Raw genomic sequence first — 71,582 nt, 5'->3', positions numbered from 1 at the left:
CTGCCTATCACCCATTTTAGATCAAATTAAGTTGCAGTCCATTACCAGGCAAGAACCACTCTTTTAAATAGGGGAAACTCACAAAAATAAGATTTAGGCTATCAGCAGTAAGACAGTCTCTGTAGCTCAGTAAAACACGTGCCATCTCAGAGCAGTACATGCCACAGAGAAAGGGAGAAAGTTAGCTTCTCTGCTTAGAGTTTGTCTTCACATCACCCTTCCTAGCTGTGTCGTTTCCAGAAATATACTCTCCACCTCTTTTCAAACTCAAGCCAACAGTCTGCAGACGCCAACAGCCCCCAGGCAATGCTTTTAGCAAGTAAGAGCTGCATGCGGCACATCACAAGCAGCACAAAGCAACCTGGACCACAGGCTGGGCCAGTCTCTGTTTTTACAAGTTTTATTTGTATTTCTCCCCCTGCCTCCTGCTCCATGCTGACAAGCCAGGTTGCAGCTGTCTAGCTCTGGTAATGGTCTGAAACATAATTATGAAGTAAGCATGTAGTAGCACTTTACCTCCCTGAATACTCTCCCAGGCTTTTAACCATGTGCAGCTCGGGGATTTCTTGGGCTAGAGGTGGTTTCTATGCATTTAGTAACCTTCACTAGCTCCTTCTCCTATGGCGCTGCCCTGTGTCCTCAAATACACACAGATGTTTGGCATTCACAACATCCTGTGGCAAGAAGCTTCCCAGGTTAACTGCACACATCAAGGACTAAGTCTTTATTTGTTTTTAAGCTTACTACATGCTGGCTCCATTCAATACCTATTCATACTTGTAATGGAAGAGGCAAAGAAAAGGTTGCTCCCCCTCTAACCTTTCCACGCCATTCAGGATTTTGAAGATAACTATCACTCATCTCTTTTCAGGTGGGAGAGTCCCAGTTTATTCAGTTGCTCTTTGTATGGCAGGTACTCCTCACCTCTGGTCACTGTTGCTGCTCTTCCATTTCTGATAACTGAAGATACCTCTCAAGATGCAATGATTTTCGTAAAGCTGTAGATAACTCAGCTTCCATAAGAGCTGGAGAAACTAGTGTGATGGTTATTAAACACAGCAGGGATTCCCAACTGCTACAGTGAATTGCTAGTCAGGTAGTTCTCTGTTAAAATATTCAGCCTAACTTCTTAACCTGAGTTTGCTCAAAAGCAAGTTTACTTTCAAGCCACTGCATCCAGCTACACCTTCTTCCTCCAGAATAGGGTGTATTTTTCAAAAACTCTCTTCCCATTAGTACTCTGAAAATACAAATGACCTTATACATGATTTAGCCTGCCCTGATAAAGGATATATCCCTCACGACAAAGGTTGCATGACAGAGCTCTATTCTGTCATATGTTCTTTACAAACATTTAAATCCATCAATTTTTCCCTCAAGTATGGGCACAGTATTTAGTAATTTCCCAGTGCTACATAAACCACAATATCCTTACTGGACCTTTTTCTTCTACAGTATCATATAAGAATATTTGGGTTTGGACAATGTTTTTATCGTGACTCCCTCAAAATCCCAAGTGATTTCTTCCACAGGTGCAGTGATCATAATTGCTTCCTACATTCTTGATTACCAGATATAGGACTTTGCTATTTATACATGCTTAGCTCACTAAGCAACCTAAACTTTCCTGTCAGGCCGAAATATCTGGCTTTTCTCTGTCCTTTGCCAGTTTTACTATTAAGAAGAGGAGGGAACAAGTAACACTCTCCTAGCAAGAGTAGCAACACCAAACTGCTACTCCGGCTGCACAAGAATGAAGTAGAGTGTGACTCGGATAATAACCGTAACTCACATTTCAGAAGTTAGTTTGTTCAGCCGTGGTCTTTCGCACTCAAAGGTACTAAAAAGCATGCCCTCTAGTGCACTGCTGCTGGAGCACTCTTTCAACAGGATCTGGACAGAATCAGCTTGATATCTCCAAGAATACAACATACAGACCTCTGTTCTCCTTATGGTCTTTTATTTTTTATGTACCCTAAAAGCACAGATCCAGAGAGACTTGCCTGAATTCAACTCATCTCAAGTACTTACTCATTCCCTATTTCAAACAGCTTTTTTAGTGGTTTTACTTGAACCACCCAGAGCAACGCAAAGCTGAGGAAACCAGACTCACCAATTTTTGTGCATGTGTGATGTGTACTCAGGATTTATTCTTGGAGGCTTCAGATTGAAACAGGTTTTCTGAAAACTTGCTCTTTACCATCCAAGAGTTCAGTCCAGGTCTACTACCAAACTGAAAACACACAGGCTGCACACACAGAGAAGTCTGGGCTAGGGGTTGCTGTCTGGCTTTGTTCATTATTTTTATTTCTGCTGAGCCCTCCTGCTGCTCTAGCTGCAAGTTCAACAAGCAGACGTCCTTCTGAGGAAGGGCTCCTGTACTCCCAGTGCTCTAACGCGATACTCATCTCTCCAGTGCAAGAGTCAGTGACTCATCTATATCAGCAGCTAGCGTCCAGGTGCCAGGGTTTCACTCCCTAACCAGAAGTTCACGCAGATCTGCAGATCTCCAGCAGCTCATTCAGTCTGGGATCTCTGCTGTACCACCCTACATTTGATATTCAAATTCCCGTATTCGAATTCCACACGTTCACTTACAGAGACCTTTGCCAGGCAAACCGAAATAAGAGTTGTAGCTATCCTGTTTAACAGGAAGCAGCCTGAAAGGAGAACTCTGTTTCAGGGAGACATTTCTTCAAGGGTCTATAGCTGTGAACACCACAGAGCTCAGCCAGCACAATGCAGCTCATCACGCTCCATGGTGACTGACAGCCAGGTATGAACATCATCCCTGCTCCAGGAGACTGCCTTCAGATTTGGCCACACTCACTGGCCCATTTCTGGTCACAGACCACCATCAGAAAGGAACTTGTTTTGTTTGTTTCTGTCTGTAGGTTAAATTCATTCCCTTGTACAGAAAATTAAAAGTTTAAAAGTTGTTTTCTACATTGCAACAGAGATGGAAGTGCAGCACCAGAGGTGCCAAGAAGATTCTTGCAAAAGGTGTACAGTGGCCTGACTTAGGCATCGCCGCAACCCACAGATCCCAACCAGTCCCTCAAGAAAGGGGAGTGCAGGTGGGGAGGAGGACCAAGACAAAGACAAAAGTGACAAGCAAAAGGACAGGCAACCTTTGGAGCAGATGGATCTGCTTACAGCAGAACTCTACAGATGAAAGCTTCTGTCAAAGAAATGCCCCCCATCCTTCACAGGATTTCCCTACATAAAGGGAACGTTTCCTTTGCAAAGGGAACAAGTGCATATTCTCACATACAGCCACTCACTCTTTCCAGTAGACCACGTGCCTGGTGAACCCACTCGTCCGACTAATTGCAGGTGGTACAGTTCGTCAGGTGGGTTCGTTGTGCAGCAGCATCAAGAGGCTGCCCAGCATTACACTGGCCGCACGAACCGAGACGATCAGGAACACGGAGAAGCCCAGTGGGCTGCAGTAGTCCATGGGTGTCCCAGTGCTGACTCACGGCGCATTTTGCTTACCATCTGGATTCTTGGGAACGTTGAGACACCTTCATTTCTCTTATTGAAGAGTGTGCCTCAAGCTGGAAAAAACAACATAACATGAAATGCAAAGACTATTTTTCCAATAAATTACACCTCTGTTGCACTTGACTCCTGCTGTGGTTCCCTTCCCCCTGAGAAGGCAAGGTCTGGTCAGCTGCACAAAGTCCAAGCAGCCCTGGGAAAACAATGGGATCTTTTTCTTGCCAGAATGAGCCTTCCCGTTCACCCTTCTAACCATGGCACGGAGGACACCCCCAGTGCGTCTGCAGGGGAGAGGAGTCTGTTGGCATAGCAACAGTACACCCTAACTCTGCTAATGAACAGGGATAAAATGTTTTGTTCTCATTAGGAAAAATACAGACACATTCCTGATTGGTGAGTAATGTCTCTGCCTCTAGGAGATTAGCTCAGAGCTGTGCAGCCTGAAACAGCCTCAATTCAGCCCACTGCAGTGCTTCCCTTGAACAGCCACTCTCCAAGGACCGTGCGTCTCTCAAGGGCAAGCCTCCAGAGCCTTCTGTAGCACTTTGCCTTCAGGCCTGAGACAGCTCAAGGCAAGAATAATGAGAAGAGGCTTGACAGGAGCAAACCAGACCAGGCACAATGGGAACACACCCCCTGTCCCTGCAGGAGCAGGCAGAAAAGCCAGCTCTCGCTGGTGCATTTGCTGCACCTGGGTCCCAAGCTACAGCCGCAGCAGGCAAGTTTCTCTTTGTGCATCTTACGGCAAGTCCGCCTCACACAGGGCTCAGACCAGACCATGGCTCCGGCTCGCACTCCAGCCACATTTCCCATTGCTGGGCAAGTAACTGGACAGAGGAAAGAGCTGCAGTATACTCAAAGGCAGAGCTTAGCCACCACTAAGCACGGACAGCTGAACAAGGGCTGCTGCCTACCCATCTTTATTAGCAGTTTGGCATCCAACAATCATCAAGATCCGCCAGGAAGAATCTCTATATACTTTGTTGTTTGCAGAGTATTTGCACGGACGCTGTTGTTTCATCGCTCATGTCTGTATCAGGGTGCTGACCTAGGCTACTCCCTTGGCCTTGCAAGAAGTAAAGCCTCTGCTGCACACACATAATACTGCTTCCCAGACCCTCCCCCCTCCACGTCCTCCTGCCACAGGGGCCAGCACAGCAAGTGGGAGGATCACAGTATTTCAGCCTTCGCAAAGAGGATCTGGGACGGGAGCAAAGCCAAATATCCCATGCACAAACAAAAATCCAGTCTCTGACCACACATTTGCCATGTTTTTTGGCATAACCTGGTCTGCACAGCATAATTAAGCCATGGAATTGCACTCTGAGCCCATGGTACATCCCTCCTTTACGCTACTCCTGGGTCCCATTCACCCACATCAGTTCACCTTGCCTTGAATTCAGAAGCTGTTGAGAATAGGGACTGCACACCTTAGTCCTCAGAGGGGACTTCAGAGAGTATTTCTAGGTGCTGAACAGGTACTCTAAGTCCCTTCTCTCTCTGCTGGGAAATTGGTGGTGGCCAGGATGAGTACCCCATGCAGAGACACACTCAGCTCCAAAGCAAACTGGGATGTGGCAGAGCCCTCTCGCTCTCCCAGCACTGCTGATGGAGAAAGGGTGGATTCGGGCTCTGAGGCAGCCGCAGGCCGTGCTCCGAGCACCAGCTAAACTCCCTTCCCAGCCCTCAGACTTTCACCTGCTCTTCCCCCTCTTCCTGCTCCTCAGGGCTTCAAACAGCTCAACTCAGCAGCTTGAAACGGTGCAGGAGGAGAAGGTAGAGTCAGCATCAGGAAAGGGCCTGGCTATCTTACACCTTGGAGAAACTTGCACGTCCTGTAAGGAACGAAGCTCCTTCAAACGCTGCTGCTCTCGCTCAGCCACAAAACCCGTGTGTTAACCTGTGCCGTGATCTGCTCGTGGAATTGCTGGGACTTGATTTCTACTTTACATCCTTCCAGCTGAGAAATAATTTATTTCAGTCCCCTAGGCAGGAACTCGATAGCCTGCAATGCCATCTCGGTCTGCCTAAAGGAGGAAAATAAACCCACGATCTTACCCAGTGGCTGGCAGAGCAGCGACAGGCCTTGGCCTTGGCCAACAGCCCCTGTCCAGCCTGCAGTGAAGCTCGAATCCCTCCCAGCCCAACACAAGGCCAGAAGGGCTGGGGCGGGGGGGGGGGGTGCATTTTACTTGTTCCAGGCTGAGATCCCTCCCCCAGCCCTGGTCAGAAAGGAAAAGCCGTGGGAATGGAGCTCAACACCCCGAGGTAGGCTCACCCCAGCCGCTGAGGAGCGCTTAACTCCCTCCGCGCCGGCAGGCAGCCCTCCAGAGACCATGGCCGCAGGGACGCCTTGCCAGCAGCCCTCCAGGGTAGGGTTCCAGCTCCAGGACTGGCCTCATCCTGCTCCCCAGGCCGCCGCTTCCCCGCACTGACAGGCACCGCGCAGGGGTTGGCTGGCCTGCACGGAGCCCGCATCGCTGTGCCATGGGCGGAGGACAGCCAAGGGCAGGCCTGCCACTCACCCACCATGGTCCCTCAGCTTTCCCGGGACGCCGTCGCTCCTGCTGCCCTGCCTTTCAGCATTTCCATCCTTCACCAGCACAAGCCACGAGAGGAGAGCACGCTTTCCATCTTTCCACGCTCCCAGCAAGTCCCAGAGGCTGCCCACTTAACAGAAAGATACCTTCATCATGGCACCAAAGCATGTTTTCTTCCGTTGGCTCCCCACGCCGCCGTACAAAGCATCCCTCGCTCCGCACAGAGCGTGCGGTCAGCAATCAGCCGGCATGTCAGGAGTTAAGCTCGCATTTCCATTCTCCTGACCTGCACCGACGCTGGCTGAATATCGAGCTATTCTTTGCAGCTTGATAAAGCATGAGAAAGCTGAAGGCCTCACACGCTCCTCTTTTCACAGCTTGGCCGGCTGCCCACAAGCTGTCACTCCCTGGCACCCAGGGCAAAGAGAGAGAAGGCGGCCAAACTGCAGCCAGCTGCAATGAATCACTCGCTCCCCCGTCCCCTCCTCCCCAGGGAGCCTGGATTCCTCCTTCCGGCAAGGGGATAATGTCTGCCTGGCTACGCTGGCTTCTTTCACAGAAAAAGCCATCCTTTTTCTTTTTTTTTCTTTTGTTGGGCGGGGGGGCTTCCATTGAAAAAGCTGCTGCCACAGAAAAGCGCAAAGCAGCTTCCAGCAAGACCAAAGAACAAGGATTTCTGCTCAGCAGCTGGATGGGCACACACTCCTGCAAGTGTTCAGCACAAACACCACTTAAAAATCTGGTGTTGGCCATTTGTCTAAATTGCAGGAAATTCTGGAGGAAGGCTCAGGCACAGAATCTGATCTAAAGGATCCCGCTTATCCCTTCATGCCTCACCCATGCAATATTTATTTCATGGACTGATTCCCATCACAGTCCCTTCCCAGCCCCCCTTCTCCCCCTCACTACAACATCTAGCCCAATTACCATGTCTACTCGAGCCTTTCCAACCACCACCACCACCATATGTTTATTTTGATGGGTTCCACCATACAAACTGGTTCCCCACGTTAGAGTTCATTCTTTATTTTTAACACGAAGCAGCAGAGGGAAACGCATCCAAATCTCAGGGTCAGTGGAGTCCAAGATGAAAAAAGCAGCTGAAAAGGCACAGGGACACCAAGGTCATCGCATGCCTGCCTTGTGCCTGAGTTTGGAGAGTAAAGCCTTTGCAAGGTAAAGACGTCAGCTGTTTGCATCCTCAGGAAGGGGATATTCATCGATAAAACACATACAAGCTCAGGCCCTCACCATCAACTTAAGTATGAACTGACCAGTGGCACATGGGTCCACAGGGGATATTTCCATCCACTCATTTCTGTCTCCTGCACAGAAGGGTGTTCACTGACAGTCCTTGCCTGAATGGCCTCATCTCTCTCCCACTACAGAAAAAGGAGCTGCAAACTGCAGCTTTACTGGGAGAAGGGTTTCACTCCAAGCCCAGCAAAGGCAAAGTCTCACTGCCTCTGAGGAGAGATGAGAGGTTGCCTTCCCAACACCACATGCTGCATCCCTCTTCTCCCACTAGCAAATCTGCAACCTTCCCTATCCCAGTGCCTCCCATCCCTCACAGCCATACAGTACTGTCTACCCCCCTTTCCTCTGGAAGGCAGCCATTCAGGCTCCAAGTTTAGCGTACCTGTCTGCTGGTAGTGTGCTTCAAATTCAGTCAGTGCCAAGGCAGAATTATACACATTTCTCTTATCTCTTGCTGCACTCCTGGGGTGATGAAGGAAGAGTTGCACAGTTCCCACCTGGCAGCTAATGCCTATTCAAACAGTGAGAAACTCATCAACTTTGTTTGGGTCACCCAAGCAATCTACAGAGGGTTTCTTTTATTATTGTTGTTGCTTGGGTTTTCAGGGGGTTTGTTTTTACAAAACCTGGAACAGCACAAAACACAATATAAATTATTAAAAGAAACCTTTTTGAAAACAGAAGCGGGAAGGACCTTTACTATTCCTAAAACTACTTTCACCACAAATTAAACCAAGTCTTAAAAACACTCTTTCAGGGACACAGGCTGTCAAGAATCACAAGTAACTACATTCAATGCCATTTTATCACATACTCTGTCAAATTACACACTACAGACAGGTTTATCCCTTATGATACATTTATAGCACTTTGTAAGGCTTCTGTTGCACTTCTATATGTCTACATCAATAAGTGTCTCCTCCACAACACCTGCAGCTACACAAGTAGTATATTGAAAAGATTATTACACCGAGCATCCATAACTTAGCAAGCTCTGGAAGTCAGGTTACCCCTTGTGCAAATCAAATACAGACCACTCCCTGACTGTACAGACACACACACACAGTTTTGCTGTGGGAACACCAGCTCATTCGGCATCACCCTGCTCTGCCAAAAGGATCTCTAAATGCAAAGCTTAATAGAAACAGTTAATATCCCAAGCATGGCTCTGAGCCATTTTATATGTAATATAATCGGGTTCATAACGCTCAGAATAGCACTCTGGAGTCCTAGTACAGACTAGGACCTCACTGTATTAAGTGTTGTGTAGATAGTTGTAGCGGTGCCATTTTCTCTTCTGTAAAATTACTGAGCACCATATACAGGAACGAACCGTAAGCCATATTTTATAGAAGTTAGGACACAGGAGAGCAATGTATACTTTTCAAATGTCTTTTTTTGGCAGCTAAATCCAGTTAGTATTTTCACAGACACACTGGGGGCAGGGAGGGAGGGGAACACTGAGGTTACTCTCTCTCCAGAGCAGACAGGCAAAAGCCCAGTTCGGCCAAAGCTCACTGAGGCTCTTTATGTTCCCGTTCGGTGACAGAGGTCACTTGTCAAAGACTGAACCAGATCTGGTGCTGGGCTGCCTGCTAAGCACGCTGGCAAAAGGATCTGAGCTATACCCTTCTCTGCAGCTGTTTGCGTTTCTTCGGGAACACCAAAGGCCTGGAGTCCGTCCCAATGCTGCTTGCACCACCTTTGCTAAAATCATGCTTTTTAGCTCCAAAGTAAAATTTGCCTGAAGTTCCTCATGCTCTGCAGAAAGGAAGCCCATACACAGATCTATGAAGAAGGTAATTGCTCGTGTTTGCCAAAACACTTCATTTACGCAAATTCTCATTCTTTTGGCTCAGACTGCAGGATATTTTCCTACCATAAATACAGGTTAGATCCATGTTTGAGTGGATCATCCTGTGATCCTCTTCAGGTTCACGTTGCACTGCGGGTGCTGCAGCCTGCTCACGCTTCCTAAGCATCCATAAATCACAACTCTTCAATTCATTGATTTTTCAGAAGCACCAGGTCATGCTGTCTGGCCTTCAGCTGATCACAGTTCACGAGCTTTCTGCACATTTCTGGCTTAGGAACTGTATGTGTTTGAAGTGAATAGAGACTAGACGTCTTTTGGCAAGACGCCTGAGGCAAAGGTCTCAGGAGAGAAATCCACCATTTCCCAGGCTGATACAAATGGACAGGCATCCCCTCACTTCAACTTTTATTCCCTATGTATGAAAAGACCGAGGGAGCTGTCTGTTACAGGGGGGGAATGGAAGAGCTGTAGGGTCCAACACAGTTGCCAGCAGTGTACTTGAAGAAACATCTTACAAGAGGAAACAGAAGCAAGCAGCTGAGTACTTAAAAAGCGAAGCCCGCTGCAGAAACAAGGCAAATACCACTGCAGGATAATCTCTTTATATAGGTTGTTCCTTCAGATCTGCACTAGCATGAATGCCCTGATGCAGTGAGAGAAAACACTATACAATGTGGAGGAGGAAGGGGCTATGTATGGGCACGAGCAGGACAAGGCTATGTATGAAGAAGGACACTCTCAGCTAAAAAAAGCCGTGGTTTTCAGCACTGCTTTGCCTTTCCTCTGCTGTGTTGCTTCAAAGCTGAGAGGAATCCCGTCAACCCATTGCACAGTGTGTGATCAGAGCCTGTCCTGCCTGCTGCCCCTGGCACAGGGCTCCCCAGGGACTGCGAGAAGGGTAAGGGGACAGAAGCAAAACGGGACACTAATAATGTGCCTGCCAAGGCTTAGGTGCCAGCATGTTCTCCTGAGCTCAACAGAACAAGGGGGGAGGCAGGAAGAGAAACTTTCACAAAGCTGTTTCGTAAACCAGATTTACAGGGATACAGTGAAAGAGGGTAGGGTCATGGGTGAGTGTAGATGGACAAGTTAATAGCTAACCAGCAAGACTGCCACGAGAGATCGCAACCTACAACAGATTTTCACAGGGAAACACTGAATCCAAAACTGTCACCTGCAGACCAACTGGGAGCTGCTGCTGCCTCTGCTCTTTCTGTACCATTGCAATGCAATCACAATTACAGTACTATCCTTCCTCCTGTGAAGTCCCTGTTCCTCTAAGAGGAGCTCATACTCAAAACTATCTTTTCTCTTTTTTGTGTGCCATGAGGATCTGAAAGTCTGGGTTTTGGCAACTAAAGTAACTGCTGGGAAAATGTTACTGGAGACTTTTGCCAGAAGAGGCAAGAAGAGCCTTCCAACTTCTTGAAAAGGTAGTGTGGACAAAGGCAACCTGGTGCAGAGCTGCAGGGACAGCAAAAATGGAAGGCCCACTGCTGTGGTGGACATTTCCAAGGCTGTTGGTGTGGGAAAGAGGATGAAGCTGGCTGCTGCTTTACCTGTAGTCGCTCAGGAGACAAGTCATCGAGACCTACAAAAATTCCAGTGGTTTCATGAAGAGCAGTTTCTAGGAGGAAGATTTTTCAGGAGGATATTCTTGACTATCAGTTGAGTAACTTCTTTGTTCCAGATTAAAGCTTAAAAAGAAAAAAAAAAGCCCCTTCCTGCTATTGCTTTGCCATTCAAGACATTGTCATTGTCACCTTTCAGATGTGTAAGTGTAAGAGACAGCAGCAGCTGAGCTGCAGTAATTAGGAGGGAGAGATGTGCAGGCCTTGTCTCACATCTTTCTGTTAAGATGCGGTTTACACTTCGGCAGGTTTAACAGTCCCCAGTGAAAATAAGCCATCTGCATCTACTCCAGCAGACCATCCTCATTTCCAATCTCTTCAAATAGCTCTGGAGAAATCAGCATTGCCTCCCTGCTTTCCATCAGGCTCAAATGCAGTCACAAAACTATTAATTCTCTTACAGTAATACAGGAACGCTGGCTCTAAAGCTGTTTGCAAGACATCTACTTCAAAAAAGTTTCCCATTTTATTCAAGCGTCTCCTGAGTTCAAAGTTTCACTGCGCTCTGTGCTTGCAGCAGGGAAGCTAAGGAGGACAGGACCAGACTCATTCAGTTCTATTCACAAGCACCCTTCCTAAGGAAAGGCAGTAACTTTCATACTTTGCAGACTTTGCTCCACTGCTTTCCATGCTGAAGAACGGCTGGCTGGTAATCCGCTTTTCACTCAGTGAGCACAGACTCAAAGGTTTTCATCCCTGTGAGCTCAGAAATTTCCATTTCCATTTGAGAGAGACGTTTTCCTGGCAGTTCTCAAAAGATGCATTTGCAAAATAGGAAACAACCTCAAGGAATGCTAAAGCAAAGGAAGAAAGCTGTACGTGGACAGTCTTTCTACCTCAGCCAGGAAAGGAAATTCCTTCCCAGCACTGATGCCCCATAAACACAACCTACTCTGCAACTATTAAATACTCGATCAACACAAAGTGACCGTCTGCCCACCCTACCCTGTATAAGCACCCAACATTTTCTTAGGTTTTGGTTTCAGATCAGCTGGGGCAACAGCCACCAAAATCTCAAAAGAAAGAAACAGTCCAGAAACACATATCTGTGCATGCCAGACAAGAAAGGAAAATAAGGGGTGCATGTCAGATGGCTGGGACAAATTCTGGAGAGGTGAAGGTGTTCTGGTGAACTCACTACAGGGAAGACACACTCGTGTCAGTGATTTTTAAACTTGTAGTCCACGGACTTTTGCTGTCTGCAAAGGTAATTAAAAAAGCAAATCCATTGCCATATCTCTATTGGAAAGTGTTTAGAAGTCTGCAAATCCAAAGAGGTTGAAACTTGCTTCTTTCAAGTGCAAAACATTTGGGTGGCCCAAAGCCAGCTCCCAGAAAAAAGCCCTAGTCAGTAGCTCAGGAATGCCAGCTCTTAACACAAACCAAAAGCACACAAACCCTCTGGTCGGGCAATTCACATTATTGTCTCCCACCAAAAACTCACTTAAAATTGCACTCTTAAAATTGCAGCTATCTTCCACCTCCTTGATTCTATGCCAGGGAAACCTAACCCAAGTCTCCCTTTGGCACTCTCTGGTCAGCTCGGTGAGCTATTTTTCCTACCTTGCTTTGGGGAATTCCTGCTTAACGCCTCCATAAAGAGAAACAAGAAGGCTTCACGCTGCGTCAGGCAGGATCCCTTCCATCACTCCCAGCTCCTTAGCAAAGGCATTCCTCAGGCGCACTGTGCCCTAATAAATCAACACAACTGCTCCAGGTTTCCCCGGCAGCTGGAATTCTGCAGCGAAGGCAAACACCTCCCCAGCTAAAGCAAACCCAGCGGCAGAGCCCCTGCTGAGAGCCCACAGCTACTGTCAAAAGAGGGATGGAGAGAGGAGGTGGGGATCATAAGGCAGCTAGCTGACAAAAGGCGATCCAACTCAAAGACAGAAGAAGGCCATGAGCCCAGCCCTGACCTAGGCATTCCTCCGTGCAGGCACGTGCTTGCCAAAATGTTTTATCAGTGCAAAACCACAAAACTTCATTTTTAGAGCAATGACCATCTTGCCCCTGTCATGGATGGTGGTTTTGCCTTTAAAAGCATTTTTTTCTTAGGATTTAGGAGACTCATGTAAAAGATCCTGCAAAAGTACAGAACAAAAATAGCCCAGCCTTAAACAGCTTATAGCTTACCTCTAAAATAAACGAAGACAAAGGAAACAGTACTGATCAGTATGAGCAGCAATCAGCTCAGCAGAACAAAACCACTGCTGTTTCTAGGGTTAAGGGAGGTGTTTTGTTTTTTTTGCTTCTTCTTTTTAAACTACATAACAGAAAAGACCTGATGAAGGATTTTTTAGAAGAATTATTAGGTGGGTTGGCATACATTTACAGGCCAACCACCTCTCACACGGAAACCAAAGCAGTATTTTTCAAAAGCAGCACAAGGAAACAACAGAGGCTAATGTTACCAGACAAACAGCAGCGAGAGTCCAACTTCCAGCACTAACATTTGCTAGATTGCATACAAAAAACTAGATGCCTGCTTCAATACCTCATTTTCAGTTGCACTTGGCAAGTAAGGGAAGCGAGTAGCCAACGCATGGCTGAAACAGTGACAGTAAAAGAAAAGCAAGAGAGCTGACTGCCTCAAATGCTCTACAACAGGCACAAACCCATCAATACCTTAAAAATAAATCTCATTTACTAAAACAAAGGCATCTTCCTCAGACACACACCAAAAGCTGGAGCAAATTCCCAGATTTCAACACCTCCCACTCCCGAGGGTTGTGCTCTCCCACAGGGGGTTTCCAGGGAGAGCCTTCACTGCACGGGTGGGAAGCAGTGCAGGGTAAGCGTGAACAAACCCCACTCATGTCAGACCTGATCTGTACCGCAAACCCAAGTCTCCAGCTTCCACAGCATCATTTGGAGCCCTCACTTTGAGACCACTGTAAGACATATTTTCCTCCCCGTCCCTTGAAGAACCACCAGATGCCAGTCCATAAGCAAATACTGCCTTTAAGGCGAATCCCGGTCTACCTACACGTGGTCAGTTGAGACACACACACACCAGGCAGCTAACAGTGCACAGCAATGGTGGAAAGCCAGCAGACCCATCAGCAGGTGAGTGCCAGGAGCTCCCCCACCACAGGTCATCCCCCCCACAAAGCACACTTGCAGATCAGTGTGTGAGATTCAGCCTGCAGAGCCGTGTGCTGTTTGGGAAGACCCTGAGTGGCAGCGGGGCACTTAGAAGCCCTGGGTCTCAAGAAAGCAGTCACAGGTGAATGTGTTGGGTGAAGGACTCATACATATGTATATGTGGAGAGAGACAGCAAGACTTGTCTCCAGGCCTTGTGCTTATTTCGATCTTCCAGTTAAAGATTCTCCGAAAAGGCACTGTTCAGCCTCCAGCCTGATTAGACGCCTTGGGAAACACAGAGCACAAAGCATCACACATGAAGGAGCACAGAGCCATAATACAATCTTGATATTCCCACCCATCCATATGGCCAAAAAAAGCGAAGTTCTTCAGTGCAAACATTGGCAGCAGCAGCAATATGAAACTAATGTGTTAATTAGCAGACTTCGCAATCCAGCACAGGACAGAGACTGCCGATGTTGGCTATTACATAGTCAATCAGAAGCCAAACAGAACAAGTACCATGTTAGTTAACCCATTCAGAACAAAGTTAATAATTTGCTAATTGCAGGTTTCTGGAGTGAGCAGACTAAGGTATGTTTTCCAAACCTCTTTTCTCAGGGATATCTTAAAATGTATTTGGTACGGCAAGCTCTCCATCACTCACAACTCTTCTCTTACTAACATCGAGTCCCAGCTGAGATGTTTAGCTTAAATTCAGGGAAGCCCACTGCCTTGCTTTACACAACATCAGACTAAATGAGATCAACTATTTGTTTGTCCTTATAAAGCTGTAAGTTAGTTTCCAGCCTGTAAACAATCACAAGTTATTCTGAAACAATCATAGGCTAAACTACAACATTCATCAGATTTACTTGTACAGGATTTTCACATTGAATACAAGAGAAAATTAATGAAAGTAACTGAAATTACTTAAATTCAATTGGACTTTTAACACTGTTCCTCAGTGTACGTGGGTTTACACACCAACTGCTTAATAAAACTCTACTTTCTTAGAAAGTTTAATCAGTAAAAAAGTACCACAAGACAGGTCAGATAGAAAGATCAGTGTAACGGTGAAGGAAATATTGTGAGAAATATAAAGAAGATTTCATTCTCAAGAGATACCTGAAGTACAAACCTCAAGATAACACTCCTGTCATGAACAAGATTCTTCATATCCAGGATGTACCACTCGTGTTGCATAAAACATTTAGACATGAACAACGTTTGGGAGGAAAAAAAACAGGGATGAGAAACACAACTGCATTAGCCTTGGGGTTATTTCTAAAGCACAGAAAAACAGAAATCAATTGCAGCAGGACTAGTCAGAGTCACATAATTTAAGGTAAGACCACTCCGATTTCCTGCCTAACACACAGGCACCGTTCCATTTTATCCACTCACACCTCCACAAAACCCATTAAGCGGCTCTGTGAAATGTAGTGCTTTATGGCATCTACACTAGATGCCTTTGGAGGTCAAAACATAGGTTCACTACTCTCCTAGTAGTTTGCTCCAATGGCTCTATCATTCATTCTGGCAGCAAGGCCAGTCTAATGTCTTATTTGTTTGCCTTCTGCCTTGAGCCATTAATTCCTTCTCTGCCGGATTAAAGAGTAGCTCCTCAGAGTCAATTATGCACGTGCTTTAACCAAGTCACCTCTCAATAGCTTTTTTGGCAATCAACAAATCAGTCCTGTCAGTCTCTCATTACAAGGCACCTTCTTTGGTGCTTGAGCAACTTAGAACACTTTTTTTTTTTAATACCAATTTGATTGTCATCCCCATCACCTCCTCCCCCTTCTTCAGGGTCAGTGCTTTGGTGAAGCACACAATCGGTGAGTGATCAGCAACTCTGGCACACAGAAGTCTATACTTGCCTGTATCAAATGGATGTTATTTCACTAGACCCGTTTTACAGCATAACGGAGGAGCTACAGAAATCATAGACTGCAAAGATTATATCAGTTAGCTAACAGTCAATTATCTAACTTTACTGAGTGTAAGGAGCTCGTATCTTTCTTAGTCACCATTTAATCATTTCTCCAAAAGCGCTAAGGAAAACTTCACTACCTCATCCCCATTCTGCTGAAGATTTACGTACTATTCAGGATCTTCAAGCAAGAAAATCCCAACAGACCTGTCATTTCCAGCCATGGTTTTGAATTTGCCCTCAGCATTGCCTGCTTCTCTGCTGAATTAACATTAGCAGTGGCTTTAAATTTATTTCCAGAATACTGATGAACTACACAGAGTACAGTACCGATGCTCACTGAAGACACCCACTAGGAATACCACTTTCCGACACGTCCCCAGTAACCCATGATTTCAGATGCATCAGCCTTTTTTTTTTAATTAAATAATTATGAGGTATGCTGTTGATGTTGGCACAGATCAATTATTCATACCATTATACGGCTCCAAGTCAAACATCCTAAGAAACACGTTACATGAACAGTCACCTGCTGCCGCATACTCACCTGGTTCTTCCAGCTGCTCTTTCTTACTGTTAACACAACCGAACCCTCCAGACGTATATATCCTCTGAAGTACACATCAAAACCAATAACTACCCGTCTCAAATCTCCCCAAAGACCCGAGTTATTCAAGATCACTGCATGAAAAGCATTAATCCCTTGTAGACGTTAGCCAGGCACTCCAGATCACGAGGACTAGTACCTCCTACAGCTTCTGTTCTAGCAGGAGGCCCCTTGAACTTCCACCTCCAGCCAGCACTTCCATTTAGTGATGGTTCTCGTTTTGTGTTGTATGTCAAACGCACATGTAAGTTCGCAAAAAACACAAGGCAGAGAGCTTGTGCTCTGTGTACCGGCAGGAGCACAGGCCAAGGTTTGGGTGCACGTCAGTGTGGCAGCAGGAAGGGCTCTGCCCATTACACCACTCAGAAGAAAATAATTCCAAGGCAATAGTGTAGAATGAGTCACGTGGCTTTTATCAATCCTTAACTTGGTATTTTCAAAGCAAGAAACTTACTTGCCATTGTGAACCCCCCAGCCCAGCTACTCAGGAATGCTAATACCCGGCTGTCTATGAGGGACACTATCCTCTTGGATGAGATCCTCAACATAGCTTCAAGAAGCAGAAGCATGCAGCCTGCGGGAAACTGGTGGCAGGGAAGGAAACCCATTGGTTTTAACAGCAGAAAGTCTGCTCATATTTATGCATGACTGCTCAAGTGAACTGCGTGACTGCTTTTGTTGATCTCCTCTCAGCGATCTATTCTTTCAGTAGAAACACCAGGAGGAAGCCACGCTGGGACTGGGCAAGGGGAAAAAACACCCTGTGGACATAGTGAATGGGACAGAAAATTCCCCTACAAATTCTGTAAGTTTATTTGCAGTGATGTTCTGCATTGACTTTTCTAGCAGCTTTTTGGGACACCTTCACACATCAAAGCCCAAGCCACACCACAGTAGTCGTTTTGACTAAATCTACTTTAGAAATTGATTAAACCATTGATTTTTTCATAGTTTAGATAGAGACAAAGTGACCTTTCCATCCCACAAAAACCAAAGGGAATTAACACATGTAAACAGAGTCTTCATTTTAAAGGAAGTGTTTTGCTCCTTTAGAATGAAAGTTCTGTAATACTCCTTTTCCTTTTTTTTCCTTGCAGGTCCCAAGAGATCAATTCTCCTTTCCCCACTTGAGCTTTTTACCCTTCTGTCCAAAACAGGCCAAAGGGACGTGACTTCTCAGAGCATATACAGAAAAGCAGCCTGAAGACAAACACAAGACACAGATCTTCCTACAGACCACTGAGTGGTAAAGAAATCAGTACCAATTTACAGACTAACAGTCGTACCCCAAGTGGAGCAGCATCACAGAGGACAGTTCCCTGTACAGAAATAACAGTTTCATAAGCACAGAAAGTTTAAGGATTTCTCTACACAGAAGAGAGTTTTTCAAGATGTATTCTTTATTGCACAGTGGAATAACAAGGATGCTTCGTGTGTTTATATTGGTTGAAACTACTGCCCTCGTGAATCACCGCATGCATACGATTTCTACCTGCTTAAAATAAACACATTGCACTTTGGGCAAAGTTCCATGATTAGGACCTTGTGCCTTCTGGTGCTTCCTACATGGTGCACTTGGGGATGCAGATTACAGTCCTATTGCTGAACGGCCAGGTGTCATTTGTGTTTTGATGATCCAACAGGCTCTGGCAGCCTGCAGAGAACACAGAGCCTCTAATTGTCACTACAGCACCCGTTAGAATTACACTGTGCTGGCAGCACTGGAAGGAAGGTAAACAGATGCAGAGCCCAATGGCTTCCAAACATTCGGAAGGCAATACAGGCAAAGCAAAAGGATGAAACCTCAGAACTGCAAGTGCAGGTCGTTCTCCTATAACAGCTTTGCTCAGTGCAGCAGCATCCTGGGACTTGCATGCTGCTGCTAACCACCTGCACCAGACACAGACACAAACCTTCGACCAGCAACAGAACATCAAACTGCAAAACTACCTAACCAGAAATGTTCAAGTTTCTTGGGGCTGCGCGAGCAGACACCAGCATACAAGTTCCTCCCAGCAGGACACCCGTCACTGTCATCATCTGGAAGGTAAACACTCTTTAGATGTTATTTGTCTGTAGCTAATGAGTTTGGCATTTACAGATCCAGTGCAAAAGCTGTTGCTATAGCAGGTCTGTGATGGTGGGATGCTGTAGATGTATTTGAATGGTTGGCTCCAAAATAACGTAAGTCTGCAATATGGTCATCAGCTTGCCTACTCTTTCTACTCGTTACACCCTTTATTCACAGACTTCAACAGAGACAGCTCTCCACAGTGCTGTGAAGCCTCGTTATGCGTCATGGAACAGTGGCCAGTATCAATATGGGTCATTAAGGAAAGCTTCATGATGCCACCACCCTGCACGTACAGGACTCGGTACCGCAGTGAAACGGAACAATCATTTGCAAGACTGTTGATGGCAAGCAGGCCGCCTGCGTTTGCAGACAGAAAATGCATTTACAAGGTTCTAGTATCCAGAACCCAGTACTGTTGCTACAACACACAGGAATAGTTTTAAAATACAATAAGCAAGAAAGGGTGATTGTAGGAACTACCCCAGAAGCCCTTAGATTGGTGGCACCCTGCTGAGCTTGTTACTGAGGCTACTGACACAGGCTTTCACTTCCCCTGCAGCTCGGTTGTGTTGAGAAGGAAGGGGCCATGGTGACTTGGGCACTACGAGGACAGAGACTTGACTGTCCCAAGCCCAGAAAAAGCAAAACAGGCTAAATGGCTCTTTCATCTGTTCCTGTGCAGCTGCTCATATGGCCACACTGCCAGCACACGCAGCCCCTGCTCCCATCTCTGCTGCTGGGGAGAATGACCTTGCAGGTAGCTGCCCTCTCGACGGTGCAGAGAACAAGAACAGCATTTGTAGGGCAGCTGCTCTACCTCGCTGCAGACCAGAGCACAATCAGACACTCCAGCACTGGGACTCCCACTGCCTCCTACTGTGGCCAAGGAGCTCAGCAGAGTCACTCGGGGATGGCAGTGCCGCAGGGACTGCTCTGCCTTCTTGCCAATTCAAATTTTGCCTATGCTGCCAAGAGGACAAGCTGGTAGCAGGCACCCAGGGCCATTTTGTAACTGCACATGCACCTCTGTTGGCTATCACACATCTGGAGAATATTTTCTGGTTACAAATCCCAAAAAGACAGGAAAAATCTAGATCAAGGAAGCAAATAGTAAGAGTCAGTGCTACCCGTTACAGTGATAGCAGTCCCGCAGAAGGCATAGTCATGCAAGGGAACCGCACCGCTTCATTGCAGCCATGAGAAAGCTGCACTGACATGCAGGCCAAGCAGCAAAAAGCCCTTGTGGTCTTTGCCTTAAATCTCAACAGTTGCAGGTTGACATGAAAGGCATTCCAAAATACGTTTTAGCTAAGCTAAGGATCAGAACATAAATCACAAATGCCTTAGTCTCCCCAGGTCCTTCAACATTTCTGCAGTCTCATTTCAGCAATTTCTCTCAAAACACTAAACTAGCTACAAAGAGTTGGCAAATAAACAGAGCCCCCAGTTACCACTTCTCTGTTTCCCACAGTGACACACACAGCTCCCATGCAATTAATTCAGCTGCACACCCGTTCTACCATTCTCTTGGGCAGAATCATTCAGTAATGGTCTGCAATCTGTATGCAAGAAGCCAGGCAGTATGCAAATAGAGATCAAAACATTGATGGCAGTGGGATTCACAAGTCCAGGAACTGCTTTTGCACTAGAGATCTCCAGCACGTACATTTTTTGGCTACACTAAAGGTAGGAGACAATGTAGGACAGGTGAGAAGACCTCATGACTCTGGCGTGTGGAAGACAGCAGACAGATGATGCCAGAAGAGTTACTGAAAAGCTCTCACATATGATAATTTACTATTAGGTAACTCACTAACAGAATTGCTCTCTCCAGCATTTTAAGAAAGTCTGACGCAAAAAATCTTGGGATCAAAGCTGAAAGTGCTAAAGAGAGAGTTGCTTCAGGGCCATTAACTCCAAGCTGTCCAAAACCCTACACTAACTTCAGTGATAACATTATTTCTGCAAAGTCTGGTCTGGCAGCTACAGGAGCATCTCTGAAGCCCTGGCTCCTGTGCTTTAAATTCCCGTAGTCTGAAGAACTTCCAGCTGAGCACAGAGCACTTGCAGGATGCTGTCAGGAGCATATTCTCAAGCATTTGCTTGGCTAGCTGTTCACAGAGGTTGGCTGTTCTTTATGGAGATTAGAAAGCCCAGAAGCTCCTCAGTTGCACCCAGGAGGATGGGGGCATAGCCACTCGTAAGCAACAGAGGGGTTTCAAGAGCGCGGAATCTCCAGGAGTTGGCACCAGAGGGGGAAAACAGGCTGCGCTCCAGTTCTTAGGGTAACTCCACACAAAGAATAGGGAGGTCACCTAACCAAAATGTGAAATGGTGAGGTATAGGAGAGCTAAAGGAACAGAGACTGAAACAAAAGTAATTTTGAAATAGGCACACACGGGCAGAAACCTTAAGCTGAAAACACCACTTCTATGTAGTAATTTTCAGAATTATTATAATATGGTAAGATGTCAAATATACCCATTCTATTTATAGAATGACATGCAATTTAGTCAGAAAACTAGTTTAATCAGCATAGACAAATGCTGGAATACAATCAACTTTCCCCACCTGCACAGTCCCAAGCACAACCACTCTCCTGCCACAGCAGAGCTGCAGGCAAGGGTAGGACGCAAGAAAGACCACATTCTCCTTGCGATAACTTCAGCAGTGGTATGAATCCCATCGTCACAACTCAGCTGACAGGCAATACTACATTATGCTGAGATAAGCTGACACACTTGTTTTTTCACCAAAACCCCGAAGCTCCAAAGGCAGCACTGCCTTTAAATTCAGAATTAAGGAAAAGTGCAAAAGAGAATGAGAATGGTGATGACTTGAAATGCTCTGCACCTGCAGACACAGAGCTTGTTAGCAACAGCAACCATTTAGTTAATACCTCACAGCTGTGTAACCGATGGCTCACCACAGATTCTAGGTGGGTATTTGGAGCAAGCGGCCACACAATTCCTAAGCTCTATCCCCCAGTACAGAAGCAGCCTAGCTAAACTAGCACCAGGAGCAAACACCCACCTACAGCCCCTGTGACACCGGGACAGAAGACTTTCCACAGATAAAATTACAGCTATGAAGTTGCAGGAATTTTGAAAGCAGCAGCACTGGTGCAGAGCCGAGGCTGGGGAAACTCAACCCACCAGTTCCACACTGTTCCATAGTTAAACTTCAAAGGCAAAAGCAATGTGAAATCTCACGTTTGCCAGGCACAGGAGAAGTGATCCTCATAGTACCTGCAGTGTTCATTCTGCAAGCAAATAACTAAAGTTCACATGCGATTAAAGTCTGGCACATCTGGGAATTTCCTTAGGATCTATATCATTTGGAGATTCACCTCACATTTTCATCAACATCTAACATCTTCCCATCAGATCATGCTAACAAAAAGTTCTTTTCTACTTCATTTCCCTCCCCTTTTCTTTCTTGGGGGTGGGCAGGTAGGATTTGAAAGTGAAATTCTAACATTAAATTCAGGATATTAGAAATCATTTAAAAATTGAGTCAATCAAAAAAATCAAATCCACCTAAACTGACACCATTTGTTTCTTCTTTTTCCCCTACAAGCATCGGGAGGCAGTACTTACTTCTGGTTAACAAAAAGGAGACCAAATTGCTTCCTGCAACCTCAAAATAGCTCAGATGTCTTAGTTACTACTTGGCTAGAAAAAACTATTAGCAGTGAAAACAAGTCCTCCACATTTATTACTTAAGGAGTTGGGGAGAAAAAGCAGAGCCTTAAAGAGATCACACCAGAGCACCGTGGTTCTTCCATTAGTCAAGGCTGCGTGTCGGTACAAGTCAAAACATCCTACTTCATGTTTTCGCACCTTTGCAGCTTAGCAAGCCTGAGCTCCAGCGACTACAACCCAGGCCAGTTTATTAAGCAGGGGCGCATCTCAGTTATCTCTATAGCAAACCATAGCATGAAGGCTGATCCTATATGGTTCTAGAGAGAGCTACACAGTTAGCAAAAATCCCTCCAAGCGGTTTTTAGAGAGTCCCTAGACTCAGCATGCTGAGGGGGAAAGTCTTTTGGCTCTCACCACTGTGCTGGAGTGAAGACTGTGCAACACACGAGACTACCGTTTCCCAACTGAATTAAGCATCTACTCTGCCTCCTGGAACAGTGGTATCATGTCACGAGATTGTGCACATGTTCCTAATGTCTCAGACGCTTGTCCCTGAAAAATACACGCAAGAATTTTCTAAGAATTGTCTTCCGGCACCAAGACCAAACCAGACAACGCTCAAATAACGATCAATATGAATCTTCTCTAAAGGCATCATCACAACCATCCGGTCATCAAAGATGCCTCCAATAATAGGACAAGGAAAATGATACCAGCACAATGAAAGAACCAGCTGGCACATTCCCACAAAGGCAAAAGCAGCCCTCCTGTGGTTTTGATGAACAGCAGAAGATGAATCCTTTCAGATACAGTAATCCTGCAATCAAGACACTCACGAGGACCGCAAATAAACGCAAATCAAATCCAGGGCTTTAACAGATTATGAGGAATGCAAAGGAGAGTCAGAAGAATGCACCAGCTTTCCAGCACTCAGAGCACAAAGCCGTTTCACTGAAGATCCAGGTGAGCAAAAAGGGCACCAGTCCAACCCCTGCTTCCTGAAACTAGCTTGTATCTAGAGGGCTAATTCTTACAAGAAAGCAGGCAGGCTCATGCCTCCTCTGACTGCTACCACCCTGCACAGCCCGCAAGTTGAGATGAATCAAAGTCCTATCATCTTCCTCCGGGATGCCCTTATGCAAGATTGGGAGGGTTCAGCTCAGAACTTGGCTACAACAGCCAATTTGAAGTTTCAGGGGGAAAAAAAAACCCAACAGCTACAAACAAACAAAAAAAGAACAGATGGAGAGGCTGCCAACGAGGAGGAGAAACTGAAGTCCTTGTGAGTTTGCTTTGACAGGCAGCAGAAAGGACTGAGACAGAGAAGAGGAAGACAGAAGAGCAATAATGTGAATCTGAACGATGCAGAGGTAGAGCTTTTACCACAAAAAATACCAAGCTTTTGTGGGAAGCAGCTGCTTCACCTTCTTCCAAACTTCCCCTCATCTATTGTTCTCCCTCCCCAGGTAACACTAAAGCATAAAGCATTTCTTGTACTGAAAAAGCTACCATGCCCCCCTGTACCAAACACTGCTGGCTACACGAACCACTCCAGAAACCAAATAGCAATAGTGGCAGACAGCAAGTGCAATTACTTCTGTTTTCCTGTTGGACAGTTCTGGATAGCACACACCCCACCCACAGACAACCTGGGTGGGTGCTTTTTCCTTTAGAGCACACCCAACATACAACTGGCATCACTTATTTGGCAGGCAGCCTCTCTCCACGAACACAGGGCCACCTTCTGCAGCAACAGATACTTTCCAGACTCGTTCAGTCCTTGCAGTCTCTGCTGACGCTGCCAGGAAAGCCCAAGTGTGCCAGCAGCAGCAGCATCTGCAGAACCAGCCCTGCTCTACACAAAGACTGGCACCAAAGCGAAGGGAACGGCTCCGTGCGCTCCTCACAACCCTCTGTCAGCTCTTCCCTCTGCCCTTATATGGGAACATCCCATGGCCCCGCTGGGAATATGATGCTCTTGGTGGATATGAAAGGTAAGGCAATACCTGAGCTGTCAGCACACGAGGAGAGAATTTTTCTTTTCTGAAAAACAAGCAGAGCTGAGGAGCCCAAAGGCTTTACAGCACTTACATGGGAGAAAGCAGAGATTAAGAGTGTCAACTGCTGACAATCTGCACCCACCTTTCTCAAGGCAGTTATGCTGGTAATTTTAATCTTATTAAATATTGTTAATCATATTACTAACCTAACTCTTTTCACATGTTGGAAGAAATTTAAAGAGAAAATTCCATATATGACCACAGTGTGTTAAATGGTTTCTAGCCAAATCTCAATTCAGGGCAAGTCCCTGGCTTGCAGATCCCAATTCTGCTGCACACAGGTGTGGACGAGCATGGAAGTCATCTGCTCAGCACCAGATTACTGACTAGTCAGCTTCCTTGCCAGATTCTTCTCCTGGGATTCCGCCAGACATTCCTGACCTTTCAAAGTGACCCTATTAAAACCTATGCAGTTCCATGCCCAGTTGATAACAAACACCCCAACCAAGGGGAAACACCAGTTTCCCCATTAGAATGCAAAACCATGTAGCACAACAGCTCAGTGCATCACCTTCCTCCTGAATCAGGGCGAATGCCTCCATCACTGGCTCAGCTCCCAACGTCACGCACACGCATCATTAACGCAATGCTCATTGATTTCTGCATTTAATAATACAAGGCATAATGCAGGACTCCTGTGACCTCCGTGTAAAAAGCGAGAGCAGAAATGAGCAGACAGCACTCCACCTTACACAGAATAAGGCACTTGTTTAGTGAAATACTGACCCTGCTGTTTTACAACACTTTGTAGCCCCTTTCTTTGTAACTACCACAGCAGTCCAGATATTCTCTCAGGACTACTCCTGTTCCAGCCTACCGCCCTGAGATAAAGCAGCAGTCATAGGAAGTTTAGATTTGAGAAAAGAAAGATCTCAGATTGCACTGAGGTAACAGAAAACACACCTGCTTAGGGGGCCCAAACACTTGCCACATACTGTCGAAAAGGAATGTGTTCAAGGTGGAAAATGAGATCTCCAGAACAACAGGACTTAACCACCCAGTTTCAGTACAGACAGTAAAATCAGTGCGGAGGGGAAAAAGGCGAACACATGGCCTTCCAGAAGTTAAAGGCATTGTATTTATCAGAAAGCCACCTTCTAACATTTTTTTTTTTACTGTCGCTGGAAAAATTGTTGAACAGATTGAAGAAGGCAGACAAGTTAGCCTCCCTCAAGTTAGTAATTTAAATGCATTTGTAAGTTAGCAGAACAGATTTAATTATTAAGCAACTTTGCTTTCTGTCGAAGGCAGTTATTGCTACCTCTGAGGCTGAAGTTTCAGGAGCACGATGATACTGACTTGTAGCACTATTTTTTTAAACACTGCCTGGCTTCAGCCATTGTTCACTGTCGCACCATTTACTACCAGCCCTCTAATCCCTGGTGCAAGGCTAACCCCTGAAGACACTCAAGTCACTTGTCAATCCTTTTGCTGATTAAAAAGTTACCTTGAGCTCTTCAAATAACATAGCCCCTGAGTAACTTCTGACTCTTCTGTGCATTAGAAAGTTCTAAGTATCCTTTGAAAACTGCATCCACATAAAAGCTGAACACCGTACTCCAGCACCGGCGCCACAACCAGACGACACAGGTGAAAAACTCTTTCACAATCCCCTGTTTGAGCATCACTGAAAACTCACGCGTAATTTTCTTTTTTTTTTAACCACGTTTCGCACTAGCTCTTTCTCCCAACGTGCCTGCTCCCTACGACTTCCAAAAGCTTTCCCAGCGCTGCTGTTTGCCAGAACACGATTCCCCCGTTATTGCCTTTTCCCAGAGGCAGCTACACCAGTGCGCTCCCAGGAGCGGGGCGAGCACCGGGCAGCCCAGCCGCAGGCCGTGCTGGAAGGGCTGCCCGGTCCTCGCCCCGCCACCAGCCTAGTGCCACCCGCTCACCGCCCCGCTCCAAGCGCTGCCAAGGTCGCAGTGGACGCACCCGGTCCCACTAACCCGCTCTTCCCCGCCCAGCTGCGACCCCGTTTCACCACCGCTTGCCCTCGCTGCCTGCCCGGTGGCGGAGGGAGGCTCGCCAGCCCCACCGCCCTCCCCTCAGCGAAGCCCGGCCGCCCCAGCGGGGGTGGCTCGGGGTGTGGGGAGGGGGTTACCGTGCCCACCGGAGCACCACCGGCTCGCCCCACTCCACCCCGCCCCACTGGGCCGCGGCCCGGCCCCGCCGCTCCTGAGGGGCCGCGCCCATCCCCCTACGCGGAGACAAAGCGCGGCCCCCGGGCGGCACCTGCCGCCGGCCGCTGACCCCCGGCAACGCGCCGCCAGCGCCCCCCCGGGCCCGGCGCGGCGACGGCAGCCTGGGCCCGCCGCGCCGCGGGCCCCTGTCCCCGCCGCCCTCACCTGCCGCGGCGGCCGCCCCGCTCCGCTCCGCTCCCCGCCGCGCCGCCGCCGAGGAGCGCTGCCCGCACCGAGCCGCGGAGCAACGGCCCCGCCCCCGCCGCGCCGCGCGCCTGCCCCGCCCCCTCGCCGCCACGCCCCCCCGGCCCCGCTACTCCAATAGCAGCCGGCCGCCTCCCAGAGACCCCGCCCCCGCGGCCGCCCCGCCCCGCCCCGGCGGTGCGGGGTCCTAGCGGAGGCCGGCTGCCCCCCTCCCACGCTCCCGGCCAGCGGCGAGACCCCATTGGCTGCCGCCGGCGGGGCGCGGCCCGCGGCCCCCTCAGCAGCGCCCCAGCACCGCGCTGGGGCCGGCCGCCGCCGCGGGACTCGGTGCCGGGCCCTGCCTTCGCTCTCCCGGCCCGAAGGGGCGGTAGCTCCAGCGCCTCACGGACAAGCGGCTTCTGTCGCCTCGAGACAAGGAGCCTGTGCGTGTAACGAGTCACCCCGAAGCCTCGCTGTGCAGGGCCTGGCGAAGGACCCGGCCGTGGCGGGTGCTCTGGATCCTACCGCCGACAGAAGCGTGGCTGGCAGCCGGACCGCAGGGCAAACCGCTCTGCCAGAGGCGTTTGCAACCCCTACGATGAGAGCTGGACTGAAAACTGTATATTCTGGAAGAAATCACAGCATTTCTCCTCTCTCTGTATTTCGTAGCAACGTAACTTTGGTGTTTGGTTCGACCAGCCTTTGAGCTTGGCTGTCTTCAGCCCAGAGGTGTGGGGGAGCGGGAATCTACAGCGATGCAGCACGCACGGTGCGCAGGGAGCAAAATCTGACAGCAAAACCAGTTTCTACTGATTTAGGAATCACCCTGTACAAGCACAGCGTCGGGTGGCTGAGATACAGCACAGTTCCCATTTGCAGGGTATGTGGGAACCGGGACACCAGCAAGACGCAAGGATGTGACAAAAGCATAGCTGCCTGGGTACAAATCAGTACAGAACATGCCATTCTGGCTGGAAGTCAGTGGAGACAAAAGCATCATAAAGCAGAAGCGCCTGAAGTGATAGGTGTAACAAATTGACTGCTGGTTTTGCGATTTTTATTCCTGTGAAGCTGGAAGCTCCAGTCATGAGAAGAGCAGAGGCTGATGCTCTGTATAAGAGACAGAGGCATTTCTTGCCCCCGAGAACTGACTGCATAAAAACCTCTCTCTGAATTAGGGGTAAGTTCTGTCAGTAACAGCTCTACAGAGGAACAGAATTAATGGTCCCATTTTTCTCACTCACACTGTAACTTCTGTGTTCCCCAGATGTGCTGGACTCGTGTTGTTGATCAGCAAATGTACAGTTAGTCTAACAACGGACTTGCTATACATGCGTTGACCAACTATACGTACTGAATACAATTACACAGCCCAATGGCCCTTTGCGTGCTGAGCTGACTGCCAGATGTTTGGAAATCCCAGACAAAAGATGAAGTTACGCCCTTACCACCCAGCCACAGGTTCTGTGCGGAAAAAGAGGACATAGCTGAGGACATGTAGGAGTGATACAGTAGCTGCAGGTTAAAGCAAACTCCGAGGAGAGGAAACAGGCACTGGCTGGCGTGGTGCAAAGTACCGAATTCACTGTCTGCCAGGGGTGCCCATCACTTTTCCTTTTTGGCTAGATGAAGCTACAGATCTCCACTCAAGACACAACACTGCTCTGAAAGTCTGAATCAGGCTTCCCTCCCACGTGCATTTCTGACATTTCAGAGGAACATAGTTGGTACAAGTCCCATGTCTAGAGTGCCATTAAACATCTACTCTCTTTGTTAAAATCCACCAGCCTCTCACACTCCCACCCCCAGACAAAAAAAGTGACTATTTTATGAAGGAAAAAATATGTCTGAAAGTTTAGCGTTGCTGAACAGTCCCCAGGATCTGGCAGCACGATCACAGTCCCCCAAAGGAAGGATTATTTCAGAGGCAGCTGCCGGCTGCCTCTCTAGACCTTTGCTCCTTGGTGCTTCCTTATGCTGAGAAGTCCTTGGGGCCCACTGTACGCAGAGCCCAGGAGGACTCTCAGAGGAGATGATCCCTTAACTTGCTCCTCTCCCCACACGGACAAAACCATCCTATTACCACCCCCTACCCACTGAATCACTGTTCAGGTTAGAGCTCACTGATCAGAATATTATCATCTCACTAATCAGAGACATTTTAACTGCCCTCAAATTGATTCCACCAAAATCCAGTTTTGGTGACTAAGAGCAATAAAAACTCCCCAGTTTTTCTCTGCTCCAACCCATTCCTGACTCAAAACACTAATCCCCTTTGTGCCTTTCCTCCAGAGCCAGTCCCAACATGCAGCCCCTTCCGTCTGGTAAAAAAACATCTGCAAGCTTCACTTAAAAAGCAGCAAAAAGCCCCATGAGAGCACACTGGAAAAGAGCAGCTTTTTCTCCTGTCCCATGGCAGGGCTGGCACAGGGAGCTGGCTGTGGGGTTTGCCTTGGGAGTGGGGCAGGAAGAGCTTCTGTGCACTTGAAGGATGTTACAGTGTCCCCCTCCTACCCCTCTTACTGTACTTACAGCCCTCCGGAGTGACAAGGATACTGTACAACCATCGTGGGATTACACATTCCCCCTTCGGGGAGGAGTTTTGATTGGTCTGCACAAAAATCTTACCCAGCTCTTAAAAATAAACTAGAGAAAAAGCTAGTTCTCAAGCATCACACAGCTGAAAACATCAACACACAAAGAATAAACATACTGAGGAAAAAATTTAAACAGTTTTTGATTTTCATTTGTTCAGAAGCTTTTTAAAATATATTTAAATCCATAAATGATCCTCCTCTATAAAAGCCCTTGTTCATGTCTGGTTCTAAGCAGGTTAGCTAAGTTTCTTACGTAACTATTATGATAATCACAAGGCTAGCAGCTGTATGCTCCTTTTGATTTTCTTCTTACTCTTCCTCCCCTCCAAGCAGGGAACGAGACGGGTTAAGAAAGTCACGAGGGATATCTGAATACTGTCTATAGCTTCTGGGAATAAACTGCATTTAGAGCAGTAATTCAGGGACCAACAGAAGGTTGACTACCTCTACCCTACTTTAAATCTGACTCTCTTCCTTTCAAGTTTTCAGTTTGTTAGAACATTTAGAGACAGCATTAAGGTCTCCATTACCCTCATTTGGGCACCTACAGTTTTGCTAGCAGCAGTCTGTTGATGTTTACAGATCTGCTTTTGAACATGCCTCACAGACCACGTGGCCTGAACAGTGCCCAGCACCCAGAACCTGCAGGAGCAGAGTATGAGACTCTTTTAGCACGCACCGATTTGCACAGGTTTAGTTTTGTCTCTGCAGAACGCAGCAAAACAAGCTTGGGGTGCTTGTGACAGTCCCTTTATCTTGGAGATCCGTGGCCCAAGCATTGACACATGACATGTCCAATGTCACCATGAACAAGGTTTCCAACATCACAGGTGAGGGCTCCAGCCACACCGATTCTCACAATCACCGCCACAAAGTGCAAGAATTAGACGTATTTGATGAAGCAGGTTACATGCACCACACTAGTACAGAGGACTGGGTGATCAGCTCACCGAATCAACACAGATTATCTGGTTTGGTTTTTTGTTTTTTTTTAAAACAAGTCTTGAAGCACAGGGAAGTTCCTGAGAGCTTATGATACGCCAGTATTTAAACAGAATAATCTTTAATGGGCCAGCTTGCTTCAGGCAAACGCAGAGAAAGGCCAGTGTAGGCTGCAGCCATTTAAAGGCTTACAACAGAAGCGTGCAAGTCCTACTAAAAACCACCTTTATAAAACCTCCTTGCATAGTATTTCAAAATTGGTTGAGAAGCCACCTTACAAATTTGATTCTGAAAAATAACTACTAAGATGATACTTTTAGGGTCATACTTTATTGCAGTCATGGTGCCTAACACCATGTGGCCCATAGTAAGCTGAGCTATTATTTTCTCAGCACGCCACCTTCTCATTCTGCTATATCTTGCACTATAGGATAACTTACACTAGGATGACTAGGACATCAAACTGTCCATAGACTCTCCCACTTTATTGAAAAAAAAACCCACCCCAAAACAATTCTTAGAACAGAAAAGTTTGAAAACTCTTGACTGAATCCATCCTGTCCCACAACAGGATCTGCCTATATCTGTGTCAAACCTAGTGATATTTATCTAAACTGTTCTTAAAAACTTCCCATGACGGAAACTCCAAAACCTTGCCTCAACTATAATTACCTGAAGGTTTAATTCTCCTTAGAAATAAAAACTGTGGCCCAGCTGTTTTGCTGTATTTAAGCCCACACCTTCTTAGATTATCCATCACTTGCCAAACACCAGAAATGCACTTCTCTATGTTTTATGAGGAAGGTCATGAATATAACTTGCTAGCAAAAAATCTGGCAGTAAAATACAATTCTAAATATATTATGGACAAACCCAGCATTGTCTCCCTTTTCCTAGCTCACGAACCTCACTCCTACTGCCAATCTCAATCCTGTTTCTGAAGTAAACAGGACATCTCTACCACTCCTTAGCTCCATGAAGATGGAAGCATTTGTTTTTAGAAGGTATTCTGTGAAAGAAACTCTTTTCCAAACAGTTACAATGAAATCAACAGGAGCACCTGCAGTTTCCAACCAGGATCTTAGAATGTTGGAACATTCAAAACTCAAGTGTTTGTTAATAAATATATATATTTATCCTCATTGTGACACCACATATAATTGCTTTTGTCCTGTATTCATAAGCAACATTTGCCATTGCTTTCATGAGTGGAAGGAATGCCAACTTTTCTCTTCAGAGTACACCTACTGTTAGAAGTCTGCAGTGACCTTATTAGAAGTTATTTCCATAGCCACCAGGCTGTTTGCTTTTCAGTTGCTAGTGGTTTCTCACAGAGCAGTAAGAACTCAAAATAACTTAGCATAGGCCAAGCTCAGGCCACTGCCACCCATTTTTCTATAGTTAAGGGCTTCCTGTTGCTCTTACTAGGTTCGCTCTTGAACTCATCTTTTGCGTCTAGATCGACAGTGGAATTAACTTGAATCAGCACTGGCTTTCTCTGACCTATACACAATGTCTAGGTCAGTCCCCGGCCTCACTAGATCTGTATAAACTACTGCAACCACCGTCCCTCCTGGCTGATGAGCGTCTGGGACACTGCGCTGGCTGAGCCATCCTGCCCAGAGAGGACTACGCTCACAGTAAGAGCAAGAATTTCAGTCTCAAAAGGCCTTAACAAGCAGAATTTCCTTGTTGAGGAAAGCTGCAGCTGAGAGACCTCATTCCAAAAGTGAAACTCAACTATCTATTATAAACTATGTTAATAATCCATAGGTATGCAACAGAACATTTTTTTTTTTACGTAAAATAGCCCAGAAGAGCACAGGCAACGAACCATTCATTTAGCCGTGGCTGAATCATCAGGAAACATGCACTGAGATGACACTGTGTGTTGTGTAAATCCCTGTCGGTACTGCAAATGTACCTGAACTAATGTGAGCGCTCAGATAAACACCTCTGTACAGTCGCACTGGTTTTGTTCAAACTCGGGTATTTGCTGCCTGTGTTACTGTGACAAAGATTTAGCATAAAGTACTGAACGGATTATGCATATAGTCTATGTTATAGCATCTTCCTGGATATTGCCTTCAGCTAGCTGAAGGTACAGCTGGTACTGCTGCAGCCACACCTGGCTTTGGGCTACACATACGGCGCAGCACCGAACTACACGTATAGATCATTGCCACAGCGGAGTGATGATTAATCCAGGATTGAGGGAATATACAAATCTGCCCTCCTAATTATTATACAGACACAGTTAATTACAAGGTTTTTTCCCTAATTGAAATTGCTCTGCTGTCACTTCACATACGAGGATTCAGCAAGGGAGAGCAGAAATAAGAGAACCACAGTAATCACTTGTAACAGTGAGTCTGCCAGCTGTACAACGCTGCACACAGAATATGTTCTTGAATCTTCAGAACTCCCTACAAAGGATGAGATCCAGTTATTTTCATCTTGATATGTATCACACATTCCAGCTCTTCTCAAATTTCAAACTCTCATTTATCACAGATTTATTTGCCACCATTCTCATTGACTGACTTTTTCTTCCTGTAAGTCTCTGTAATGTTAAATCTACCTACTATCATACCTTTTTAAATGGGTAGAAAGCAGATGTCTACAACAATAAACAAACCTTGATTTTGTATTCTCTTATTTATTGTATATAATTTTAGCCTTGGGCCTCTACTCATTTTTGATGCCACCAAGTACAATTCAGTGAGCACTGTCTCCACTTTCAAGTTTAGCTGCCTAACATGCAGCATTTTAAAACCATGCTCATCCGCGCTTTTCAGTGATGCTGAGTATCTAAAATTCAGCTACTTACATAACAAGGGGGCCTAACTTTATGTAGTTAAACTGAAGGAAAAAAAACCCAACAAAACCAGAACAAAATTCTCAGTGACTAGTGCCGGCAAATTACAAATAGGACCATCGTATTATCCCTTCCCCTTTAATTACACACTTGTCTCTGATTTTCATCAAGCTCCTGCAAGAAGTGTAACCTGTAAAAATATTTGTGAAACGAGAAAATGAATATTACAGATTTGAAGAACTGTATTGATCTGTACGTATACTTCGGGGGTTGGACTAGTTGATCTCCAGAGGTCCCTTCCAATCCTTAACCATTCTGTGATTCTGTGTGATTCTGTGATTCTTGATGCAGCTAAGTGTATGGGAATTTTTATCCCAGTTCTCAAGCTATCAGATCGAGCAGTGGTCCTTCCCAAAACCACCTTTTGTACACTTCATCTCCCTTACAAGTAGTGACTCATCACAGACCTTTCCTAATATTGCCTGTTTATTCAGTCATGTTATAATAGCACCTAATGATACCAAATTAAGTTGGTGCTTCATAGAGCAAACGTCCCCGTCCCAAAGATCTTAAACTCTTAGGAGCTTATAATCAAAACCTCAAACTCCTTTAATATGGTTACTGGGCAGAAGAAACTAGAAAGAGCTGATAGAAAAAAAAAAACCCACCCATAGCAGACTGTATACTAAACACAACTTAAGTCATTCTGAAACGCTTACACAAAGGCATTACAGCATGAAGTGAGCTTGTCACTCCTTTGTCTGCAAAGGTTCCACAGAAGCGCTCACAGAGCAGGAGTTCCACACCTGATCTGCTTATCTGCTACCATCACAGGGAGAAAAATGTTTCTTATCACAGCGATACCAACAACTTTGTGTGAGGCCACACATAGACACTGATGTTTAGCTGTTTAGACAAGCATTTTTCCTCAATCAGCCAGTCTTCATCTTTCCAGGAAAAACAGGCAGCTGGACCTTTCACTTTTTTCTAATTATTATTTTGGAGTAGGTTGCATAATGCTATTATAATTAATGTACCAGCTTAAAAGCACCTGCTGTAGAGTAGTAGTTCAATTTCCAGACAGGACGAAATTGAAAAAAGAATAAAAAATGGAGAACGTTCCAACGAGATACTAGTAAGGATAAGAAAGTGATTGCTCCATAGATGATTACTAAAACCACAAAATACCTAGGGAATGATGGGTTAAGGAGTCTGTAGAGAAAGGACAATTTGCTTGCATCTGCAGAATAAACATCATCATACTTAACACATTTCTGTATCTGAACCCTTTTTCTCTTTCCCTGCCTGCAAGCCTCCAAGGACATAGAGCTGTCAGTAACAAATAGCTAAAGCTCCCCAAATGCTTTTGGATACTTAGTGATAAACTGTCCTAGGAAAAAGTTACCACATGTAACTTAAAAGTATTTTAAATGCATCATCTGGCTCTACAGTCACATTGTATAACAGTAACTTCAAGCTTCCTTATTCATATGCCCCTGCTGTTTGTCATATTGTAGTCACTGTATCTAGAATTAAAAAAAACAAACAAACAAACAAACCAAACCAAAAACTTCAGGGCAAATATTTTTACCTGTTTGGTAAAATGACTGCTAATGTTTTGTGTATGGACAAATTGAAAAACTATGAAGAAATCAGGAGAAAAATTAGGAAGAATTACACATGAAGCACTCAGATCAATGACAGATTAAAAGAATCATTTGAACAGAAAATCACATATGCAGCTCCAGAGTGAAAGTCACTGACTGTCATGATATACAAGACAGTAAAAGAGTGAAGCAGCAAATGAAATCAACAGATTAAACAGTAGAATTTCTTTTGCTTGAGGAGTTAAAAACCATGACGCATGACAAAGACTGCTAACGTGGAGCCTGCAGCAGTAGATTAAGTCTTTTCAGGTTTTCCAAATACACAGGAAAGCATAACAAGAAATGCTAACACAACTTTAAGTACTCAGAGTGCAAGTTTCCTTTTATTAATCTAGTAAACTGTGGCAATTAGTTAGAGATCAGTTTCCTCTAAGTATAATATAGAGTACTGGCAGAGTAATAGCAAACATAGCACATGTCACCGCAGTGCTGTAAACAGAATTTCTCTTGATTTGTGCTTCCAGTCTCCGCTCGGTATCACACAATTCTAAAATCACATCTCTCACGGCAGAAACCTGGCTTTTACCCTCCGCTGAAGACCTGGGCATCGCTCTTTCTGTAGGTCTAGAATGAACCGCAAGTTTAACGCTCTGCATCTCAGCAATCACTTGCGCTATATTTTCCTGCAAACTGTTGAACTGCTGTTGCAAACTCCCGAGGCATGAACTGACTTGTTTAGTGTAGTTTAGCTGTTCATTTAAAGGAATTAAAAGAGAATCTATTTTTCTGGAGTCATTCCTGTCTTTTCTAGTTAACAAAGCTCCTTCTTTTATGTCCTGTGACATCCTTGTTTGCAGCACATTTTTCAGGTCTGCTATGACATCACTGAGATCCTTCTGCTGTAAGTAATAGCTGGATGCCTGTTCTTTGATGGCTTCTTGCAAATTTATTGGGCCCTTCTGTGCTTCAAGCACCAAGACTTTCAATTCTTGCAGCCTTACTCGATTAACATAGGTGGAACCAAGAACACCTATAATGGCTCCCAGCACAGACCCAATAATAGACCAGTTCTTCGTTTTTTCAGCTCTTGTTCGCTCTTTCTCATGGCTTTCCCTTACAGCTGCAGAGAAGAGAGAGAATTTTTCTCTCTCAGATTCTTCTGCATTTAAATACGCAGCTCGGTATCTCTTCTCTTCCTGCAAGAAATACAGTGATTTGAAGAAGGTATAATATGAAGCTATAAAGTCTATACTAAAAAAAAACAAAACAAAATCCCCCAAAACCCAAGTACAGATGAAGGAATGGAAATTAAGAATATCAGTTAGTTCGGTTTCAGAAATTTTCCTTTTAATGTGGGATTTTCTTTATTAATCCTACTTAAGGCAATGAGACATCATTTTAAGTCAAAACTGAGAAATAGAAAAGGTCATCAGGAATTACAGCTGAAGACCCTCTACACAAGAATCTGTCACATGCTGATGACAGAAAAGGGGTATGAGCGGGCAAGGTCTTTCTCTCCCCATAACATACACTTTTTCAGCCCTGCTTACTTCTCCAAACACTACCTTTACCACACTTCTCCTTTCCAGTTCTAAATCCCTTAAGTGGGAACTGAAAATAGGACTGGAAAGGATGTCTTGGATAGGTTCATCTCATGAACACACATGCTTCTTACTCCTCTGCGTTCTCTTTCTTACCCTGCTCACAGACAGGGTACCCTTTCTCCCTGCGTCTCCCACAATTATTCTCGTTCTTCCAAGCATGTATTTCTTTTGCAAGATCATCACTTTATGGACTGCAGTGACTTGAGCTCTACCTTTCTTCACAGTCATGCAGAGCTCTATTCTTCTTTAAGTCTCATCCACACAGACCTGACCCCTTATTTAGACAACTACAGCTCTCTAGTTCTTTCCTGACTCCTACCCACTAATCCAGGAGCTCAATTTAAGCTCAGGCACAGGTACCCACTCCTCCTCTAAGCCTTACCATAGGTATACCTGCTTCTAGGCGTGTTCCTTGCTGTTCCTGCAGTTTCATCTGGATTTCCTGGATTGACTTTGGCTGCTACCTTGTCTTTATCTCTGATGGAATGTTAATAAACACGCTCCTGTTGCCAGCCCTGCCTGGCTCATCCAGTTGAGGTGCTGTAGGACTGCGTCCTGTTGGTGAGGATACTGCCCCAGCCTGTGCTGCAGTCAACCTCATCTTCTTGCTTACCCTCCCTCATAGAGCAGCCTTGCTCTTGCTCTTCTCTGACAAAAGCTTTAATAGATTGCCTGGGTGTTGCAGCCACATAGGAGGCAGCGGAGAGAGTTTTCATGGATTAACAACCAGAAAGGAGCTTCTCTCATCACATGGAAGGTTAATTCATTGAATCCCAGCTTTTTGTTGACTACTCATCTACAGGTCATCACTCAGCTTTCCAGGCTCACTATCTTCAGCTTTCTTCTCCAAATTTACTGCCCTATTTTAGCATTGACATATACAGTTTGCATAGCAGATCATATAACATATAATAATTAACTAAAACAAGTATCATCAGAAATTGACTTCAGAACTAAACCGCATTTGCAAAAATGGTCACTACTGATGGAAGCAAAGCACACAAACTTTCATCGTATTTGTCAGTGCTCAAGTAGCAACAAATTACCTGCAGCAACCTGTGTTCCAGAGTAGCCAGTTCTAAATACTGGGTGTCATCCCGAGAGACCCTGTCTAAGCGGTCCCGAATTTCCTTCAGTTTGATCTGTTGGGCTTCTACGTTTTCACGAGCCTCTCGTACTATCCCTCGAGCTATCATAAAGACATTTTCAGCCTGAGAAGAAAGAGTATTTATTTCAGAAACTTATTACCAGACAGATCTAAATTGCTAATTATATGATTTTTGGGGGGGGGAAAAAACCCCAACAAAACAAACCACACTCCATTTCAATTTAAGGGATAAGCTATATTTACTAACACGCATAGACTAGAACACATTCAGAGTATCTGCACAGATAGTCAAAGGAGAAAAAAGACATGATTCTCCTTGCAGGATCTTTTTTGCCTCACAGACAGTGTTTATACTTCATATAACCTAACTCATAATTTTTAAATTTCCACATTATCTCCATGTTTACCTCTGTCACTTTTCCCTGAGCCTCTCGAACTTCATTAATTCCAACAAACTCTTCGTATCTGTCCCACCAACTCCTGCAAGTTGCAGACATTTTTTGAAGGGAGTTTTTTCCCATAATGGTCCCAGCTTCTGTCAGCCGATTAAGACGACCCATGGCCATTTCTATTGCAGACTTGGTTTCAGGCCTCTTAGGTGCTGATGAGCAGTAAGTCCGCACTATGTGTAAATTCACTTTTGGACTCCACTTTATCAATAAATGGTGATATTGCAGACCACAGGACACTGAGGACACACTTGACTTATACTTCATTGGCCCCATGTCTTGAATTTAATCACTGAATAAAAGTGCTACAAGGAAGAAGAAGAAAAAGAAAAGCTATTGAAGCATGGCTGATTAGTACCTCTTGAAACCACATGTGTACCAAAACCAATGAAATTCAAGAATGGCTAAACCATCACTAGTTTTACACCATTACTTACCTAAAGAACTTTCCACAATTTTCAACAAAGGGCAGCTCTGCCACACATTCCTGCTTTTCTGCTGCTGGTAAGTGCTCCCACCATGCTGCTTGATTACTAATTCACTCACTGCGTGAATAGTGATCATTTGCAGATCCAGTACCAGCAGGAATAGCTTCAGAGTAATTTAATGCTTCAGCACAGAAGTGATTGCCATATGAAATTTTGCCGTGTGCTTTCACACTTGAGTTTGGTGTACCACGTCACAGGTACTAACAATTCTGCAAAAGAACAGAAAAGGAAAAAAGAAAGAGGGGAAAAAATCTCAATAAGAAAAGAAGTGGGGCTTGATCATTCCCTTTATCTTACACTCCACAGATACATGAAGTGTTGAAGAATGTAAAGACAAAAATATAAAGGACAGAGAGAAAACACAGAAGTGCTGAACTGAACACAAGTATTCTCATGAGACTGCTACAAAAGTAAAACATAAGGAAGAGCCACAAGATCAGAAAAATATCCAGTAGTGAACACACAACTAGGGCTGCATGTTAAAATGAGCTTAAAATTCTTGCTTACACTGCAAAAGCAGACTGCTAGTTACGTTTTTTTGTCTATTGATTTGTAAATAAGATCTTAATTTTCTACTGAGCATATTCCTCTAAAAACTGTAAACAGCAAAACTTTCAAATGAGGTTTTATATGAAGTTTCAGTATGACTATATTAGGTTTTGACTAATATAAAAACATGGATTATTGAGAAAGCTTGATAGCTGCTGCATAGTTTTTAAAAATAATTTTAAAGCAGTTTTACATGATAATTTTAGGCGGCTAATGACATCGTATATACGCAAATACAGGTATTCCCACAGGAAAGGATTCCTCCAACTGGAAGACGTTTTTCACCCACTTTTAGCTGGCTGCTCACTCTGAATGCCACAGGTTCATTCCCTGTTAAGTATTTCTAATAAATAGTAATAGCACAAAGCATCATTGTGAAAATCTTACCAGTTGTTTTTTATACATAATAATATGCATAAGAACATGCAAGTGAAGTAAGTCCTCTCTCCTTCCAGCATCACTCATATGCCTTACCATTACAACACCTACTCTACGTTGCAGGCCATGTACTAAAACCTCAGCTGAACTTTATCCATCCTAGGCTGCAAGATTGCGCTCTTTTAATTGCACTGCTACATGAAGAATTTTACCAAATATTCAGGCTATTGAGACAGTGGAGCAGAAAGTTGAGATTTTTAGAATTTCTCTGTAGACAATTGCAAACAGACTGCAAAGAAAGTAATATCAGTCTGAGCTATTAGGACCTAAGAGTTATGAAAGCTTCATCTGAGATAACATGCCTTGTCCCTCTCTTGCTCCCCTTGTAAGAAAATGAGTTTCCTCTGCCTGCAGTCATTGACATAAATATTCTGTCAAAAGGTTTACACCTCAGTTACTGCACACACTGGGCATTGGCTGTGAATAAGCCTGGCTTTTATGGGTCCTATCTTATTTTGCAACAGTCTCTTTTGTCACTGGCAAAATATAAAAACAGTGTTTCTGACACGCCACCCAGTCACAGCTCTGCTTCTCACGCCTGAGGGGGGAAAAGGTCGTTTTTTTCCACATGACCGACCCTTCCCCACCGATGGGGGCCCTTTCACCGCCCGCACCGCTACCAGACTACGCCCCCGGCACCCCACAGACAGCACGGCGAGACCGCTACCGCCTGCGGCAGCCACCCACAGGCCCGGGCAGCAGCACCGCTCTCACCTCGGCCATAGAAGGCGGCCCGCGGCAGGGAGCGGCCCGCCGCGGCGGGCTCCCAGCGCCAGCCCTCGCCTGGGCCGCGCCCGCCACCGCCAGCGCCAGGGTGCCGAGCCGAGCCGAGCCGAGCCGCTCCTTCCCCACCGGGGCTGCCGGCCCCCGCCGCACCGCCCAGCCCGGGCAGCACCTCCTGCCTGCCCCGGGACCGGCCCGGCGCCTGAGGCGGAAGCGGCGGCGGAAGCGCTACGGCGGCCGCGCGGGGCCAGCCGGAAGCGGCCGCCCAGAGGCGCGTGCGCGCGTTCGGGCGGGGGGCGGCGGAGCGGAACGGAGCGGAGCGGAGCTGGCATCATGTCGGGCCGAGAGGGTAAGGCCGGGCCCGGGCCCCCCGGCGCCGCCCGCCCCTCCCGCCCCGGGCCTCACTCTCTCCTCTGTCTTTGCAGGCGGCAAGAAGAAGCCGCTAAAGCAGCCGAAGAAGCAGTCGAAGGACCTGGACGAGGTAGGGCGGCGGGCGAGCCCCGGCGGCGGCGGGGGGCTGCGGCACCGGGCGGGCGCCGCTCGGCTCTGGCTTGGGCCGCGGCCCATGCTTGTGGCGGGGCTGCTTTCCGCGTTCACCTGACGCCGCAGCTCAGCTCCCCGTGGCGATACACGTTTTATGAAACGTCACGTTTTACGAAGAGTCTGACGGTAAAACGGCCGTAACGGGCGAAGAGGTGACGCGCTGCCTTCCGCCGCCCCGGTTTTCCGTTTTTTCCCTGCTGACATCCCGCCTGTGTGCACGGTAAATGCAGCGGTGCTGGCTAACGGAGGGGTCCGGTGCCACGGAGAAGGCCGGAGTGTCCTCGGTGATGGGGAGTGTAACAAATCAACGCGGTCACAGGAGCCCGGGACAGGGTACAAAGCCCGGGGTTATCGAGCAGTTTAAATAAATTAGGTACTGGTGAACCTCGTGTTAGAGATACCTGAACGTGAGGGCTCAGAGTATGGGCATAAGCTGTTATTTCTGAGGTTCGTGGAAGATGGATGAGGCACCAGTGATCGGAAAAAGACAAATATGATGGCTCTTTGAAAAAGAAAGAAAAAAATCATAGCTTTCTAAATAAGCTTTATTGCTAGAGGAATGGTAGAACCAATTAAGTGCTTAAAAGGATCCAAGTTATAATAATGTAAGAATTAATAGTATGGATTTTAGTGCAACTGTAGCAAAGAGAATTCTGTTCTGTAGCGGGGCAGTGCTCTGTGAGTGAGGAGAAAACCAGTAGATAGTAGGTTCTTGGTGCTGGCTCGTGTAACAATCTCAAATGCAAGGCAGGAGCAGGACCTTGGAAGGTGATGGAAGGTAAGCATGCAGCTTGCTGGAATGCCACACTCTAAAAGCAGTTGCTAACAATTTGGTGTGTGATGGCAAGGATGTACCGAATGGGGTTTTGCAAGATTTTTGTCTTCAATTGGAGTTTAAGTAATATTTTGATTAGTGCCTTGGTTGGCTGGTCACTGACTGACTGACAGTGCGGCTTATTCTCTTTGTAGAAAACAGAAAATGTGGAGGGGCCACAGGCTGTCAGAGGATAAGACTAGTGGTCAAAGTGATCTTAACAAATCAGAGAAAGTTTGAAAAAATTTATTAATTTAATTAAGCATGTATGTTAAGTCCCTTTCTTTGGTAAGAATAATTATAAAATACAAGGAGAATGAGTGGCTGAACTCCAGGTCCACCTGAAAGGGTCTGAGACTTAGTTCATACACTGAATGTGAACCTGCAAAATCAGGTGTTGCAAAAGAAGAAAATAATACAAGATGTATAAACAAACTCTTGTGTGTCAAACAGGATGTAATAATATTTATTTTTCTCTAAGCCCTGAAGTACTCCAGGCACTTGGGGGCAACACATTGCAAGCAAAAAATGCACAGAAGCGGATAAATGGGAGGGATTGATTTACTAAGACAGACACATTAGTCTTATTGTGTTCTGTGTGGAGTAGGTAGGGGAAGTAATAGGCTTACACTGCAGCAAGGGGAGCTTTAACTTAAAGAAGAGGAAAGCTTTCCAGTTATAAAGGTAGTTGAGCTGTGGACTGGGTTGGTGAAGAATCTATAGAATCTCAGTTGTCAGCGTCCTCAGTTTAGTTACCCCAAAGTCCCGAGTGCCAAGGAAAAAGACGATGGTCCCTTTCAGCCTTGATGTCTATGAAGAATATGATCTAAGGGACAGAGTATGTCTGAGCTCTCTTGAATTCTGGAGGCCGTTCTAGCAGGGATGCTCAACAGCTGGCTTGCCTGTACAATTTGCCGGTGGTCTCATTAGATTTCTTGGAACTAATATAAATGTATTAAACCCAGCAAAAATGGTGACCTGTGTGTGGAAGGATTTTTTTAAATTAATGCTTTTTTTTAGGTAAAAGCAACCTTTTTTTCTTAGATTGCATATAGTCCAAGTTTTATTGTCAGACAGTACTTGTGTGCTAGGCTCCCAGTATCACCGGTGGCATATTAATGAATGGTTTTAGTGCAAACATGGATTATTCAGAGGGCAGAATGAGATTATACCATGGGAAACGGTACTTGTTTAATTTCAGAAAGTTCAAACGTACAAAGTTAAAGTTTAGTCATTGAGTTCTGGTACAGAAAAAAAACCCTTGTCACAGTTCTGCAAGGTTTTCATATTTAGTAGTGCTCAGCTGTCTTGCGTCAGTTCAGTCAGGTTTTTGTTGCTGTTAGAACATTAAGTTTGTTTCTCGTTGCTTGTCAGTTGTTTTTGAATTTTTTTGGGGAGGAGACATTAACAAACACTGTTGTTCTTTTCTTTAGACAGACCTGGCATTTAAACAAAAGCAGAAGGAGGAGCAAAAGAAACTTGAGGAGATGAAAGCAAAGGCTGCTGGAAAAGGGCCCCTCAGTAAGTGAGGTGCCATACTGATAGGGAAAATGGAGGGCTTGCTGGCCTCAAAAATGTCATGGTTTTGCTTGACAAATGTAAAAAAGCATGTACCTCTAGGTTATTTAACATAACCAGCAAGTTGATGAAAAGTGGAGATGATAAATAACAAATAGAGGCTAATTTTTTTTCTTTCACTATGCAATTTCACCCCCACGTTACTGATGCAGGTTCTGGTTTATCAGGTGTAACAGTGCATCTGGTGTGCTAACCTATTCCGGTGGGATGGTGCAGAGACACTTCTACTCTCATTTTAGCGTACCATCCTCTTCTTTCCAGATACATTACACGTAAGCTTTGCCACAGTACTGAAGGTTTAGTAAATCCAGTACTTGTTCTCTTAGAGGATTAATTTCTTCAAGAGCAGTAGATTCCTGGCAGAAAAAAAAACATTACTGGAAATTAGCCTGGCTTCAACCCTTTGCCTAAGTGACTGGGAGGTACGCTGTGTCACAGAAGAAAGTTTGCAGGGTGCATCTTGATGGTGCATCCAGCCTCATCTTTGTCTCAGACAGTGTTAACATGAGTCTGTGCACTTGCCTTGTACTCCTCCAGCGTTTGCAACGATCAGATTAGGGATGTTAACGGGTGTACCCTGCCTGTTCCCTCTAGGTGTCTTTGACCTGTGGTCCATTAATGTGACCAATCCCTTCTCCATTCTATGAAGACCGTTAAACTTTACACTTTGCTTCCTATTCTTTAACAAGCTTTAAATATTGAAAGGTCCTAGAAGGACCTTTCCAGCAATCCCATAGAAACTTAGTTTCACTGACAACCTTTGCTATGCAGTCTTGTCAGATGCTGTTTGAAAATATGCAATCCCCTGGATTCACTTTATCCATACACTTAATGATAACCTCAGAGTTCCAGCAGGTCAGTGAGGAAGGATTTACCATTTACAGAAGTCCTGTTAACTTTCACAAGACTCTGTTTATCTATTTGCTTTGTTACAGACTCTGTTATCTTCTCAGAGGACCAGGTCAGACTCACTGGTCTATAGTTCCCCAATTCTTTACAGAACTCTGTCTGTATCTGGGAGCTATGCTGGTAGTCTAGGCATCCTCTGACATAGTGGCTGTAATGATAAGTTTCAGTTCTTAGCCAGCAGTTCTGCATTTCCACATTAGAGCTTGTCAGTGCTCTTGGAGGGAGTGCCATCCAGTCCCACTGACTTGGGATACGTCTTGTTTATTTATCTCAAGTTGATCTAGCTCCTCTGATTTACTGGCATACAAAAAATGTTCTGGGTGTGGGACTCAGAATGTCTTTGGTGTTACAGACCAAAGCAAAACAGTTCACTGAGCCTCTCTTCTGTGTCCTTACCATCCTAAACTTGTTCTGTGTAGGGCGCTTCAGCTTCCAGGTTTCTTCATAGTTCTTTCCTGCCATTATTACTCTGCCTTTTTCTAAACTGAATTTCAGTCACCTCATCCTTGTCCAATGCTTGCCAAAGCAGATAGTGATTGTAATGTTATTGTGGGAGGGCTAGACTATTGCCAAGAGCCTCAGCAAGGCAACACTGTTAGAATCATATTGTAGTGCTAAGTCTGCTGTTGACCATCAGCCCCTGCAGCCTGCCTTGCTGTAGCCTTGCTATTCTTTTTTCCTTTCCACTGGTCGTACATGACACATGCTGTAAAGAACAGCATTTACAAAAAAATGCCACACTTGTTGCTGTGTTAATGTTTTTTTTTTTCACCCTGCTTTAGTCTCTTCAATAATAGGGACTGCAGAGAACAGATAATTCCAGAGAACTGTAATTCTTGTAATTCCAGTACCCGCTTCCGTAGAGCTTTCATCCCAGCTGGGGGCTCTGGTTGCTGTAGGGATACTGATGGTTTTATTCCCTTAGCCTTGAGTTTGATTTCACCAGGCTATACTCCTGTTGTATAAGAAATAAACAATGGAGGGTGTCCATGGAGGAACAAAGGAATTGTTGAAATACTTAGTTCTGTTGCAGATTTATGGGGCATATTTGGTTCCAGGAGAAACTTGGTTTCTAATGTTAAGTTACTCATTCAGAGTAAAGTATGTGAGATCACAAACACAGAAGAGTAACACATGCAAAAGTAATTCACCAGTGGGGATCTGAGTTGTACAGGCAGTCTAGTGGGGATTTGATTTTATGAGGAACTAAATTTGTAGCTAAGCTCTGTAACAGTTGTCTAACCAGTTGTGTTGTTTCTTTTGGCAGGTAGTGGTGGAATAAAGAAGTCTGGCAAAAAGTAGTTTGATCAAACTGCACAGTAAGAAGTGATCGAGTTACTTAATGGATCTGCAGACTTCAGAGAGTCATGAAAACTCACTACCATTTGGGAAACATTGTACATTTTGTTTAGTCAGAATAAATCTTTTTTGTTAAGATGTAAGATTTTCTCTCTTTACCTGTAGGTTTTGTTTTAAAAATGGCATTACAGCTTTATACTGGAAACTTTTACTGAAGACCACTGGTGACCTTATGCAGCCTGAGTGCATCTGCTGGTTTGGTAGTCGTTCATGAGAATAAATTTCAACTTCTGCTCTCTTCTGACAACGGGAGTCAGGGCCTGAGTGTTAAAATCTGCAGAGTGTTAATCTGGAGGCTCAGGTTTAGCTGCAGCTGTCCAAGATGTGGCTACATCAGCATATGCTCTCCTAAGAGCTAGACATTTTCTCTAAACAAAAGATTGGGTTTTACTTCCATCACCAGCAAAGTGGTTACCTTAGGGTCAACCACTATCCAAAATAATGCTCCTTCTCATAGTTACTACTTAGGTATGCTGTGGTGCTATGCCCTATAGTCTCAGGGGCTGCTAACATACACTTGCCTTTGTCCTGCAAATAGTCACCTACACCTTGTTTTCCTTGAACTTCTGCATAGTGACAACATCTCAGCTTCTTAACACAGCAATGCCTTGAGGGGAGGGCAGAGAGAATGGTACAGTGCTTATGGGAATAAAACTTAATTTTTGAAAGGAATAGCAGTGATAGTACGCTGGGTATGGAAACTTCAAGTAAGGAATATGATGTTCCTGAGGCAGGAGTTAAGGGGGAAAGGTAGGTGCTTAACGTAGGGTGCTTCTTACCTGCGTGAATGGCAAGGGTGGGATGCAGGCTGCTCCCTCCTTCAGGAAAGGCAGCAAGTGGGGGATCGCGTCTGTAAACAACGAGGCACTTTGCATCTCTGGGGAGTTACATGGTAAGTGTGCAGACACATTCTGGGCTCATAAGGAAGAGTCTGGATGTTGGTTGTCAGTGCACAAGGTGCTGCTCAGAGGGTTTCCTTGTTAACAGATGTTTCTGGAGGGCTGGGGGTGTCGCCTTCTGAGGGTGGCTGTTCAGGGGACGCACCATTCTTCCTCTTGAAACAGGAGGCCCCGTTTCAGCAGGGCAGGAAAGGCAGGCCCTGGGCGAGGACGGGGCAGGCCCTGCCCCGCCACCGGGCCTCACCCTCAGCCGCGGCGCGAGAGGCGGGAGCGGGCGGGACGCGCGCGCGGATCCCGCGGCTGTGCCCAGGCGCTGCCGCCCCCTGGCGGTCGTGCCGCGGCGCTGCAGGCGGCCGCCGAGCGCATGCGCACGGAAGCCGCGGGAATCTCCGCACGCGGCGCTCACGGACACTGCGGTCGGCGGAGACGCGCATGCGCGTCTCTTCCTCACGGGTGCGGAGACTGCCGCTGACGCATGCGCACTGGCGACAGCCCCGCCCACGGGGTCTCGCGCGCTCACATCCCTGTATTGCTAACATGCGGCTTGCGCATGCGCACAGTTCCCCGCCGGCCGGCCGCCGCCTCGGGAGCGGGACACCTCCCCGGAGCTCCCGGAGCGGCATTGTAGCCCGTCCTTGCCGCCTGCTGCTCGGCAGTGCCGCCGTGGTACGGCTCCGCGGAGCCACAAGGCTACGGCCGCCGGTGTCTCGGGGCCATGCGGGCAAAACCCAAGCTGCACGACCGCCGAGGAGCGCGGACCGCCGCTGTGCGCGGACCGCCGCTGTGCGCATGCGCTTGCCTCATGGCAGCCCCGTGCGCGCGCCGCCGGCGCATGCGCCGTGTGCCGAGTGGCTCCCGCCTCCCGCCGCGGTGCGAGGGCGGGCGGTCACCGCCAGGCCCCGGGGCCACCCGCCACCGGGCTACTTCTCGCCAGTGGTCAGGACATCTCTAGCGCGGTAAGAGGGACGCTTGTCTGAAGGACCTCAGCTTGTAATCCCGGGCTGCCAGTTCCTTAACATCGAGGAGCCAGGCCTCTCCAAAGGGAAGAACTTCCCAGACCCTCCCCTGGGCTGCGTTCGCTCCTGGCCCTACGTGGGAGCGCCGTTCTCCAGCGTCTGCGCACAAGGTCTTGGAGATTAGTACTAGAGCAAACATCGGACGCATTTTCTCATGGAATTCTTTAAGGACCACAGTCCTCTGTATTTTTGTGGCATAGCATCCCACCAGCTCTAATGGTGCAAGGGCTTATGTTAATAGTTTTCTGAATGCCCTTTGTGCAGAAGTTAGGTATAAGGGAGAGGATTTCTGGTGTTCCTGTGTGCTACAGTCTCGGGGGAAGTAAGGGAAAAACGTCCTTGCAAACATCAAGGGAGGTCTGAGGGTAAACAAAATGAGGGAGAGATTGTTAGGACAAAGATGAAACTTTAGTTGTTACACACCTATGGTAGGTTGGCTCCTTGGTGTCTCTGATGAAGCTACTCTGGATTTCTTACCTGAGCACTAAGACATTTCACAACCTATATGAATAAGTTTAGGTGAGTTACACTGGTCCAAGTGAAAAGAGCACCTAGAGCAATACAAGATAAGGACTGAATGGTGTTAGCACCTCTGGATAAAGGCTAGAAGCCTCTTTGAGTGATACAAGCAGAAGGATCATTCTCTGAATTCTGGTCACAGCTGCAATCTGAGCTGGAAGGCTGGGTAAGTGCAACAGTTACAGTCATACAACACTTCTGTCAGCAAAAGCCCATGTTACCATAAATATACACAAAGTTTCAGTCACTTTGCACTTAAAGGTCAAAGCATGTTAATCATTGAGTGTGTTGGTGGCTGAACATGATCAGGCACCTTTGTGTCACAACTTAAATCATGACATGAATTAGTGGCTGGGCTAGCAGCACACCACCAGAGCAACATCCTTCATCTCCTCTGGATCCCTGTCTTTAAATGAGGCTAAACTAATTTTAAACTCTCCAGAAGAAGTATAGGGGTTATTTTTCTTCCTTAGATGCTTATTGATGATAGTGTTTATTTGTTTGGCTGTAAAAAAGGGATTTTCTTTGCTTTGATTAGAGAAAGCAAGCAAAGCACTATCTTAATTACAAAGTAAACTTCCAGCTAGAACTGTTAAATTTCAGTGAAATTTTATGAAGGTTCAAGTTTCTGTGGACTGCTTGAGTCTACAGAACATCTGTAACAACTTTAACAACCATAGAGCTACTGAGAGAACTGGTATCAGGACCAGGCCTCCTGGACACCAAAGGACTTGGAGAGCCTTTGGTAATAAAGATAGTTAATGAGGACAATGCGATTGATACAATATTGCCTCTAACATTACAGAATTGCAGCCCAGTACTTTTTACTCCTTCTAGCAGCCTTAGCTGACATGCTAATAGTTCATAGTCAGATCCAGATCCCTGCTGCCCTCCAAGGGGGTGAAAATCAGCCTTTGGTGACACAGAGAAAATTGTCTTCTCTAAAGGTACTTTTTTGGAGATCAGCTTGTGTCCTGCCAGCCAGATTGAGCAGGTGAAGGCTGAAATTCAAGCATGCTTGAATGCTTTTTGCATTTTGGACAAAGATAACTTGTGTATCAGAAAAATACTCAACACTAAGATGTGGGACAAAGCTGCCTTAGATATGTGGCCCAAGAGCCAGAGACTGCCCCTGGCTCTGTGCAGAACACTGAAGGCAACATGAGCCACCACTGGCACCTCTTGGGGAAGAGCTCAGTTCCAACACATGAAATGCAACCATAGATACAGTGTGCCCACAATTTTGCATGCTCAGAGAAGAGTAAAAACAAAAGCTTGCTTTACTTGACATACGTCAGTCATACAGATGTGGCAGATCCTTACTAACGTAGGCCAAATGCACACCTATTTTCTGCTGGTGGCAAAGTAGATAACTTGCAGGGGTGCTTTAAAATGAGGAGGAAGTGGGAATGGGAGACAACATCCTCCAGATCTGGCCAGAACATGAGAGAAATATAACCTTGGCAGTGTATCAATACGCAATTGCTTGCCCCAGGAATTACTAAATGAAATGAATGAGGTTGCCAGGCGCAGTGGAGCTAACTTGAGGTGGTCTGAGCGAAATACATTGAACAGAAATGTCTGCTCCACAGCATGAGAGAATATGCAAAAGTGTTTCAGCCAAAAATCAAGACAAGAGGGAAGGAGACCAAATGGCAAAGCGACAGATCGCTGCTGTGGGAGAGCTGTTCTCAATAGGCTTTAGTTTAATGTAGACATTGAACTGCCTTCCTGGCCAAGAGTCCTCCTGTGTTTAGTATTAGGTTATGGAAATGAAGCTGAACAAAGGAACACTTTGATCATACGTTTTTACATAATGCTATGTAATAAATGACATTTAATTCCTTAGTGCAGCTCCAGCTCCTAAATCACATATATACATAAAGTTACCCACAGTCTGAAGGGCACAGAAAAAACAAAAACCAGAAGGCAGTAGGAAATGAATGTCAATGATTAAAATAGTAGCAGAATAGATGTAAATATTGTTTATAGGGAAATCCATTGAAGGATATGATTGCCATAATGAATTGAAGTCAACCTCTAATGTTTTCAAGTACTTTACCCATTCTTTAGAGTTACTTCAGCTCCCAGGTAATCATGTCCTACTCTGAATGACTTCCACATACTGATTCATGTGAGGTCTTAAATATGAAACTTCACTAGCCTAAGTCAGCCAGCCTGGAGAACCGGGTTTGAACTTCTGCTCTGCCACAGACTTGCTTTGTGACCTTGCATAAGACATTCTGCATTTTAGTCTTCTTCTTTCCACAAAATGGGGATAGTGGTATTCTCTCACTTAAAAATAATATTCTGAGGCTTAACTGGTAAATAATTGTAATGTATTGCAATTCTAGACTGAGAGTGGCTAAGAAAGCATGAAGTACACAACCAAAAACATCCTGAAACATTTCACTGCACTGCCCAGTGAGCTTTAAAACACTCTAGGGAGTTTCTCATGCTTTTATCTTCCAGTTGATCCTTCCTTCCACAGCTGCCTTAAACAAACAAAAAAAATAGAAAGCGGGACACAATATAACACAGAGGTACAATGGCAGTTCGACCACAGAACTCCTGGGTCTAATTCTGCATGGACCTGTGATTCCTTTGCGGCCTTTAGCAGCTCTGCCAATCTCTATCTTCCATTTCCCTTTTCTCCAAACTGTAATGGTACCATTTGGATCCCCATCTTCCAAGGGCATTATACTGGTTTCTAAGTTATAACCTTTCAAAGATATAAAATATGTCAGGTTTTTAAATCTTTTTTTTTTTTTTTCAATTTCTTTCAAACAGCAGAATCACTCATTCAGTCTGATCTTACTTGTAGGAACCAAGAAACTATAGTACTAAGTTCCTTCTTGCTATGAAATTTAAATACAGATTAGTTACAACATCTCTGGTCAAAAGGGATTGTTTTTCCAATAGATTTCATAAAATACTTCTAAGTGCATTACCTGCTTTAAAAAAGCAGTGTTTCTAAGCTGGAAACCAATTCTATCCTGCCTCACACATTGAAATTGCCTGTTGCAAGTGAAATCTTAGATGTTTATTCCAACATACAACTAAACTGTTTTGAGTCCAAACTTACCACTTGCTCATGAGCACCAAAGTTAAATCATTAGAACAAAGCTTTCCCAGACTGATGGTAGGAACCTGAATGAGGTCCTTTATTTCCTCTGCTGAAACAACCAGGCTGCCCTAATTAAATAGCTTAAACATGACAGTCACTATTAAGTAACTTCTGTCAACATGATATTAGACATGTTCCAGCTGTACCAGTGGATCACAGTTAAACACGAGGACAAAGGCGGTGATCCCCCTGGTGAGGCACAGCAGTGGAACCTGGTAGTGGATACTTAGGAAATTCACTCAAACTAGTTTGGTACCCCAAAGAAGTAGTAGGGTCTTTGCAAATAACTCTAGCTTAGCAATTAGCTTTTGCCTTGCTTACTCGATGGGCAACCAAACACTTCTTTGTGAAACATTACAACATTTAACATCAGTTTCTGTGTACAAGTTCAACAACCAGTAGCACTGCAAGAAGCCTGTTTTCCTAACCAGTCAAATTTGAGATTTGTGTTTTGACTACTTCTTATTTTTGTGGAAGAAAGCTGCTAAAACACAACTGCTTTAAACTCAAAATGAAATGTGAAGTGACACAGCATTTGAAAAAATTCTACTCGGATCACGGTCATCAGAGACTACTTCAATGTTACTATGAAATAAATAGCAAAAAAATAAGTATATACTGGCAGAGTATCTTATAGAAAATTGGTCAGACTAGACTGCCATCTCATGGATATTGATTAATCTGAGATTGTACCAAATTTATGAGGAAAAAAACCTGCGTTGATGCTGTCACATTTGGTAAAGCCAGATGGGTTTACCATCTTATCTCTCTTTATCTTCCTCTTCCTTTTAGTCGTTAGTATACAATCATTATTTATTTTCAAGTTCTTTATTCATACTGAAGAGATTAAAGGAAAGGAATGCCACATGCAACAGCTGAGTTCAGGTCAATGTCAGCAGCAGCAAAACCAAGGAGCTGCTGCTACGCTTTCTGTGCGTTTCAGCTGGATGTGGCCATTCCCAGTGCCATACTATCCTCAAGTTCTAGGTCTGCTGAGAGGAACAGAAACCCAAAGTTATCGTAAAACTCCAGTCTCTAACCATTTGGTAAGGATAAAAGACGGGGGTATTTTTGTCCCTTTTAAATGGTACCACTGGTACTCTTGCGGGGTGCTGTTCCTCCTGTGAGGTGTTACTTGTGCTCTGCAAATTCCTGTACAAAAGCCAGAGATACAGGAAAGAGGACAGGCAGAGTGTGTTTACTAGTTGAGGTCAAAACAGAGTTTGGGGACAGTGAATGTGATCTGCATGTTGCTAAGTTTGCTCAGTCACCTTGAACACACTGCTGTTCACCAGGCTTTGCAAAGCAGCCTGAGATCCAGCTGAAGCACACAAGAGTAGCACATTATCTCTGTCTCTTTGGCTAGTTCACTACTTCATTCAATTGTTCACTATTTTGGCGTTATCATTGTCATTTAACTTTAGACAATCCATGAAACTGCCCATTCTAACCTGCTTTTCTAGGTCGATAAGACCTTGTATGAGCTTTTAAAATATAAATAGGGGTATCTAAATTACCTTCAGAAATAAAAATATTCTACAGAGTAAATAAGTATTATTCTTGTTTACTAAGATTCTGAAATAAAAGCTTGTTTGGTAGAGGTTGGTCTGCTTTTATATATAATGACTCCAATATCACAGTTTTTGGAAAAAAGTATTAAATACAATAAAGCCATAAGTATAACAGATGATGCAAGAAAATTGCACTTGGAGAGTTATGAGAGCATTTTCTAAACCAGTAAGACAGTAATTTCAGGTGTCAAGACTTCTGCTTTAGTGAAGTGTTTATTCTTAGTCTAACCATCATTATTTACTGATTTCTGCAGTGCCTCTCCCCACTCTAATTTGCTTCACAGAATTATGAGTTATATACAGACCTCAGGAATGCAGAAGCCATTACGACTGTGTGAACCACCACTGTTCACTAGATAATATTCCGGGTGTCCTAAAGGCAGGAGATTAAGTAGGTAACAAATTTCCTAAAACGGTTCTGTATTTGGCAGTGGAGGGGCTGCCATTTCAGTACTGTTTCTACAGATATCACGGTACATAACTTGTAGCACCTCCAAACCAGAAGCTAGCTGGGGAGCGACAGAGTAAAGGAAGAGTTCATCTTTTGAAAGCAAGCCATTAATATACCCTAAAGTTCAGGTGTAAGTGGCAAAGAGTTAAAATGAAATATGTACTAAACTAAGTAAGTAATGCCAAAAAAAAAAATCACATAATTTTAATACAGAGGGGAAAAAAAAAAAAGAACCACGAAGGCAAAAGTACAGCTGTGATGTAAAATAGCTTATGTGTCCAGGAGATTTATTTTGATCTACTTACAGAAACTTATTTTTCCCAGATGTGGGAAAATAATATTCTTGACGAGAAGATAATTCTATTTCAGTTCTTTAAATCACAATTCTTGCTTATCTTTTTACTCAGTTCAAGTCACTTGTCTGTAATAAGACAGCATATCATCTAAACTTTGGTAAAGTGGTTCCTGATTTTGAGTGTCACCGCTGTTGGTCTGTACTGAAGGTTCCACATCTTGGGTGCTGCAGCCACAGGCCTGCACTGATGGCGGCACATCTTGGGTGCTGCAGCCACAGGCCTGCGTTCCTGGTGGCACATCTTGGGTGCTGCAGCCAGAGGCCTGCATTCCTGGTGGCACATCTTGGGTGCTGCAGCCACAGGCCTGCGTTCCTGGTGGCACATCTTGGGTGCTGCAGCCACAGGCCTGCGTTCCTGGTGGCACATCTTGGGCGCTGCAGCCACAGGCCTGCATCGCTGGTGGCACAACTTGGGTGCCGTAGCCGTAAGCACGCATTGAAAACGGCATATCGTGACTGCCGTAGCCATAGGCGTGCATCGGTGGCAGCATGCCTTGAGCACCGTAGCCATAAGCCTGCATTGGAAATGGCACATCATGAGGGCCGTAGCCATAAGCCTGCATTGATGACAGCACGCCTTGGGCGCCATAGCCGTAAGCCTGCATTGACGGTGGCACACCTTGAGCACCATAGCCGTAAGCGTGTTCTGGTGGCAGCATATCCTCATCATCGCTGCTGTCATCCTCTGCTGATGATGGCACATCTTGAGTGTCACTGCCACGGGCCTCTGTTGATGCTGACTCACCTTGAACATTGCTGTGGTAAGCCTGCACTGACGGTGGCACACCTTCGGTGCTGCTGCCGTTGGCCTGCGCTGATGGCATCTGTTGGCTTTGTGCTGTCTCCGTTTCCACTTTCTCAGAGGAGGTTTCAGGACTGTTCAAATTCTGACTTCTGTAATTATCATCTTTCTTTTGTCCCAGAAAGTAATCAGAAGGTGGTGCAAATTCTGGATCTCGCTCATCTCTGAGTTCTTCCTGTTTCTTTGACCAGTTTCCAAACATCAGTTCTGTTAGAAACAGGGAAAATGATAGATTGAATACAGATTTTAGGGTCTAAAGATCAGTCAGAAAGGAGGGAAAACAAGTTAGCAAACGGAGAAGATGCAGCTGTGTAAAGCCATTTGAAGTTCTTTTCCATCTAGTACTAGATTTCCAATCTAGTACTGAGCTGACAGTCCACTCTCTTTACAGAGCAGGAACAAAAGCACTGGGCATTAAAGGTAACTACCATCCTCTATATAACTCATCCTAGTCACTTTAAGATCCTTTAACAATGGGGTCATTGGTTATGAAAAATGACTAATTAGTTAGGGGTGAATCAAAATACAAATGAATCAAAGCATTAAGAGCTTAGTTATTAGAAGATGGAGATGATGATACTAACTCTAGTGGGCACAGGAGAAAAACAGTAATTTCTTTATTTCAACAGAAGTGGTAGATATTCTAGTTACTATGACAGCTGCTGATTTCTGATTAAAAATAGTTCTGAAGTACCAAAATGGAATGACAGCTCAAGATCACCACACTTAAAAAGATATCCCCAAAACCTACTCCAAAGATGTCTCCCAAACCTACTTTCTAAAACCAATAAAATTCTTTTCAGTGTTCATTTTTATCAAGACTTTTGTAAGAAATGAAGTAGAAAATTTTGATACATAAGGGCTACACATTTGTCTGATGTAGCAAAATAGAGCCCCAATCAGAGCAGGACTTCCTTTGCTTTGGTAAAAATATAAAAAAATATGAAATAGTAAGGAGGAAAGCATCAAAGAGAATGAGCAGTTTTGCTTATCCCTTCTTATACTAATTTAGATGCTTGTGTTACATTTATGTTTAGTGAACCACAGTTATCTTACTTCACATTTTAGAGTAAACTGTCCTCTTCCTTCTGAGTGTAATATTTGTTGTGTAGTACAGTGCTGCCTGGGTGTCAGTCAGATACTAGGATTGCTCAGAGGCAGGAAAAAAAACAGTGTTGGGCAGGATAAAGATTTAACAGATAGGACTTGAAAGTTTTGGTTTTTAATGGAACCTCAAAGTTTCCCCTCACAATGGTGCTCATTAACTGAACACACAGAGACTGTGAAAAGTAAAAAGAAGCTGGAAATACCAGTATTGCACAGAACAGGAATTGCTGCTCTTACAGGAGTACTAAAGGAGGTGGACATTTATGTGCTTTGCCTATTCCTTGTTTGCTTTTACTTAAGTCAGACATCAGACTACAAGAATGAGCATGATCTTAGATTAATGGTGGAAAATGAGTTAATGGGTTTAGGAAGGATCTAGAAGACAGCCATCACTTGATGCTGTGACAAGGAAGATGCTTCAAGATGGGACATTGGCACTGAAGTGGTCTCTGCTTGCATCACTTTTTAGCATTGTCCTGTACTTGTTTCAGTGTCATACATACTGCCATCATGTAGCACAAGCTACAGAAATACAGCAAGAAGAGATCACTCTGAAAGACAGTAAATCTTATGAACTATGAAATACGTCATTCTGTCAACCTCTCTGGATCATCCAGAAATGGAGTAACTCCTATAGAAGAAAAAATTATGGGGACATTATAGCAGCTACTGGCACTAAGGCATGCCTTGTCAATCGCTGCACTGGACACTAGATAGTCATCATGACACAGGGAGAAAGTATTTAATTGCTTCTCAGTCTTACCATACTTTGTCACAAAATAGAAATGAAAATAGCAGTGTGCACACTGCTTCCAAACACTGTTTCTGAATCGACATTTCCTTACCTTTGCCTTTATCCCACTCTCGGACATAAGGCACGCCAGGCTTTGTATCTCTTCTCTCCTGGATGACAACCTCTACCTTTCTACTTGCTGCAGTAACTCTCGGAGCTTCCGGTTCTTCAGTAACACCTTTCACCTCTATGTTACAGAAAGAGACAGTAGCTTTTGTTAGTAACGGGATAAAATCTATATGAACTTCATAGGAGGAATAGGAAGCAAGAGTTATTTGCATTTATAGAGCTCATAATAGTGATCTAATTTCATTCTAATAATGAAATGCATCTGAGTGGGGAGGCAATTTTTTTTAATTAGCGCATATTAGCTCAGAAAAGATAATGGGTACGCCAGATAATCAGGAAGTGTATCTACCAAGAGACACTTCATTAGCTTTCTAGTTGTATCAAAAAGACTGCTGAAAATCTATTGCCTAATAACCCAAAAAGGAATGTGCTGAGTGTTATACTGAAGCTAGAAAATTAGGTAAAAATAAGAATATTAGCATGTTATCTCCATTTCATTTACCAGAGAAAACAATTTGCATTCTTTTTCTTCTGAACAACAGTTAAGTTAGCAGTGGCACACTACTGTTCTTCATTTCCAGAACACTCCACAGTTAATCACTTGCACAGGGTTCTGACACAGTGAAATATTAGCTACATTTTGCAGTGGGAGACAGACAGTACACACTGACTAGCAGTGTCATAAGGGAGACAGCGCAGAGATGGGATTAGAACTCAAACTGATCATCCTAAATCCTAAAGTCAGCTGTATGTCCAATTTACAGACTGCACTGGAACTGTAAGAGCGTGTATTAGCAAAATAGCAACATTAACTTGTTACTACGTTTTATTCTACCTCATCTTAAAAAAAGCCAGTAAAATTTCAGCAGCTCTAACCTCAACCTGCATAATTAACCCACATAATTCCTGCTGTCAGGTGTGAATCAAAAAAAAGCCTAAAATCTACAGATCATATTTCTACCTGCATTATTAAGCTATTTCTGGCATGATTTTATATCTACACACAGTTACATGAACTCTTGCTATCTTAACAGTTATACTAATTGTATATATAGAATACATAATGCCAATATATTTAATGTCCAAACCTAAATCAATTAAGAGTATGCCTGTCCATTGATTAAGTACAAGATGAAATAGCAAGTATTTAACTTAAAAAGGCAGCAGATCATACCTGCATTCTCCAATTTTTCTGCCTCTTCCTCTAATCCAGCTTCCCTTAACTTCTTAATCTTCCGTGCTCGAAGTTTACACAGCCTTGCATCTAGAGCTGCCTTCCTTTTTTCTTTTAACTGTTCACGTTTGGTTCTCTGATCAAGTGTCTTAACAGCAATGAAAAACATGAATTAATCTTCTTTTGTTATTATAATCAACTACATACCTTCCTTTACTGAACAACTAAAAGCAATCCTCATCAAGTACCATGTTTCAATGGGGAAAAAGAGGCCCAATTTTTTGGAGTCAGCTGCAGGCATCACCTAGTATAAGACTTATACAACCCATCAAAGACAGTGACCACAGAAACTAGGATGCCCTCATACCCCAGTTTGCTCTTTAAACTCATACCTGCTCTCTTAGCATGTCCAGTGTTGCCCGTTGTTTATTCCTAAGTTCTTTGTCACGAGAAAAGGCAAAGTAACCAACACCAAGCTGTCTGGCCTCTGAAAAGAAGGAGAAAATCAATAAATTTAAGTTACACTCAGTTTATAACTGACAGTAACTACAAGCACCATGCACCCTGCTTTCAGGCACTGAATTACTCCCAACAACATACATCACATTAGTTTTAGATGACTAAAAAGGGCTTGTTTTAGATGATGCATGAAGTGAAGCTTCCTGAAGGAGAACACAGGAGGAAGTAATGAAATTTGAAAAATACATTTGAGAAAAACACAATTTGAGGAAAAATAAATCTAGATTTATGTACTGGTAATTTGAACGGTTATTACACATGTGGCTTAACACATACCTACATTTGCCCTACAGGCACAAGAAGTAACCTTCCCTTGTTTCTTCTAAAACCTATCTCTTTGGTGATATAAAGGTAAGTGATATAAAGTGTGGAAGTATACCATTTTCTCGAATGTCCTCATAATGTATGGGTCCCATGGGTCTTCTGAGGGCTTCTTCTTCTTCTTTTTCCCACTGCTGCCTCTGAAGTTCTCTTCTCATGTCTTCAGATAACAGAGTATTCCCATCAGGACCTTGTCTAATTAAAAAAAAAAGTTAGGGATTACAGAGCAGAACTTATCAGTTTTATGGTATCAAACAGTGAAAGTATGATTTGGTCTGAACCACTGTTGCAGTTTTTACAAAACAGATCATTGTAGGCACCATTTAGTGATGCAACATTGATGACTATGGTAAGCATGAAGACAGAAATACAAAACTACCTCTGAAACAAGGTACTAGTAGAACACGTTATTAAAAGATTTAAACAAAACCATATCCTTTCTCAGCAACTTTATGAAATCATTATCAAATCAGAAAATGAGAGATGAAATAATCACTTCTATTGGCATCTGTTGGGATTCTAGCAATCACATATAGAAACATTTCAGATCTAATGTAAGAAAATGAAAGGTATTTGAAATAACAAAAAGCTAGCCATTAATTTACCCTAGAAGTCCACGCCAAATATTAATACCCAATACAGGTAATATTTTTTCTTTTCCAAAAGAAGCAGCAGGATCTTTTTCTTTTATTGTCTGGCTAAAGCTGTTTTTGCTGACCAGCTGTCATCCATATCAATGCAGAGACTGCAATTTCAAAGCACTCACATTCTCCATCTTGTGTTTATAATATAGAAAACACATTACTGAGTTGTTAGTGTGAAAGAATTTTCACTTCAGCAACAGTAAGGGCTCAGATGAGGTGCCTTTAGATTATTTTCTGAAAAAAATTCTCAGTGCTGCCATAGTCATTTTAACAGAAGAGCTGTTAAACTGCTGTTTAACAGAAGAGCAAAACCAAACAAATGGAGTTCTAACAAATTCACTTTGCATGTCATGATGAATTTGGAATTCCTAAAAGACTATAATCAGTTTCCAAGTTAAACAAGCAGGAATCACTTCTCTGGCATTTTCTGGAAGGTATAATAAAATACAATTTCCATACAAGGATCACAGTTTTAAAAGATGCATCAAATATCTGAGAGATTGCTAAATCAATTTATTAGAACTTTTCTCTGCAAACTATGCTCTGTAAGTGATGGTTTAGATTTAGTCAGCATTTACATCAAAAAGTGTCCCTTAGTAGTTTATTAAAAATTTCATTTGGGCTTTTATTTGATATCCGTGGTCTCCATTCTGTTGCAATTTAAAACCAATACACCAGCCATGTATTTCAAATGGTCAGCTGCCAGGGTGAAATAAAATAGAAGCCTTGGAATACTGTCTGGATTTATAATAGAAAGTTTTGGTAAAATCAGAGTCACATACAATTTCTCTGTAGCTACTCTGTCTATTTTTTAAAGGCACAATGTTGTAACCAGCAGAAGTTTGACTAAAATAAATCTAGAGAAAGCAGTAGCATCAACAATGCTGGATTGAGAATGGGATAACAAAGCACAGCCTCTCTTCCTTCTCATTAAAAATATGTGTGTTGAATACTGCAAGGAGCATGCACTTCCATTAGAGAAACCACACCTTTTTCCTTGAAGTTCCTGATCCATTTTAAGTAGACTTGGCAAATCCTTCTTCATACAGCGTCTAGATCGGCCCAAGAAATCAACATAATCAACCCTGTAATGAAAGCAAAGGCAATTTGATGCAGAACTACTTTTTTGCAGATTTAGAGAACTCTTAACCAGAAGACAGAAGCGGTGACACTTTCCAAAGAATATTCATCACCTCTCAGTCTCTCCATGGGTGACAGTTCCTTCTACCTTTCAATTAACAGACTCGCAGGTTAGGAGGATACATTCTGAACAGGGCGTATGACAGTTTTATCACATACATTTACTCTATCTCCCTTTGAGCCAGCTCTTTGCCTTGGCAATAAGATGGTGTAAAAAACTGTTCAAAAGTTACAATGTCATGTAGTTTTTCACACCAACATAAAACTGAGCCTAGTACTTGCTTCCCATGGTGAAAATAATGATGCGGCATTGACTTCTTGCAGATATGAAATTGCTACAATGTATTTCAATTATCAGTCTAAAGCTCGTTTAGAATAGGCTGATAGCATTCATCCAACTGGCATAACAAAGGCTACCCAAAATGCAAGCAAAATGTTCCTTTGAGGCACATATTGTGCTTCTTATTCAACTCTTTATGGTACTGAACACTTAATTTACACTTGTCGAAAAAGCTGTTAAGAGTTATATTTATTGTCCTGTAATGCTAGAAAGTTCTTTAGCATCTAGCTGCCTCAATTATCCCATTCTAAAGAATTAATATTACATCTGAAAAAGTATGACTGGCAATCTAGTTCCCAAAACCCAAACTTTTAAAGATCTGCGTGTTTAGTAAGGTCAGTCTTTTACATAATTTCTAAGGTTATCTACAGCTTAGTATATACTCAGTGCCCTTTGGTTTTTATTATAATGTAACATCAGTAGACAAAAAAGTCTGCCTTCTCTATAGTGAAGATGTGACTATGACTGCAGAATAATTAGCATTAATTATGCTAGCACCCAAATATCCTCATTAGGATAAGGCCTCACTGAGACAGACAAGGGCATGTAGTGATAGGATGAGGGGGAACAGTTTTAAACTGAAAGAGGGGAGATTTAGATTAGATATTAGGAAGAAATTCTTTCCTGTGAGGGTGGTGAGACACTGGCACAGGTTGCCCAGAGAAGCTGTGGCTGCCCCCTCCCTGGCAGTGTTCAAGGCCAGGTTGGATGAGGCTTTGAGCAACCTGGTCTAGTGGAAGGTGTCCCTGCCTGTGGCAGGGGGGTTGGAACTAGATGGTCTTTAAGGTCCCTTCCAACCCAAACCATTCTATGATTCTATGACAAGTGCCTTTCCAACCCAACAGTCTCCTGGTACTCTGCTGGATTCATTCTCCCAGTTTATTCTGAAACATTACATCGGAAATCTTATCTTGGCCTAATAAACTGGAGAACGGGGGTGCTCTTTTTCGTATTGGTTACTGCTGTTTTAAACTGATTACCGGAAGTAAAATCTCTGTTCCATAAGCATTTTGAACAAATGGGCAAGGAAAATGTTTAGTCAGACTGGTTTCGTAATTATTCCTAATGTCTTGGATGAAAAACTAGTAGTTACTTGGAATGTCACTGAAAATCGTCACAGACTATTTGCTGTGCTGCAGTTAAACAGTGAAAGAAATGCTGGAAAATCGTGTTCTTTCTCCAGTCAGAGTCTCTTTCCTTTAAGACGAGGCCACACAATGAAAAACAACTGCTCATTTTGTAAGTCACAAGCAATTAGAGAAGGGAAGGTGGATAAAATAAAAACCCCAAGTTTTGCTAAAGCGCATTTCAATTCAAAACATCAAAGCATAATATCAATACTGCAATCAGAATTCCCATAAACTATGCAAGAAAATAAGGGAGGGTACTACGATGTCTCACTTATAGTACATTTCCCTCACTGATATTTCTCAAAATCCTGGATGTAGATTCTATTGCAGTTATCTACATGGAAAGGAAAGTAACATGAAGGACTGTCTTTTAATGAGACATGAAATGAAAGAATGTTACCACCTCTTCTCAACATGTAGTATTAACAAAAAAAAAGGTGCCACTCCACATACTTTGGAGAATAAAATTATTTTCTCATGCGATTGTCAAGAAACAGACTAGTCAGGACAGCTTATCCCAATTAGTAGTACCAACCATTCTTCATCTGGGTCCTCGGGAGGTGGTATTTCCATTTCAGGTTGAGTTTCCTCATCATCTGTCTCTTTTTCTGCAGTCTTTCTATCAGCTTCACTCTGATACAGTTCCTGTACTTCGTGCTGTTTGTCTATGATCTTCTGAGTGAAATCCACAAGGTACAAACTCTCAGTTTCTTCATCTAAGGCAGAAAATCGATTCTTAGAGAACAACCACGAAAAGAACAGAACTAAGCACAAAATCAATACAAAATAGCCCCAATCAGCTTTTCAGCTGCTAGCAACGCACTTGACTGCACTATTGGGGAATACTTAAATCTCATTCAGTGCTGAACAAACTTGGAGCTATAAATTGGCTCCACTGTGATAACCTATATTTCTGAATAGAAGTTCTAGGGTATTTTAAAGCAATTAAATCATTTGTGTACAGTACAGAAAAGGTTGCAGTCTTTACTCTAAAATATTCTCTGCTCATTAACTATTTCAGAAGTATAGGGTTTGTTATGTAACAGTTCAGATACTTTTTTGATGCTTAACACTTGCTGTGTTGGCAGTAGTTAGGCAGTCACTAGACTACTTTTTAGAAAAGCAGAGAAAAGTGGTGGGGTCATGTGTACAAAGATGGACACTAGTAAATAAAACATCAGAGATTAATCGCAAGGAGATTTGGATTCCATTTTAATAATTACTTCTTGCAAGGGACTGAATGAGTGAGAGGAGAAAAGGACAGATTAGAATTCTCTAACCCTATTAGCTGCATGACTGGCATTCACATATGGACCAGCCAGACTCCCCTCCGGCTCCTCTTCATAAAGGTTCAAGAATTAGAATGCAGGACCGAACACCAGCAATGCAATCCAAAGACTGCATAATGGAGAATAAATTAATTTTGTTTTTCTAAGATTCTGTATTGAAAAACCAGAATATATTCCACCCACTTAATGAATGAGTGAAACAAGCCCACAGTGCTTTACTAGGACACGCTGTCTTTCAAAAAGTAATTTTATTTTCTGTAGTACCTATATTTTTTCTCCCTTTCAAAGCAGAATAACCCATGTCAATCGCTTTGTATAATAACTCAAAAAAAATTTCCCATCTAAGAAGACAAGCAGTGAATTCATAGTGTGGCTGCTGTAAATCACCAGATAGTCAGAAATAACAACTTTTAGGGTCAACTTTACAATTTTTATATATATATATGAAAAAAATATTCATTTTAGACTAGTTTTGTTCACCTGGAAAGTCGCCTTTTGTCATTTTCTCATACAGCTTTGCTTTCTCTTCTAGTTTCTTCCTGAAAAAGAAAATTAACATTGCAATCCCACCAGTTCCAAACACAGTTCAAAATGACCAGTTTAGCCTTAGATAAATGGAACAGGAAAGTACCAGGACTGCTTGAAATGCTTACTAGAAGCTGACTTATGCCTGGCTTTTGTTTTGAACATTAACTGACATTTCTGAAGATATGCAGATATCCAGTTCCAGAGTTTATACTGAATATAATTTTAGTGACGTTACAGAATTAATTTTAGGTGTACGAGCCCAAGAGTTACCTCGATTGATCTAATACATGCTCCTCTTCTGTCTTCTGCTCAACATCTTTCTCGGCTCGATTTGCAACTCCTGTGTTTTGTTTGTTCCAGATGCTTGGTTTCTGTGGAGCACAATTTTATAACAACAAATAAAGAAATAAATAAAAACATTGAAATGGTAATGATTAAAAAATATTTCAACTCCATAATGAAAACTTTGCAAATCAATAATGAAAAACTTTGTAAATAACATCTTAAACATGTTTGACTTGAGATTATACCTACTGTGCTTTAGGATACAGCAGGTATGTCCTAAAATTACACAGATTGCAGTATGATAGAATAGTTAAGGGTGGGCTGAGAAGCCAAAAAAAAAAATAAAAACCACTCAGAAATCAGACAAAATCTGTTCTGGCAAAGATGTTAAGGTTAAAAAAATTAATAAGTACAATCTTGCTGATTACTAAAGTAATAACAGAGCCATCTATTAATTACCTTCATTTTAGATATGAAATACAGTTTGCCTGTTTACAGCATGACACTGTAAATGCTGCATCTTCTTCAAATACGGCAGCAATACTATATTCTACTACTAGAAAGCTACAGAATGAATAAAACCCAGTGTGCAATAAAGAGTAAAACATGAGAAATAATTGTGTATTCATTATTATACACCACGATACAGAGGAACAGGTAGCAGAGCGTTTATCAGGAAGAGTGTCTCATCCTCCATCCTTCAGAGAAGCATTCAAAATCGTGGAGGAAAAGAAAGAAACATCTTTTCCTAGAGTTACAAAAGCTGTGGCTGCCTGGGGAGCAAAAGTTAAGTGGTGATTTAGATGGCCATAAGCAGGAGGTAAGTTTTCTGCTGTGCACAAGAATCTCACCTGGAAATGAAATTTAAAGAACATCCTCATCATGTAGATTTTACATTTGAATAGTAACATAGCTCTGAGTATTTATTTATTTAGATTTGGATATGAATATCCTTACTTTAAGGAGAAAGAATAACAAAAACAACAACGGAAAAATACTTCTACCTTATTGGAAGTTCTGGGCTTTGCAAAGATGCCAGCATCTTTCAATAGCTTTTCTTTCTTGAATTGTTCTTGCTTCCGGAAGAGTTCTGCTTTGAGATCTACCAACTACATCAACAGCAAAATAAACAAATAAATAACACAGACATATCACACGCACATACATCAGTGGCTGTAGTGAAGTAATAACTGTATTTCTAAGTAAAACAACCTGGCATTTACGGTTATATGAGCATTTGATTGCATTGTTATGTGGAACTTTGAAGCACCAATCTGATCACAAACAGCACTCTGAAGTTTACAGCAAACAATATACAAACCCCACAAATACAAATTATGATTAGGGATTTAAAAAAACGCCAAAGATGTCCTTGAGCCTTTGATACATAATGGGACTAAGAGAGACATCATTCCATACACGTTTTACCAGCCTCCCCGTGGCAAAACAATTGAGAAGGATTAGTGAAATAACACTACTGAATTTGAAAAGGAAACTTCTAACCATTAGATAATGAATAAAATCCTGTCTCAGAAGAGAATTGATAAGTTTGCTTTCATAAAATGTATATACTTTCTCACTGTTCTACATACTGTTTCTATGGTTTTAGGTTTTTTTTTTTAATAAACATGTAAGTAGCATTGCCATCTATGACCAATGCCCATCTCATCTTTTATGAGGAAACACCACCCGCAGGGGTATTGTCTTGAAATTGCATTAAAAAGGCTAGTCTGGAAGGGGACATTGTGCCACTTGCCCTGCAAGCCCTACAGAAGACAAATTTCACAGATGTACATTAAATCAGGGAAGTGGAAGACTTTGGTATTAATATTTGTCCCAAACACTAAAGCATTTTCTTTTCAGGTCCCTGTAACAATGATGCGCAGTGTTGTAAATTAACTCTTCTCCCCCCACTGCTTAGAAGTGATCATCCAAAAATCCAACGTTAAATATTTCATCTCCCAACAACCCACAGTTTACATTAACTGTTTGGGAAAAGAAAGCGCCTGGCAGCAGTCCCTTGCCCACAGGCTGCTGGGGAGCCGGCAGGAGCAGCACCCGGCCATCCCCGGGCCGAAGGTTCACTTGCCAAAACACGGACCTCCTGTCACTTGGGAAAAATCAGGAAATAAACTCCCGTTTCCCCCTCAGACCCTCACTTTATCATTATAGCACAAGTGGGGGCAAATTCAGCCCTGGCACACTCAGAGTAAGAGCGCAGTGCGAAGGCTCGGTCAGGAAGGCGAAGGGGCCAAACCCCCCACAATCTCACAGAACCGCGACGCACGGCGTTACAACAGAACCCTTTAAACCAGCGTTTGCTGTTATGAATGCGCCTTTCAGCGGGGGGCAGAAGGCACGCCCCGCTGTACTGTCACCCCTGGAAGCGGCTCGCCCCCAGGCCCAGCCCGCACGGCCGGGCCCGCCCGCGGGAGCCCCGCGGCTGCGTAACAGGGCACACCTGGCCGCCCTCACACCCTTATAGGCCGAACGACAGGCCCTCGTGGGGAGGCGGAGGGGCTTCTTTTGTTTCTTCCTGGCCGCGGACAGGTTCGCTCACTCACCGAGGAGGCGGCCACATCCAGCGGCTTCTTCCTCCGGTCCATGGCGGCTTCCGCTCCTCCGGCGACGGCCTCGCCGGCCGCCTGCTTCCCCGCTTTGCGGCATTGCCGTAAAGCGCAGCGAAAGCGAGGCGCTATTGCGACAGCGCGGCTGAGGGCGGGCGGGCCCTTCCCGCCGCCATGTTGGGGAGGTCAGGGGAGGGGAGTCGGCTGAGGGCGAAGGGCTCAGTGCGGCCCTGGGTGCCGCCGTGCACTGGAGCGCGGCCCCGGCGGCTCTACTGCCCGCCTTGTCCTGGCCTATGCTGCAGGGACAGCCCCTTCCTGCCGCAGAGCCTCTCGCCGTGGCCGCAGGGCAGCCTGCGAACCAGCCGCGCTCAGCGCTGCGGTGGCTGACGCTCTCCCTGGCTGTGCTCGAGCTGTGTGTGACAATGAGAGCTCCTGGCTGGTGGGGGCCAAGTTCTTCAGGTCCCCTGTTAGAAATGGCCATGTGTGGCCTGGGGGGCTGGAGCTGCTGCCACCACCAGTGAGAGTGGTGGGGGGTGCTCTGGGGCTCCTGGGCTGTGGCCAGAAATTAAACAGGGCTTGGCAGGGTTGCAGGCCTGCCCAGAGCTGGGTTTGGGGCTAAATGGAGAAGTACATGGCTGAAGTTTGGAATCAACAGCAAAAAAAAAAAACCTCAAACCCACAACCCTCTTTCCTGCCTTAGTTGATACATGTGTGCTGTGGAGATGAGCCCTGAAATGCTCCCTGGAACTGGAGACAGCCATGTCCTTCATCACTAGTCTGGGTTTAGCCCTGTGACCGCTGCCTTCTGGGCTGCGATGTTGAAGCCACGTGCTTGGGATGAAGTGCTGTGGCTGTCCTGCTGTCCTTGGCCCTCTGCCTGCACGGATCTGTGCTGAGGTAGGTGGGAGTTAATGAGCCACAGCTTTGCAGGACTGACAAGTGTGGTCCATGACAGCCAAATACAAACCCACCTATATGTGTTGGAGCCAGCTCTGTAACCTCAGAGATGAGCACAGGTGGCTCTTGGGGAGCGAGGTTCAGTGTTTTACTTATACTCGGTAGCTCATTGCATCCTTTATCATCTGCATGAAGAGAAAGGACTGTCTGATAGGTTTTAATTCAAAGTGATTCTGAAGATCATAATTATCTGGAGTTGCAAGAGGAAGCTGCCTTTCACTTGTCTTTATTAAAGTGGGAAAATATAAGGTGCTCCAATGTTGTTGCTTGGCAGTGTGACAGCTGATAGAAGCGTCAGATACAGTTCTTTTGATTTTTTGAAATGTGTTGCTTCTGTGTTTGGGAAGCTGGGTCAGGCTCACATTTAAATAGTTTAAGGACACAGAATTGCAAAGCTGACAGAGATACTCAGTTGCTAAGTAAGCTACACCTGTATTCCAGGAAGCCTGAAGTGTCTGATTTGGAAAGAGCCATAGGGAAGCTGTCTTGCTTTTGGCTTTTTAAAAGGAGAGGGGGAAATGGTGGGAGACAACAGATACAGAAAAGTGCAGGTCATATTAAAGCCATAAAGTTCACTATTTTAATCAGCAACAGAAGAAGAGAAATGAGCATTACTGAAAAATAGGACAAAGGAATGAAAACATCTGCCCTGCTCTAATTAAATCTCACTTCAACAAGTCATGCATTGTTGCCTGTTCAAACCTCGCCTAGCAACAACACTGAGAAGAGAAACGAGCCCAAACCCAACGCAGGTTTGGTTCTGACTAATTCCCACCTTTTATTTGGAAGCAGTGTCTGTGTGAGGGCACATTTCCCCCCTAAGTGCGTTAATTCTCCACGTTGCTCACATTCTACGCTACAGTGATAGGACTCGCTTGCCTGTCAGGGTTTCCAATGCTGTAGGTGTTAGAGCACTTTCAGGAGCTCAGGAGTATTTTTATCTTGAGATTCTCATAACATGAAGTGTTCCTGAAGAGCTGATAATCAGATGTGGTACTGTGTATCTCCTTGTAACTGCAGGTGCAAAAACACATCAAGAAATCTTGGTCTCTTAGAAACTTGGCCTGTAAAATGCAGTGGCCACTGGCTAAGCTGAGTGTCTGACATGCTGGGATAGGAACCCTCCATGACCAGTTCTAGAAATGTAACACTAGATAGCTGTACAGGTACTTCAATGCTCCTTCATAGTTTCTGACTGAAATGTAAAATGATACAAATGCTGAGTCTGTTCAGGCTGCTACTCTGGAAGCCACTTTTTTACCTGCCTGTCATCTCTCCCCTTCAGATGCCTGAAACCAAACCTTTGCTTGCAGGATTCCTTATTCCGTGGCACTGCCTAAGCCCCTGTAAGGCTGTTTGCAGCTCCTTACTGCATTCTGTCTGTGCTGCTCTGTTTTCCCCCTACGACCTGCCCACATCTCTTAGCAAACTGCTTGCCACACCATCCTGATTTCAATTCCTAGTAGCACTTTTCTTCTTTACAAGCCAACTGACTCTCTCCTGTAACGTTAGAAGCATGTTCTCATTTTCCACATTTACAAACCTGTTTTTTTGACTTGCTCTCTCCTTCCTGCACTCCCTGGTTTTGTATTTACCTGTCTGAACCACGCTGGAACCGTGCTTTTCCTGTTTTGGGTGTTGCATAAAACGGCTCAGTATCATCTCAGCAGCCCTCTGTGCATCAGGTGTTACTTGGATAGTCTTAGGGGATATGTGAAGATGGAACGTGACCCTAGAGGTGTCAGCATCTCTCTCAAAATGTTCTTTTCTGGTTGAGGGTGAGATGCATGGCTAGGGAAAAGCCGTGCTACTGAGTGGTTACATGACAGGATGCAGAAAAAGGAATTAATCTTAGAAATTGCAAGCTAGCTCATGTTGCTGTGAGCGAGGATCTCGGAGCTGGCACTTCTGCATTTGCAAGAAACAGCAGATTATTTTGTGGGTAGCCAAGGTCTGTCTAGACATGCCTGAGTTGGGAGCCAGTCAATCAGTGTCACTGATGCCGTATATAACTGATAGACTTGTGCTGTGAGATAACCTTTGGCTGGCGTTCTCTCTCAGTGAACGTCAGCAGGACCAGCAGGCAGTGATAAAAGCAGACCCAGACAGAGGGGAGCATGATGCTGGCCGGAGCCGTGGGGTTGCTCTGCGTGCTGTCATGCTGCCCTGGGTGTGGGAGTCGGCACTCGAGCGCGCATCCGGACAGATGGCTTTTGGAGCACTTTGTGAACGTTGGTTCGGTAGTCTTGTATTTACAGCCTAAGAACTGACAAGCTGCCACACATATGGCTCCCTCAAAAAGGCTCGATGTCGATTCTAACCTGTGGAGGGCTGTTCTGGGTGTTGTTTTTTTTTTTTAATCCAACCCACAGGCATTTGTAAAATGCCACTGAGGGAGGGGGAACTGGAATAAGAAGCTTTCCAAGTTGTGAAGCAAAATCAGCTTAAATTAAAGAAATGAGATGAGAAAGGGGAGGAACCTGTCTTTGTGTGTATAGTACAGACTCAGCGTGGCTGCGCTATGCTTATTTCTTATCGGGAATCTGTGAAAGCTGTATAAACTACCATGTCTGATCTCAGACTGCTGATAGCCCTGAATTCCTGGGGAATAATTGATTCAGCACTTCTCATTAGTATGCTGCTCATTTTAGCATGAGGCCTAATTGTGTTTACTTCCACAAAGCTGCATCAACACAAAAAGCTCATTTATTATTTTTGAGGAAGATGGAGGATCGCAGTGGATTGTTCTGAGGGGATTTTGTATGAAACAGTGGCGTTTCATCATCTTGTAAGATTGGTGAGAGATGCTGCATGAACTTGAAATTAATCAGTTGCAAAGCTTCGGTGTGGACTTCTCCTACACCCCCCACTACCAAAACTGACTTACAGGAGCCCCAAACCAAATTATATTGATGTTTGGGGGATTTGCTCTTCTGAGACTGAGTCTCTTATCACAGACGCTAAGGTTTCGTCCTGCCCTAAGGCTTTGATGTTCTATCTTACTTTCTACATCTTGGCTTTAAGATGAAATAAAACTGTGGGCAAACAACAGCTGGACGTTTTGTGAGATAAGCCTTGATGCCAGGGCACTGTGCCCTCACACTTATAGCCACTTGACGTAAGGCAACTCATCCATGTTTCTCTGAGGGACGGAGAAATTCCTTCTGGTTTTCTTTTTTTCTTTTTTTTCAGGCTCTTCATCTCAGAAGTTATCATATGAGGGAATGTGTGCTATGTCAACAAATAGATTTTTAAAACAGGGCAAGAATTTTTTTGCTTTCCATAGTTTGAATATTCTTGGTTGGCTAGAATATTAGTTTGTTGAATTTGTTAAAGATTTAGTGTGTATGAGGCCATGAGCAAAACTGTTTGCAAACTAATTCTTATAATGTGAGATCCATAAATGTTTCTTTCCTTCACACCAAAGATTACATCTCTTCCCAAGATAAACTCCCAGCATTTTTTTTTTTTTCCTTACTTCTGTATATTTTCCTAGAGGCACCTGAAGCAGACCCTAGGTTTTTGTATATTAGCATTACATTTACAGAAGCATTGAACTGATGCAGCAAAACAGAAAAGCCAAAAACCCTTTGGTCAAAAGTCTAGATGGACACTATGGATAATTTTTTTTCAGGAAGACTAAACGTTAAAATCATTTGGGTATGTAATTAGCAGGTGCGCAGGTTAGGAGAAAAATTGTAATTCTTTGATAAATGCTTGAGGTTTTTTTGCATGATCCTAGGCAGAAAGTCAAAACCAGAAGTGGTGCATGATAATAGTGTTTGTAACCTTTTCCTGGCACATGTGTGGCACTCTGCTTTTTTGCCTCTTGGGTCACAAGCCGCAATGCCAGGCTGCTTTTGTGCTAGCTTATTTTTGCTTGCAAACTACAAAATGAGCACAGAAGACAAATCTGATGGTGACTTAACGCTCAATTGAAATGAGATCTAAAGTAGCCTTGTCCTGTTCTTTGGGAACCTGTATTTTATGTGCAGTTTTATAATGCACTTGAAATCATGTCTTGTGTCAACAATATTGTCCTCTCTTCTCTCTTTGCATGTGTTATAAGAGAGGGAGTGCTGTTATGTGCTACTTGTGTAGAAATTGTAATTCCTCTCAAATACAGCTAGAAAGTAGGGATTCCCTAAGAGCAACCAACAACTTAGATCAGAAATAGGCTTAACGCCATCTTACAACAGAATCTGTAGGGGGGGCATGGTTATTGCATCTGGAATTAGCTTAGAAAACTGTTATTGATAGCCATGGTTTTTTTAGTATGCATTTTAGCAAGCCTTGATGAAAATGGGCATAATGACCCTTCCTCCTTTGGGGATCATGTGTGCAGGTTCTTAAGTCTGACAGGCATAAGGAAAAACTGAGTACCAGTTCAAAAGATGAATGGATTTCTCACTATTTTTCTGTACTAAGGGATATAAATACATACATTTTCTAAACTGGAGATGTAAGAAGCAAGCAAGTTCCAAAGAGAACTGGCTTATCAATTACATTGGGGGGTGGCTGTGGATATTTTCATCCTCTGAACAGGAACCCTAAGCTGTTGGACTACACTGTGTTGTGGATATGTTGTTGTCTGTGGTTTCTGTGCAGCTGGCATAAAAGACAAACATGCCCTTTAAGAAACTGCTCAGCTCCTTGAGATTTACCCATTCATCTGTCCACCCTCCTCTCACCATCTGTTTCTTTTGCTGTGGACATGTGAAGTTGCTCCATCCCTGCAGCAAAATGCAGCCTGGATGGTTCACAATCAGGCTTTCGTATGAAGGAGAGTTTTCCTCTCTTTGCAAGCACGGATGGACTTGCTTCTCTGTCAAGGTGTAGCACTATAAAGAAGCTGGGTTTTGTATTCCAGCTGCACATCTGCAAGCTCCTTGAAGACACTACAGACTTGTATTTCTTTGTCTCTAGGTCTGGG

At 44.3% G+C, this 71,582-nt stretch overlaps 2 protein-coding genes and 1 long non-coding RNA gene across 3 annotated transcripts; 1 reads left to right on the top strand and 2 right to left on the bottom strand.

Moving 5' to 3' along the window:
• Positions 1-34,839: 34,839 nt before the first annotated feature.
• On the bottom strand, positions 34,840-40,034 carry CCDC51 (coiled-coil domain containing 51). The gene is made up of 5 exons (XM_068408984.1): positions 39,835-40,034; positions 38,083-38,342; positions 37,604-37,950; positions 37,135-37,299; positions 34,840-35,680 (listed from the first exon to the last, which is right to left on the bottom strand). The coding sequence occupies exons 3-5, from the start codon at positions 37,919-37,921 to the stop codon at positions 34,904-34,906; spliced, it is 1,260 nt and encodes a 419-aa protein (XP_068265085.1). The 5' UTR covers positions 37,922-37,950; positions 38,083-38,342; positions 39,835-40,034; the 3' UTR covers positions 34,840-34,903.
• Positions 40,035-40,089: 55 nt separating this feature from the next.
• Positions 40,090-45,129, top strand: LOC137667906 (uncharacterized). Its single transcript, XR_011048861.1, has 4 exons — positions 40,090-40,192; positions 40,269-40,324; positions 42,634-42,721; positions 44,955-45,129. It is a non-coding gene; the product is annotated as an uncharacterized lncRNA (long non-coding RNA).
• Positions 45,130-52,233: 7,104 nt separating this feature from the next.
• CCDC174 (coiled-coil domain containing 174) lies at positions 52,234-65,778 on the bottom strand. The gene is made up of 11 exons (XM_068408956.1): positions 65,690-65,778; positions 64,130-64,234; positions 63,111-63,211; positions 62,793-62,851; positions 61,559-61,739; positions 59,403-59,498; positions 57,828-57,964; positions 57,322-57,416; positions 56,930-57,077; positions 55,739-55,873; positions 52,234-53,993 (listed from the first exon to the last, which is right to left on the bottom strand). The coding sequence occupies exons 1-11, from the start codon at positions 65,729-65,731 to the stop codon at positions 53,038-53,040; spliced, it is 2,055 nt and encodes a 684-aa protein (XP_068265057.1). The 5' UTR covers positions 65,732-65,778; the 3' UTR covers positions 52,234-53,037.
• Positions 65,779-71,582: the final 5,804 nt, after the last annotated feature.

This window comes from Nyctibius grandis, chromosome 10 (assembly GCF_013368605.1).
Source record: "Nyctibius grandis isolate bNycGra1 chromosome 10, bNycGra1.pri, whole genome shotgun sequence".
NCBI classification, from domain to species: Eukaryota; Metazoa; Chordata; class Aves; order Nyctibiiformes; family Nyctibiidae; genus Nyctibius; species Nyctibius grandis.
This window is presented reverse-complemented; position numbering and strand designations above follow the sequence as displayed.

Excerpts from the sequence above, each read along its gene's own strand:
- CCDC51 (XM_068408984.1), bottom strand. The coding sequence starts at position 37,921 with ATGGGGCCAATGAAGTATAAGTCAAGTGTGTCCTCAGTGTCCTGTGGT. Across the intron at positions 37,300-37,603 it reads CTCAGGGAAAAGTGACAGAG|GCTGAAAATGTCTTTATGAT; the intron begins GTAAACATGGAG and ends CTTTCTTCTCAG. Across the intron at positions 35,681-37,134 it reads TGGAACACAGGTTGCTGCAG|GAAGAGAAGAGATACCGAGC; the intron begins GTAATTTGTTGC and ends TATTTCTTGCAG.
- CCDC174 (XM_068408956.1), bottom strand. The coding sequence starts at position 65,731 with ATGGACCGGAGGAAGAAGCCGCTGGATGTGGCCGCCTCCTCG. Across the intron at positions 62,852-63,110 it reads CATGTATTAGATCAATCGAG|GAAGAAACTAGAAGAGAAAG; the intron begins GTAACTCTTGGG and ends TTTCTTTTTCAG. Across the intron at positions 57,078-57,321 it reads TGGACATGCTAAGAGAGCAG|ACACTTGATCAGAGAACCAA; the intron begins GTATGAGTTTAA and ends ATTGCTGTTAAG.